The sequence below is a fragment of the Dioscorea cayenensis genome, chromosome 17, assembly GCF_009730915.1.
Source record: "Dioscorea cayenensis subsp. rotundata cultivar TDr96_F1 chromosome 17, TDr96_F1_v2_PseudoChromosome.rev07_lg8_w22 25.fasta, whole genome shotgun sequence".
In the NCBI taxonomy this organism is placed as follows: Eukaryota; Viridiplantae; Streptophyta; class Magnoliopsida; order Dioscoreales; family Dioscoreaceae; genus Dioscorea; species Dioscorea cayenensis.
In genome coordinates, this window is record NC_052487.1 from 7,756,587 (window position 1) to 7,828,675 (window position 72,089).

Genomic DNA, 72,089 nt, shown 5'->3' on the forward strand with positions numbered 1-72,089 from the left:
AAATTAAATCATAAACCTAGCAAGTTCAAAAATAAAGAAGAAAAGAAGTTATACCTTGTGATCAACAATAAGTGGGATCACAACGTCATCTCGTGAGAGGACAGTGAGCGAATCGCCGCAGTTGGCGATGATGATCCGGTCAAGGACAACGATCGCCACAACCGCAGTCGAGTTGGCCATCTGGAAATCAAGGTTGGAAATTGCCTCCTTGTCCACCATGGCGAAGGAGGTCTTGAGAGCCCCAATCTAGTCTCCATCCCAGGCAGCAAATTCGTAACTCCATCTTTGCCATGTCCATGGTACATAGCGTTGAAGTCTGCATCATCCAAGTAATGGGACAAGGCCATCAATGAATTTCCCATTTTGCTTCTTCCAGTGATGCCCAACACCAGGGGCGGAGGGACAGGGGGGGCGGCCGTCCCCCTGTCGCCGGCAGGGTTAGTGGGCCCCGTGGCCGGAGAAGCCCTCCGCCCCCTTCCCCGCTAGGGCCGCCCTCCCTTTCCCGGTGGCCGGCATCCCTCCTCAACTCCTCCTCTAAAGCTCTAACTCTAAGCCTCTAAGTCTCTAACCATGAGACTACCCCCGGACCCCCACCAATATCCGGTCATCCGCCGGGACCAAACCGCCATCCACTTGCAAGCTACAACAGCGCAACAGGAAGCAAGAACGCTGAGCCGCCGGCGCGCCGCTCGCCATGCTTTGGAATTGGGATACAAGCAAGGTCTAATCACATTTAAAATAGCCAATAAATTTTTTGAAACGTGTTACTTTGCAACTGTAAAGTTATGAGATATCCGTTGGCACATTCCATATCACGTGGTGCTACATGCTACTAGTGTTATTAAATATATATATTATTTATATATATATATATATATATATATATATATATATTCAGATATTCAGATTTTGTTAGTGATGTTACAAACTTAGAAAGTGATATTGAGTCTTTCTCAATTCTCATCCAATTTCATCCGTTTTGAAAGAGTTGTAAGACTGGGAACAGAGATTCTGAATTATTCTTTATAAATCAACACTTGCAACTCAAGTTATAATCCCCATCTATTTTCTCTCCAACTCTTTTGATCTCTATGTCCGGCAGGTGAATATTTTTTTTAATCTTCTTATTTGTTTGAATGTTTCTTTATTTTTTTTTTTGTCATTTATGAAATAATTTTTACAAAATTATTTGAAATGTTTATGAACTAAAATCGATTAATATAATATGTGGATTGATAATTTGATATCATATTATTGATTATTAGATTTAGAGATGTATCATGTAAATTGATATCATTAATTTAATTTATAGATTTGAGTGATATTAAAATCAAAATTTGTGATTTACTAATAAATAAAAAAATTTATCTTTAAAAAAATTTTAAATATAAGTTATCACTTTAAAATAAAATTTCATTTCTAAGATCTTAAATTTAAAAAATAATACAAATTAAAATTTTTAGAATTATCAAAATAAATTGAGAAAATTTATTTAAAATATAATCATTAATTTAAATAACATATGTTGTTATATCCACTTCACATAATCATCAAATTCATACAAGCTCATCATAATTCTATTAAATAAGTTTTTTTTTAATTTAAAATATTATTTATATTTATATAACTAGTATGAGTTATAACTAAGATAATAATAAATTGTAATTATGCTCTTATCTTATTTATTGAATTCTAACTTATTGTTTCTCAAAAGATTTAAATTTATACTTTTTATTTTAAATAACAAATTTAAACGTATAACTAAACTTATCATATTTCTTCAAAATAATTTTTTAATTTAAAATACTATTTATAATTATTTAACTATAATTTATAACCATAATGATAAAATGTAATTATTTTTTTTGTCCTTATTGAATTTTAACTATCCCACTCATCATAATTCTATTAAATAAGATTTTTTTAATTTAAAATATTATATACATTTATATAACTAGTATAAGTTATAATGGATAAAAAAAATTATTTTATAATGATATATTGTAATTATGTTTTTATTTTATTTATTGGATTCTAACTTATTGTTCTCCAAATTTAAATTTATACTATAATTTTATTTTAAATATTATGAGTTAAGGTGTAAACCTAGTTAAATATGATTAATAGAAACTATCCAATTTAGTGTTACACATATTTGATTGAACAATTTATGAATTTATGATTTAGTGCAATTCATTTATATATTTAATTTGATCAATTTCATAGATATGGAGAGGTTTTTTAAATCTATACCAAAAAGTATTGAAGCAAGAACGAGTTCAATGTCTGATGCAAGTACTGTTGCACAAAAGAAAAGCCGTGTTGAGTTTGATCCGAGTGATATTATCGCCGACCCAGGGCTTCGAAAACCAATTGAAGAATATGACACAGGAATAAGAGATCAAGTAAGGACAGAGTATTTGTTGATGGGTCCATGTCAACCAGTTGGTCACAATTTTCCTAGAAAACAACAAAGAAAAGATTTTAGAAGCTTTAAAAAAGTGTGGTTTCAGAAATTTGATTGGTTGGAATATAGTGTGGAGAAAGATGCAGCTTATTGTTTCTATTGTTATCTTTTTAAGCAGTCAAGGGGAGATAAACTTGGGATTGATGCCTTCACAAAGACAAGGTTTAGCAATTGGAAGAAGGCCATGGAAGTTTTCACTGAGCATGTTGGTGGAGTTAATAGCAACCACAACAATGCAAGGCGACATTGTGAGGATTTCAAAAATTAGAGGCAAAGCGTGTCGCATATTCTCTTCTCATAGCAGAGAGATGGAGATTGCATATAGAGCTCGTGTCACTGTTGTTTTACGTGTTGTTAGATTTCTTCTGTTGCAAGGTCTTGCTTTTCGTGGGCATGATGAATCTTCTAGTTCCACAAATAGGGGTAACTTTCTAGAGATGCTGAATTAGTATGGGACAGAAGTTGAAAGTGTTGGTCGTGTGATTAATGAAAATGCTCCTGGAAATAATCAAATGACTTCTCCACAAATACCGAAAGAGTTAGTAAGGGCTTGTGCAGAAGAGACCACACGGGCCATTATTGATGAGATTAGAGATAGTCATTTCTCTATACTTCTTGATGAGTCTCGTGACAAATCAATAAAAGAGCAAATGGATGTGATTGTGAGGTTTGTGAACAAGCAAGGCCAAGTAATTGAAAGATTTCTTGCTGTTGAAGATGTTGCCGATACTTCAGCCTCTTCATTAAAGACAGCTTTGGATGGATTGTTTGCCCGTTGTGGTTTATCTATTTCTATATTGAGAGGGCAGGGGTATGATGGAGCCTCTAATATGAAAGGGCAATTTAATGGGTTGAAGACATTAATTTTGAATGAAAATCCATTTGCTTTTTATGTTAATTGCTTTGCCCACCAATTGCAGTTGGTTGTCGTTTCTGGTGCTAAAGGCATTTTGGCTATTAGTGATTTTTTCAACTATGTCACTATGATTGTGAACATTGTGGGGGCTTCTTGCAAAAGGAGAGATGTGTTGCTTCGGAAACACCATGATAAGATTGTGGAGAAATTGGAGAAAGGTGAAATCTTTTCAGGAAGGGGCAAACATCAAGAGACTAATCTTGCAAGACCTGTGATACTCAGTGGGGCTCACATTATACGACTTTAATCCGGCTATTTACTATGTGGGAGTCAGTATTAGAGGTGTTAGAGAATGTGTGTAATGATGGGAATGTTGCAGAACAAAGAGGCATAGCATCAGGTTTGATACAAAGGATGGAGAGTTTTGAATTTATATTTATCTTGCATATGATGATCAAAGTATTGGGATTAACTAATGACTTGTCAAATGCCTTGCAGCAGAAAGATCAAAACATTGTTAATGCAATGGGGTTGATTGTAACTGTGAAAGAACTTATGCAAGACTTGAGAGAAAATGGATGGGGTATATTTTTAGAAGAAGTCAAGAGCTTCTTTGTTGCAATGTCAGTTTCAGTACCGAATATGGAAGATAGTATACCAGTTCGAGGTCGTTCGAGACGTGGAGGGCAATTGGTTACTTATTACCATCATTATCATGCTGAGATCTTTATTGCCGTGATTGATTTACTTACTACTGAGATGAATAACCAATTTAGTGAAACTTCTACAGAGTTATTAAGATGTATTGCTTGTCTTGATCCATGAAACTCTTTTTCCAGATTTTATCATGGTATGCTTGTTCGACTTGCTCAAATTTACTCTGATGATTTCTCCACATCCGATCATCTTATCTTGAAAGAGAAACTTCGCATATATATTCATGATGTGAGAAGAAATTCTAATTTTTCAATTTGTCATGATCTAGCAAGTCTTGCTATGAAAATGGTTCAATTTGATAAACATTTGACTTTTCCATTGGTTTATCGTCTTATCGAATTGGCATTGATCTTACCGGTGGCAACAACAACAGTTGAAAGAGCATTCTCAGCAATGAATATCATCAAAACATATTTACGAAACAAAATAAGCTATGAATGGTTGAACAATATGATGGTTTGCTATATTGAGCGAGAAATGTTTGCTAAAATTGATGAAGACATAATATTGCAATGTTTTCAAAACATGCAAAATCGAAGGATTCAACTCCTTCCTCGCAGCAATTAGTGGTATTTTTGTTTTGTGTTTTAAAATAATTTTCTTAGTGTATTATTTGAATTTTTGATTTATAATTTTTTTTAATTATTTTTTTTAAATTTGCAACTCGCCCCTCCCCCCCTCCCTGTAATTTCTGGCTCCGCCACTGGTTATCGCTATACCAGAGACATCATTGTCTAAATGGATTCCTTTTGTCCTTCCTCCAAAAATGTTTTTCATCAGAAACAACCATTCTTGACTCTTCCTGACCTTAACTTGCCACGAGAACAAGAATCTATATTTGAAAACAATGAAAATTTACCACCTGAACCTGAAGAACCCGCTTTTGCAAACAGTAATGAAAACAAAAGGGTTTATGAAAATAAACCCAAGCCCTACAAGCATCAACAGCCAACCCCTCTAGTAGAACTCTGATGTTGATGATGATGGCCATTCATCTCTCTTCAACTCCGGCAATCTCTATGGGATGGTGTTAAGCCTCACCTGAAAAATTAAAATGAAGAACTCTTTGATGGCTTTGTCTCGTTACTTGTATGATGTGAACTTCTACATTGTATACCATGGACATGGCAGAGATGGAATCGCGAATCTGTGTAAGGAGTGTTGGGTTTTGAACGACACACCATGTAGGGATCTAAAGATACATGTGTATAAGTTGTGTAGACATACACAACTAATATTTATAATTTTGTATATCTTTTCATATTTAATTTTGAATGGTCCCAATTGTGGTGATCTAATTAAAGCTTGGATTGGGATACTAATATCTAAACTAGATGTGTTGATTTACATAATAATAATATGATGTGTAGAATTTGTAACAATTAAAATTCAAAATTAGGAGTTCCTTTAAATTAGGGTTTCCATCTCCCCTCTCTGTGTGTGATCAATTTAAAAAAATAACAAGACCCTCTACATCAATGAATTCAAATGCAGGTATGTTTCTACTATTTTCTTTTGTGCCCAAATAATTTACAATCTAGAAGATCTTGGCTTTTCATAGGGATTATACCAATTAAGAAATCCATCAAGTGGTATCAGAGAGATCTTGCTTTGGAATTATTTGGGTTCTATGTTTGATTAAATATTTTGGATTAAAACTTAACGCTTGAATTGTTTGATTAATATATATGTGTGATATATATATATATATATAATTTGGTTTCACATGATCGAGTTGGTTCTTCTAAGATTAAATTGTTTGGCTAGAATATTGTATACGTAATATGTGTCGGGAATTAATTACTCATCAATTCAGGATCCATATATATAATATTATTTTCAAGGACTGTGTGGAGCTCTTAATTATGAGCGTGTTTGTTTCCGTCTGATCATATTTACCCACTTGAACATGATTACTTCCCTAATTTATATGCCCATGGATTTCGAGAATAGTTGATTGGTATTATGTATATATTATCTACAGTTAAAATTATATATATTAACTGATTTAAGATATTGTTTTTGTGATTAAGATGGATTCTTTTATACATCATGCATGCTCACGGATTTCAATATATGTTTAGATTTATTTTAATTAAGTTAATCTTCATGATTATCAAAAGCAAAGTTCATGAGAATAATTAACAATTTATATTAATTTAAATTTTACTTTGATTTTAAATTAGGATAACATTGGGTTTTTAGTTTAATTGTTGAGGATTTATTTTAGGTTATCATGAATTTATTTTTTAATTTATGAATTAGGTATTATCATTTAATAATATTGTTATCAATAATTTTTGTGTTATCATGGTTGTGGGTGTAATTCATGATTATAAGGTTATGTTTTAATAATAATTAGGAAAATAATAACTTAGAGTTGCTTTTATAAGCTTTATTGACTATTTACAGCAATTGGTAAAAGCAAGATCGTCACCAAAGTGACATCTGTTGTGGCAACCTTTGTTTGAAAATAATCATGGTGTTAGTGCATGCCTATTCTCATGTAGACAACACGTCAGCCCAAAGGAAGACTATTATCTGGCAGAGATTTTTTTGCATATGTGGTAATGGGCTTTTTTATACTTATAAGTTGTATGTTGTGAGTACTTAGTCGGCCCAATGGAAGGCTTTATACTAGATTGGATCTTACTATAAACTTGATTACTACAACAAGCTAATCACTAGTGAATTGAATCTCTGTCCACAGACTAGCTTTGATGTCACTCGATTAACTTAAAGATGGGTCATTGTTATTTGTATGTTTTGATTATTAGATCTCTGGTTAATTAATTGTGAGCTAATTATTAATTATTTCTCTCTGTACAGTTAATATCATGAGTGTTAATAATGTGTTTGCTACACTTAATGGCATTCCCATGCTTAACGACTCAAATTTCAAGATTTGGACAAAAATAAGGCAACACTCATTTTGGGATTTTGGGATGTATATATCTAGACAATGCGTTAAGGAAGCCATGTCTTGCACTTTTGACATATCAAAGATCCATTCATGACAAGACAGTCTTTGAGAGGTAGGAGCGAACAAACCATATAGATCTAAAGATCATAAAGAATACAGTCCAAAAGGCTTCTCTTAACATTACATTTGAGAAAAAGGATAGTAAACAATTAATCGACACCCTGGGATAACGCTTCGTAAGAAGTGATAAGGCACAAACTAGTGCTACCCAAAAGAAACTAGTCTCTCTAAGGTATAAGGGTGACCAAAATATACGAGAGTATGTCTAGATATGTGTCATCTAGCTAGAAAATTGAAGGGTTTAAAAATTGAGCTACCAAAAGATGTTCTAATACATATGGTGTTGATTTCCCTCCATCCTCAATTTAGTCAATTTGAAGTAAATTATAACTATCAAAAGGAAAATGGGACAATAAATGAACTCATCTCACATTTAGCACAAGATGAAGACCGAATGAAATAATGTAAGGTTGAGAGTGCTAATTCGACACCTTCAAGATCTTAGAAAAAGAGAAAAAGTTTAGAGTAGTTCTATGAATATTGAGCTTATAGGGATAAACCCCATAGTTGTAGATCCGTTTACATTAGTGCCTATAGTTTTTTTAATAAGCATGTTGCTTATACGGGCGTCATTTAGTAAAGATGCCTTGATTAATGGGATTTTAAATTTAGTTAGCTTAATACCTATATTAATGTCATGACATTTTTAATAGATTTTATGAAATTTCTACTTTATTCACTATTATACTTTGAACTACGATCTCATAAAGTATTTTAAAGTTGGACCAGTTGAAAATAGGCAAGCGTAGATCACATTGGCTTGTAATTTCAATACTACACATCCACGCTTGATCTATGTTATTAGTTAAGTTGGTATATGTGATCATTGTGGGTTTAGTTGCATTATACTGGCGACAACTACCCATTTTTTCCATGTATAGATGAGGCTAATAGATGAGATTGATTTTCAGTTGTGATTACATTTTGATTGTTGATGGTAATTTATGCACAATTTTTTAATTCAAGAAGGTACATGATTGTATGGTTCAAGTGGGAGATTGTTGGGTTTTGGACCACACAGCATGTACGGATCTAAAGATACATGTATATAAGTTGTGTAGATGTACACGACTAATATTCATAATTGTGTATATCTTATTATATTCAATTTTGAATAATTCCAATTGTGGTGATCTAATTAAAGTTTGGATAGGGTCCTAATTATCTAAACTAGATGCATGGATTTACATAATAATAATATGATGTGTAGAATTCATCGGGGCAAAATCGTCAAGTCTACGATGGGCAAAGTTGTAATTAGCCCCATAAATATTTCTTATAAATAGGGTGTGGTCCCTGACTGAGCACTTAACAATTAAGATTCAGAATTAGGCTTTCCTCTAAATTAGGGTTCCCATCTCCCCTCTCTATGTGTGATCAGTTAGAAGAGCCACAAAACCCTCTGCATCAATCCATTCAAGTGAAGGTATGCTTTCGTTATTTTCTTTTGTTCCCAGATAATTTTCAATCAAGAAGATCCTGGCATTTCATAGGGGTTATTACCATTAAAAAATCCATCAAGTTCCATCAAGAGAGGATGCACGTTATTCTTACTGATTTGGTGACAGCTCCCGCTTGGAATGGAGAATGGATTGGGGCTCTTAAGATCTCCTTCACCATGGTGGACGGGGATGCAGTTTCTAACCTTGATTTACAGATCACTGGCTCTACTGTGATTGTGGCGATCGTTATCCATGACCAGATCATCAATGGCACCTATGGCAATTAGGGCACTGTCCTCTAGCTTGACGATGTTGTTATCCCACTTACTATTGATCACAAATTATAACTTATTTTCTTTTTCTTTTCGAACTTGCCAGGCTTTTGATTTAATTTTCTTTTTGATGATTTCTATTGTTGTTATTATGAGTATATTTCTGCTGATTTGTTCTATTTCATTGCTGACATCGCGCAATCTTCATGATCACTATTGTTGTTGTTTTATTACTACGCCTACTATTGTTTCTACTCTCTAAATTTGATTAGTTGCATGCTTAATTTGGAATTCAAATTGTGTAATGACTAAATTTAATTGTTAGTGATGGTTTAATTCTGAGTAGAAGGATATATTTTTTAAAAAAAGTTAGAACACATTTCTTTAAAATTTCTTGGTGCGGGAAGCTTAAGGCAATGATAGATACTGTGTTGTGCATCTTTATGACAAATGGTTGGGCCAAATGTTTTGTGAATGCAGACTTTTTTTCTTTCTTTCTTGTTGGTTGTTGTATTTGAATTAATATGGGGATTAAGAATTTTAATTGGTCATTGGGTAACGACAAAATTAAAATTTGTATTCTCATTGGTGGTCTTAATTAGATTCATATTTATATGTAGCTTATTGTATTTTAATGAATATACAGGTTGATGTTTTTGTCATTAGGTGAGCATTAACAATAAAATTGAGATTTGTAATCTCATTGGTGGTCTTAGATTCATATTAGTTTGAGATTGAATTTTTTCGTTACAGGTGCTTGTCATGTTAATGAAGTTGCTAGCGACAAAGTTGGAATTCATATCCATGTAGTTCATCTTAGATTAATTTGACACTTAGATTTTTAATCCATCCACTATACATAGAAATATTTTTATAGGAATTTAATATGTGTAAATGCATGTATTGTTTTGTCATCATGGGATGTGTTTCATCTCATTTCAATTTAATTTCTTGTATAGCCTGATAGGCCTAATGAGAAGCTAGAATTGAAGCAGCTGGACTTTGCCAAACTTTCAGTTTAAGCACTAACTATGCCATACTCTAATGAATCAATCAGGTTCAAAAGCATCATGGTGTATATTGAAGTAAATTTTTTGAGTGAGTACCAAACTTTGAAATACTTTCAGTTGAACACTAACTTTCAAATTGTATCGAAATGAGCGCAAAGTTTTAATTTTGTTACTCCGGCAAAGTAATTGGGGGATTCTAGTCACAATCTAATGACTTAAATGCTAGAAATGTGACGTCAAGGCCCAGGGACTCTGTCCGCCACCTTCCACCTCAACGACTTATACAAGTGGCTTTTTTTCTTCCATGTTGCTAGCACATTAGCACCATCTTCTTTCCCTCTTTCTTCCTCCTTTTCTTCACCTCTTCTCCGTCCCTCGAACTCTTCCATTCCCAACCATCAGCTGAGCCATGGTGACAAACCCATCTGCCATGGTCACGCGGCGAGATTCCAAAGTCGACCGACCGGCCGTCCCGACGGCGACGCATACTCCCCCGATCGAACATTGGCTACGATCATCCAAAATCTGTGAAACTTTTGCCCCGAGGGGTTTTTCATGTGATGCCAAACGATGGGGGCGGGGGCACCGGGCGGGAATCCGCTGTCGCCCGGGACGGCTCCCGGGCGGGCGCCGGGCGCGACGTCCCCACGATCGGACGGGCGCGCTCCGTGTCATCTCCCGATCCACTCGTGCGTTTTTGATGAAACTTCACCCCTGGGGGTTTTTTATGATGAGAAATCCATCTTCGATGGTCCTTCGGCGAGATTCCAAGGTCGACCGAAGACCCGTCCCGACAGGGACGCATACTCCCCCGATCGAACGTTGGCTACGATCATCCAAAATCTGTGAAACTCCGCCCGAGTGGTTTTCATGTGATGCCAAACGATGGGGCGCGGGCGCCGGGCCGGGATGCCGCCATCGACCGGACGGCACCGGCGGCGCCGGCGCGACGTCACACGACGGGACGGGCTTGCTACGTGCTATCTCCCGATCCACTCGTGCGTTTTTGGTGAAACTTAACCCCTGGGGTTTTTTATGATGACAAATCCATCTGCGATGGTCCCGTGGCGAGACTTCAAAGTCGACCGACCGCCCGTCCCGACGGAGACGCATACTCCCCCGATCGAACATTTTCTACGCTCATCCAAAATCTGTGAAACTTCGCCCGAGGGGTTTTCATGTGATGCCAAACGATGGGGCGGGGCGCCGGGCCGGGATGCCACCGTCGCCCGGACGGCCCCGGCACGACGTCACAGGACGGGACGAGCGCGCTCCGTGTCATATCCCGATCCACTCATGTGTTTTTGACAAAACTTCACCCCTTGGGGTTTTTTATGATAACAAATCCATCTGCGATGGTCCCGCTGTGAGATTCCAAAGTCGACCGACCGCCCGTCACGACGTCGACGCATACTCCCCCGATCGAACATTAGCTACGCTCATCCAAAATCTGTGAAACTTCGCCCGAGGGGTTTTCATGTGATGCCGAATGATGGGGCGGGGGCGCCGGGCCGGGATGCTGCCGTCGCCCGGACGGACAAGGCGGCGCCGGGCGCGACGTCCCCACGACGGACGGGGCGCGCTCCGTGTCATCTCCCCGATCCACTCGTGCGTTTTTGATGAAACTTCACCCTTGGGGTTTTTTTATGATGACAAATCCATCTCGCGATGGTCCCATCGCGAGATTCCGAGTCAACCGACCGCCTCGTCCCCGACGCCGACGCATACTCCCCCGATCGAACATTTGCTACGATCACCCAAAATCTATGAAACTTCGCCCGAGTGGTTTTCATGTGATGCCAAACGATGGGGCGGCGGCGCCGGGCCGAGATGCCGCCGTCGACCGGACGGCCCCGGCGGCGCCGGCGTGACATCACACGACGGGTCCGACGCGCTACGTGCCATCTCCCGATCCACTCGTGCATTTTTGGTGAAACTTCACCCCTGGGGTTTTTTTATGATGACAAATCCATCTGCTATGGTCCCGCGGCGAGATTCCAAAGTCGACCGACCGCCCATCCCGACGGAGACGCATACTCCCCCGATCGAACATTGGCTACACTCATCCAAAATCTGTGAAACTTCGCCCGAGGGGTTTCATGTGATGCCAAACGATGGGGCGGGGGCGCCGGGCCGGGATGCCGCCGTCGCCCGGACGGCCCCGGCGGCGCCGACGCTACGTCACAAGACTGGACGGGCGCGCTCCGTGTCATCTCCCGATCCACTCGTGCGTTTATGACAAAACTAACATTGCCTTGGGTCATGACTCGATAGACCCACCTACAGCTGATAGGAGTAACACCGGATGAAAGCGGAACAAAATCCCATATATGTATGCGCTAAAGAGCATCAAGTTCCTCTGTCATAGTCTGATGCCATTGGGGATGTTTCACTGCCTAACGATAAGACTGCGGCTCGGAATGTGAGTAAATAATACCAAGAAAGGCCTGAAAATCGAGAGAGAGTAAGTAGAGGAGAGAGAAAAGGTGTACCAAGCAGGAGAATAGTGAGGGTGATCTGGGTAATGACGGGGGACAGTAGGAGCATCTTCAGGAGAGGGTGGTTCAGTGGAGAGAGAAGGTAAATCACCAGATCCATTAATGTACCTAGAGAAAGGGGAAGGAGGAACAGAGGAAATGTCTGTGGAGATGTCGGTAGAATGCATAGAATTTACAGTGGTAGTGGAACTCTGAAGAACTACGGAGGGGAGAGAAGAGGATGCACTAGCGAAAGACTGAAGAAAGGAAAGATTTAGGAAGGATGAAGACAAGTAAGGGATATCTTCAAGAAAAGTGACTTGATGGGAAATACAAAGATGGTGAGAACGAGGATCATAGTAGTGATAGCCCTTGTGTTCAGAGCTATAGCCGAGAAAAATGCACATGACAGAATAGGGAGAGAGTTTTTTCACTCGATGGTGGGCAAAAGAACGAAATAAGTGCAACTGAAATTGTAAAGATGACTATAAGAGGAAGGAAGTGAGCAAAGATGCTCATTAGGTGTGATGCTAGAGAGAGTGGAGGTAGGAGTGCGATTGATAAGATAGATGGATGTAAGAATGGCTTCAGCCTAAAAGGATTGAAAGGATAGAAGAGGACAACAGAAGTGCACGTGCAGTGTTTAGGATATGACGATGTTTGCGCTCAGGGACACCGTTTTGAGTAGGTGTGTAAGGATAGGATTACTGAGGAATAGTGCCATGAGTGGAGAGTAATGTTCGTAAGGATGTAAAGAGATACTCGCTTGCCCTATCAGAGCGAAAGATCTTAATGCATTTGCCAAACTGAGTATATACCATTTGCGCAAATTGAGAGTAAATGGCCAAAACCTTAGATTAGGAATGCATTAAATAAAGCTAAGTATAACTCAAGAAATCATCAATGAAAGATATGTAATAGAAAAAACCACCAAGAGATGAGAGCGGTGAAGGACTCCAAACATCAGAATGAACAAGATCAAAAGTAGATTTAGAAAAAGATTCTCGTACAAAGAAAGGAAAAGCAGTGTGTTTAGCGAGTTGGCAGCCTATATACGGATGTGAAGGAAGGGAAGAAACAAAACCAAGACTACCTAAACTTGTTAAGAGTTTCAGGTGAGAACTAAACGATTGACCGAGGCGATTGTGCCAATGATCAAGAGAACATACAGAAGCGGCAATGTCATAAGATGGAAGAAGCGGGAAAATGAAGTGAGTTTAAGCGATAGAGGCTATGAAGAAGAAAAAAAAGGTAGTCTTGGTTGAGAGCTAAGCTAGGGACAGTACAAGTATCTGCAGACAAGTAGCAATAGAAGTAAAGATGGTCCTACACAGTATAAGTAGAAGAAGAAAAGGTAACTATGAGACCATGATTAGTGAGTTGACTAACAAAAAGAAGGTTGAGAGCTAAGCTAGGGACATGATGGACGTCAGGAATGTCAAATGAAATGGACTGAAGACGACCACACTGCGTGATAGGATGAAGGCTCCCCATCAGCAATGTGAATACTGAAAAATATGTGAGGCATAGTAATAGAGTCTAGGCTAGAAGTATCTACAGTCATATAATGAGTGACACCAGAATCTAAAATCCAGTTGGAGGAAGACATACCAGAGGCATCATATATAGCAGAGGAAACGCTGGAGGGCAGAGCACACTGCATAGCATGAATCTGTTCAGTAAGCTGAGCAACCTGATAAAGAAGATCAGCAGAGGAAGAAGAAGTTGAAGTTAAGACAGAAGCAACATGAGGGGATGAGGCAGGAGATCTAGGCGAAGGAGCGAGACTGTGATGACTGTTGTTGTTGTCATTGCTGAAGCTTAAGACACTAACTCTTCATATAACCAGGATTCTTGCAGTAATGACATATAACAGAAGATCTGGAAGAGGTCGATGAAACAGGAGCTAGTGGCACAGAAAGGCCGGAGGGTACCCGAGAGGAACGTGGAGAGGTCACTGCGAGAACTGTATCGGTGGGGATAAGTCATGGAGATAATGTACTGAGATGAGTTTCTTCAACAATAACACTTCGAAGGACATCATCAAATGATGAAATAGGGCCCCGATTGAGCAGTTGACTGTGAACAACCTCAAAATCAAGATGAAGACGCATTAGGAATTCGAAGGTGCGCTATGTATGGCGAGAATGAGTGCGAGTTTTGCAACATTTGCATGTCAAGCAAGTAGACTCCTCCAAAGAATCAATTTGACGCCACATGGGCCATAGGTCACTGACATACTCTCTAACGGAATGCTCACGTTGCTGAATGTGAGTAAGGTCCTGCAAAATGACATACGGACGAGCAGAGTTAGAATGTTCAAACATGCGACCTAAGTGTTCCCAGATTGCATGAGCACTCGGAAGATGCCCAATTTCCATACGAACAACAATCTCACAGAACTGATAGATAAGGGTCATGGTACGGTGATCAGCAAATGTCCATGATGCATCGGGGGTAGACAGTTGGGGAGAGGTACCGTCGACATAGCTAAGCAGATTCATACTGAGTAAAACAATGCGAACGATAGTAAACCATTCTCTGTAATTAGAACCGTCTAACTTGATATATATCTTTTAGAACTAGGAAATGTGGAGAAGATGATGCCATTTTTTTTTTGGAATAAAGTGAGGGGAAAAACAAATCTTTGGTGTTTTGTTTTTTTAAATTATATATATATATATATATATATAATATAATGATGGTTAGTGTGAAAATGAATAACAAGGATGGGAGACAAATAAGAGGAAAAGACAATATATATATATATATATATATTGGGACTTGAGCCTTGTAATGAAAGGACAGAATGAATGCATTTCATTAGAGCAAAATAACCCATATAAATACAAGAAGGGTGTACACATTAGTATGTATATATGTATAAGTACAATGTACATGTATAGGTATTAGTATTACTCTAACAGTATATATGAAAGTGATGGCTTTAAATTTACCCTTTTACGTGCATTTTTGTTTTGAAAGAAGAGAATGAATGCATTTCATTAGAGTAAAATAACCCATATAAATACAAGAATGGTGTATACATTAGTATGTATATATGTATAAGTACAATGTACATGTATAGGTATTAGTATTAATTACTCTAACAGTATATATGAAAGTGATGGCTTTAGATTTACCCTTTTATATGCATTTTTATTTTAAGATATTCTTACATGCTTCCACATTTTATTTGTTTATTATTTTGATTTCTTTTTTTAGAATTTTGGGGTTTTCAGTTTTTTATTTTTTATCATTATATAAAAGTTAAATACTAATTGGGCCATAGCCATGCTGGGCTGACTCCTTGGGTTTGATAGGCCGTGTTGGCCCGTTTGACACCTGTTGCATATTTGATAATATTTATTGTAAAATAATATTTTACATTTAGTAATAATCAAAAGTTAATACGTTGGGCAGTTCAACTATTGTATCTGTGGAAGGGCATTGTATTTTTTTGGATTTATTATATATATATATATATATATCCTTGTTCATTTCTTCACCCACTATTCCATTCTCTAATGGTTCATGGACTATGATCTATTAATTAAATTTTATAAGATGTGTGAGCTTCCTCAATAGCAAAGTAGTTTTTCCCTTGTGCCTAATTTTCTAAGTTGTGATTTATTATTTTTTTATAGTATTATTAGTTTTACTATAATCTTCTTTTTCTAACTATTCAACTGTAATTTATTTTCTTAAGCTTCATATTATTTTTCTGTTTTTATTTTTCTCCTTTTTTTTTATTTCCAGTGTATTAATGCAGAGTTTTTTTTTTTATAAAATAGACAAATCACTCACTTCAACTATTATAGGAGGTGAGGAAATCTTTGATCTCTCACTTGGAAGAAAGAAGAGTCACATCCAATGCAAAAAAAATTCATGTTATTAAAATACCGTTTATTTTAAAAATACATAAGGATTTTTATAAAATATTCATTTGTGCTTTTGGAAGAAATGCTTTTATTATTATTATCTATTGATCATTAAGTTTTGTGGACCTTTATTTTTATCGTGTGCTAATACAACAGATATCACATTGTATTTTTTTTATTTTTCCATGAGTATTTGTTGATGTAATAGAAAGAAATAAAATTCAAATCTCACTATTAACTGAACTAAAATATTGATGTATATTCTTCTTTTAAATATTAAATAGATTCATATTTGATAAAAAATTAACATTATTTTGTTACTAAATATCATATTATAAAACGTAACAAAGAAGGATGACGAGATGGACGGAAGGTGTTGGAGGAGGGAGAGAGAACGGGGGCGGGGGACTTGGTGGTGTCCCTAGATAACGTGTACCCTTATTTTGTAACATATTATGCATATGGAATAATATTATTGTTATTAATAAATTAAAGATTCAGCTATCATAGAAATGTGGAGCATTGAATTTAATAAATTTATTTTATATATTATTTGGTTTTCTCTCCTTGCCTCCTTTTCTTGTAGCTTTATCACCCAATGGAATTGATTTCTTATTTTAATTTTATATGGTATTAGAGTTAATCAACACATTCTACCTAAACACGTGTTATTCTCATCTTGGTCTATAATTATATTTTTATTATGTAAATAATTTTAATCAAATAGAAAACATAATAATTAAATAATATAATTAATATATTTAGTCATTTAATTACTCTAAATACCAATAACAGTTATTTAAACAGTAATATAAGACAGTAAATTTAAAAATAGAAAAATTTTAAAAAAACATAGAGCCCTTTTCCCTTTAAAACCACTTGTCACTCACCTATTTCATCTAATCCCAATCCAGTGGCTGCAATCCCATCTCTCTTACTATAAAACAGACACAAAATTTGGACCCAATCATTTCACCGGAGGGCTAATTGATTTAAATAATGTTTTTTTAAAATTATTTACCAAAATACGTATTTCCTTAATTATTTACAGAAATATGTATTTTTTATTTTTTAAAATATTTTTTTTAAGTTAAAAGTCCCTTTTTAAAATATTTAAATTTTATTTTTTTTAAAAAAACCACGGCCCCATTGATTTTTTAATATTAAACTTTTGCTTTTTAAAAATTGCGGATCCTGATAGTTTTTTAAATTATAATCAACTGCTAATAATTTAAATAAATAATTTAAATATTTTTTCATAGTAACAAAATATTAAATATTAAAAAAATTTAACATGTAAAAAGTACTCCCACAACTAAATCAAACTTACTTGATATTTTGAATGAACTAAAACAATTACATATGAAAGTTAACTGGTCCACACGGATAAATAAACATACCTGAGTCCATTGATCAAGATTGAGTAATTAGCAATCGTAGTGGAAGCTTGTTCTTTCGTCAAGAGTCCCTGCGGCCCTTGGTCGGTCTTCCTCTCGACTAAGGTTGTCTCCTTCGTTTAGTATGACAAGAATATGAATTTTTCTAGATTTAATGTAAAAAAAATAAAATAACTTTGCAAGAAAATAAAAAAAACTACAATGATAAAAAGTTTAAAGAAGAACTTCTCTCTATATTGATAATTTTTTTCTTACAGAAATGCTTGTGTGTTTTGAAAAAAGAATTTGGAGGGTTTATATAGGCCTCCACCTAATAAATGGATGGTTAAGATTAATTTCATCCAATGGCTCTTAAGAATGGGGTAAGTGCCACATCCCACCAATAATTTATCCCAACAATCTCCAGTAAATAAGTTATAAGAAAAATTAATGAAAATTATAAGGGCTTGAATGTAAAATTCTTTTTTAATTTAAAAAACTATGGGGACCGTAGTTTTTTAACAAATAAAAGTTTAATATTAAAAAACTAATGGAGCCATTGGTTTTTTTAAATTAGTTTTTAAAAAAATAAAAATTTAAATATTAAAAAAAAGTGTGACCTTTAACTTAAAAAAATATTAAAAAATAAAAATAAAAAATATGCATTTCCCTAAATAATTAGGGAAATACGTATTTCACTAAATAATTAAAAAAAACATTATTTTAATCAATTAGCCTCACCGGAGACCTGCACACCACCGAGTTAGTGACGTCATCGTCCGTATGGATACCTCTTCTTCTTCTTCTTCTTCCCCCAAAATCCTTCTCATGATGAAATTCCATCCCAGACCCTCTCTAATTTTGAAACAAACAAAAATCCACAGTCTCAAGATCTTTATTTTCAAAATAGTGAAAACAATGAGGGGGCTTATGAAAATTCTCCAAACCTTGAGCCCGTTTGGTACTTTGCATAAAAACACTTTCCCTCCAAAGTATTTCCTTGCATTCATTTTCCCTGCATTTACTTTCACTGTAAAGTAACAATACGTGTTTGGTATGAACCTTGAAAATTGCAATTGAAATACATTCCTTTGTTTGTTATGAATAATTTTTCCATGTAAAGTTATGTTTATTCTCAATTTTACCCTTCAATGAATATCAATTATTTTAATTTTAACTATGTTTTAATTTTCACATTAATCAATGGTTTATATATAAATAAATTAAGAAAATTGCTTATATACCTGGTAAAAGTAGATATTTAATTCTTGTTTTTCTATTATGAGAAATATGATTACCCGAACTTTATCCAAGAGGCACGCTTCCTATATGAATTTTGGCAATCTTTTTGTGAATAGATCTCACCTAAAGAAAAGGTGTTGTACATGTTTCTTTCAATGAGTTTTCAATAAGAATCCATTATCAATAAAACAATATCAAAGGCAATAAGAAAAGACTCTTAAAAAAATTACAAAAAATTATATGACTTACAGAGATTGGCTTGCGCTACGGTTTTGAAAAGAAAGACGGTGGAGAAGTTCTTCGCTAAAGTTAGGATTTTTAAAAAGAAGACAGGACAAAAGAGAAGAATTTTAATGTTAGAAAAGGGTGAAATTGAAATTTTACATGTCTTCTACTTTCCCACCCATGATATAATCCGTTTCACACCCCCTCCCCTGTGAATCCTTTTCATTGGTTAAAGGGAAAGTAATTACAATTTGACCATTACTTTACATGGTCTTTTTTTCAACCAAACATATGAAAGCTTTTCACAACCTCAACTTTCCAGGGAAAGTTGTTACTTTCCCCCATACCAAACGGCCGACATTGCAGTCACTCAACCACTTTCGCTGAACTCCAGCCTCGATGTTGATGATGACAACTCTTCTCACTCCGACTCCAGCGATCGCTATGGAATGCGGTCGAGCATCGGCAGAAGACTCAAAATGGAAGATGCGATGATGGTTGTTCCTTGTTTCGTTGGTGATGTGGATTTCTACACTATGTTCAATGGGCATGGCGGAGATGGTATGTCTAATCTGTGCAAAGAGGATGCATGTTATTCTTGTTGAGTTGGTGATTTCTTCCGAATGGGATAGAGACTGGACTGGGGCTCTCAAGCCTTGCTTTTCCATTGTGGACCAAGAGGCTATTTTTAATTCGGCTTTGAGGCTTGTTGGTTCGACGATGGTCATGGCGATCGTCGGTGGTCACCAAATCATCATCTCTAACTGTGGCGACTACCGCGCAGTCCTCTCCCGTGATGGTGTCACCATCCCTCTTACTGTTGATCAGAAGGTATAATTTCCATTTCTTCTTTCTATTTCTAACTTGCAAGGATTCTGATTTAGTTTGAGTTTTGATGATCTATGTTGTTGAATTTGATTGATGGTTTAATTCAGAGTTGAAGGTAATGTTTTGAGTAGTTAAAACACATAAACTTCAAAATATGTCAGTGTGGAAAGCTTAAGGCAATGATGAACACCATGTTGTGATGGGCATTGCATGATGGTTGTGCCGAATGTTTTATGAATGCAATTTTTTTTCTTTTTTCTTTTTTGTAAATTATTGTATTTTATGAAGGTTAGCAATTTTATGGTTTGGTAATGACAAATTGAAGTTTGCATTCTCATAGGTAATTTTAAATTTTTATTAGTTGGAGCTTTAATTTTGTCATCATTGATGCTTGTCGTAATATTGCAATTGCTAGTGACAAAATAAATTCACATTCATAATGATTTGTCTTAGAATCATTTGAAGCGTAAATTTGTCGATAGTTGTCATGGTATACCCGCAGATCATAAAGACAATGTGAAATTAGTTTAGAATATCCTGCTTGTTGCTTTTCAAGTGATGATAGTTTATTAGTTTCATGTCAATGGCATCATTTTTAATCCATCAGCTATACATAGAAACAACTTCATTTTGGCATTTGAAATTTAATATGTTCATCTGTATTGTAAAAGGTTTTTTTCATTATGGGAAAAAAAACGAGAAAGAAGTGTTACATCTCATTTCAATTTCAATTTCTTGCACAGCCTAACAGGCCTGATGAGAAGGCTAGAATTGAAACAACTAGAGGTTTGGTTCTCTCTGTATTTAATCCTCGCATGTTAGGAATATTGAACATTTCAAGGTCCATAGGTATGCTTTTCCTTCAAAGTGATTACAAAGTTCCTATCAAGGATGACTTTGATTTTTTTGAGAAATATAAAATTAGTTTTTAACCATGGCTGTCATTGCTATTTAATTTGTTTTTCTCTCATTTCAATGAAGTTTCTCAATTTGGTTATGATGTTTTAGCACTTAAATTTGTTCTTGATCAGTGCATATTTTATTTCCATTCATGCTAATAATTCTTAGAATTAAGTAGGCACTGAAGCATCATGGGCATATTGTTCTAAGGATACTTAGCATATGCACCTAGGGATTGTTGTGCACAAGCTTTTCGATGCTTCAGTTTGATCTTTGTATCTGAAATAATTTGATTGGTTCTACAAGAGATCGCTACCTCAAATGATTTGTGATTTCAGAGCCAGAAATTCGAGTTAGCAACCGAACTAAAGGAGATGAGTTCCTTATCTTAGCTAGTGATGGAATTTGGAACAATGTCAGCAATGATGAAGCATGTGATGATGTAAAGAATTGCTTTACACCTAGATTTTCAAGCTTATCATCTACTGGCTTGTGCTACCGAAGTTGCTAAATTATTGGTTGATCTCGCATACAGTAAGGAGTGTGAAGACAATGTCAGTGTAATAGTTATTAACCTTAGAAATACAGCCTTTGTTGAAAAGCACTAATGCTTTACTAGCTAAGGTAGTAGTTTGTTAAAGACCGTTTAGGTTTATGTTCCCATGGTTTAGGTTCCTAATGCTGAAGTAGTTTAGTCTTTGTTGTATCACTACCGTTTATTTATAAAGTGGTCGCAAACTGAAGTCTATCAATATTTACTTTAGTTTTTCTATTTTTGTTTAGGAAGGTTGTATGTACGCATTTTTGTTTTTGTTTTTTTATTTTTATTTTTTTTGTGAGGAATGCTAAAGTGTTTTCTATTGATCTATATTTTTTAATTCATTTCAGTCCTATGTTGTGATGATGTACATATCTGAAACTTGGACTTGGTATCAAAGCATGATTCTTGTTACTTGTCGCTTAATGACTTAATGGTTGAACACATAACTTGTTAAGTTACCTACCATAAAATCCCAATTGTGTTGAAGGTTACAAACAATTTGTTTACATATTTAATTGAATTTGAACCCATTAATTAAGATAGGATTGTCAACATTGATAACAAGAATATCAAAATAAATTAAATTCTCAATTATATATTAAAAATTAAAAAAAAATGATATCATTGAAACAATAAATATTTAAATATTGCTTTTTCTAAAATATTTTCAATAATTTATGTTATAATTTTTTTAATTCATCCACTAACTTTATTGTAACTTATATAACATCAACTTTTTTTTTTTAAATTTCACTTAATGTATATTTGACCATGCGACCCATGCTTGTTGCTTTTTCCATAGTTATCAGACCCGGCCCGGGCATTGACCCGGTCAAGGCTCTGGGTCACGGGTCAATTGGTTCAACCGTCGGGTCATTTTGGGTTATACTCGGGTTAATAAAAATATTTTAAAATATTATTTTTAAAATTATAAATTAGTTTTTAATTATATAATGATATATCATAATAATATCCATGAATTATTAGTTATCAAATAAATAATTTGATGGAAAAAAATACAAAAACAATTGCTAATCTTTGATTTGGAAGTAGTAGAAAAAGAGGAAAAAGCTCAAACTTCACATAATATCAATACATAACAATACTAATTCACAATAAAAAGTTTAAATTTATCATCAAAGTATCAAACCAAACTCAATCCAATATATAACCAAAAGTTCAAAATTGAAATTACAAATCAAACCGGGTCAATTGGTCTCGACCACGGGTCAACCGGTTCGACCACGGGTCAATCGGTCCGATCACTGGGTCAACCGGGTCTCAACCACCGGGTCAAAGCGGGTCAATCGCGGGTCGAACGGGTTGATTGCATAACCGGGTCTAATTAAAGACCCGGACCGGTTGAAGCACCGGGTCACCGGGTCAACCGGTCCGACCGCCGGGCCGGTCCGGGTTTGATAACTATGGCTTTTTCCTTCAAAACTTTCTTCTCAACGAGAGATGCAACAAATTTTATCATCTAGCACAAGGCCCTGGTCTTTCTTTTAAAAACTCATGCCATAAATCATTTCAATTTCTATCTCACTTGTAAGTGCAACTAAATTTTGCCAAAGTTGCAAATATTAAAAATTGGGTTATTTTTAAGGAACAACAAAGTATATGTTCATGTGGATTAACTTAATTAAATTGTATCTTAGAAGATATTTCATATTCTTGTATTAGTAGCTTGTGGGAGAGGACAACGCAACTTGACTATCATAGTCTAACATCTAGTAATTAATATAGAATTGACAATTATTGAAATAGTTAGGAATTTTTGTTGCGTAAGGTTCAACTGATATTGGCTCCAACTAAGACAAAAAAAATTCAAAAGATAATTTAAGCATTCAAAGTTCCAAATCAAAATAAAAAGGACAAAACTAAGGACAGGATGATGAAAATCAAAAGATAAATGATTTGAAGAAAGGAAACGCTAAGATAAAAAAAATAGAGACTAAGAAGGAAGGAGGTTTGATAACAAAGTGAAGGAAGACTCCTTTGATTGTATAAAGTAAATGAGAACAAGGTAGATTCCTCTATTTATTTTGTGTATTTTTGAGGAAACCTTGTTCAGTTTCCCACTTTCGGTGTTTATTTCGGTGTAAGTGATGCCACTTCTGCAATGACTTTCATAACATGTTCTTTTCAACGAAAGTGAGGAAAGTGTTTACAAATAAAAAAATTACAATAAAATTATAATTAAAAATGATTAAAACTCTATATTTTAGTTTAAATAAAAGTTTATTTGTTTTTTGCATCTTAAATTTTAATTTTTGATGCATACATCTTTTAATTTAATTTCAAACTCTATGTACCAAGATTAAAATAAAAAAAAACCTTGCTAACATTATATACCAAGATTAGAAATTTTTTATATATTTCAAACTCTATGTTTACATCTTAAAAATTCAATACTCCAATCAATAACTTGCTATCATCATAGCCAAGATTAAAATAATAAAGTGGTGGTTCTAAGGAATTTTTTGAGGTAGTCATATATATATATATTATAAACATTAAAAACATATATTTACCTGAATTGCAACTCAAGTCAAAACATAAAATATTATCTCTCAGATATAATAAGAAGAATAAAAATAAAACTAGTGGTTCTAAGGAATTTTTTGAAAATGAATAATAAAAACATAATAATACCACTATTTTACATTGATTGATAAGTAAATACCCTAACAAAATTCAAATGACTTAACTTTATAAAATACCAATCGCTCTGACTTAATAAGAAAGCATCTCTCCTTCCTTTAACCTAAATCCAATGGCTATGATTTAAAGTTCATCATGAAAACACTAATCTCAATAACCAAACAACAACCATTTGTAAGCAAATAAATGATGAACAATAACTAAAATTAATTAAAAAATGGTCAACTTAAAAGGACGTTGAAACCACATACTCATTTTTTTTTTTATCCTGTTAACAATATTATCTCTCTTTGATCATGCATTTCTGATAATTTAGAAAATATCTAGAAATTTTACATAATCAATGTAAAAGCAATAATCAACTAATGTTCCCATATTGTTCTCACACACATCACCATAAAAAGCAAAATCTGAGTTCATGAATGCATGACAAAAAATTCATAGAAAAAAACATTACGCAACTCCAATACATAACGTCAAACATAAAACCCATACAATACTCTTTCAATACATAACAAAATAACAATTGTCTCATTCAAGATAAAACTTCCTTCAACAGAAAAGGTTTGCCATCCACGCCTCCAAAGAACAACCTATGCATTCATGACAAAGACCATAAATAACTCATTAAGTATAAAAATTTTAAAGAAAGTAATTTGTGTAGTATAATTAGAAATGAAAAAAATACCTAGTGTGATGACCTCCTCAAGCGCTAGAGTTTCTCATAGAAGCAATGAAATTATCTAGCCATCTTTTCCGGAGAGATGGCTTCCTCAGGTAGAAGTTTTAGGGCTCTTGTTTGTTGTCAATTAATCTATTAAATACCATTTTCATGTCATCATCACTATAACCCTCCATGTCCCACAACACATCGATGAGTTTTTCTTTCCATGTCCTCTTTCTGCTTCTATCTATTGATGTCACCAACTGACTTATCTTCTCTCCGATGTTTTCTCTTGAAACATTTTCACCATTGGTCCTTGTACACGGGTAGCCTTAGATATAGTCCTACTCGTAGAAGACCTTTGTACTTTATATCTTTGATTTCATGTATCTATAGGTTCACCATCTAATGATGAATTAGGTGGAGGTACACTCTCATCCTCAATTGGCGCACCACCAAATTGGTCGCAGATGGTCCGTGCATAATCACCAGTAGCGTGGTCATCCCCAGCTACCAAATGTAGCTCTTCAAAAAAATGTATAGGCTTGTTTAAATACTCCTTGTCTTTTGATTGTCTCTGTGTAAAATGAAAGATAATGGGGTAAATAATTGTGTTAATAATCATGTCAAACATAATAAATAAATAAAACAAACATACCTCCACATATGTTCGATAGGTCTCATCTTCTAGCACTAACTTCTTTTTCTATGTCATTCCATCCAACCTCACTGAGGTTCATAAGCTTTTTAATGTCTTGATATTTTTGTTTCAAAGTGTGCATGTGATTCTCCACATTATCGGCATCCATGCAAGCAGTAGGGAACCTACTATTCATGACATTCGATGCGTCTACAAATGCCTGACATTTGAAGGATTTGTCAAATTTCTTGCCATGTCTGCAAGTAATGGTATCAAAACATTACCCATTTTTTTTGAAACTTTTGTTTGGTGTTCCTTTCTGCTTTTCACCCTGTGTACCCTCATTATTATTCATCCTACAATAATAATGAATATAGACATTCAACACGTTAATGAGTAAGCAAACACATGTAATGAAATCCATATATAGTAATAATATCAACACATATATACCATCAACTTATAAAATATCCATAAAATAATGAACCCAATGTACATATTATCATAAGTCAATCATCCAAATGTACATTAGCTAACGTAGTCATGCCATATGTCATCCGTAATTTTCTCACGAAGTTATCTCCATCACACTTGTGCATCCCGTCATTCCCCCCTTGTGATAGGTCTTTCATGCGTTTTAACTTCCTCCTCATCGGGACATCCGCTTGTAGTAATATGTCATCAAGGTCTACTTCTTTTATAAAATTGTGCAACACACAACAAGCAAGGACAACATTCACTTGCATTGTAAATGAGTAGAATGACTTTGTGTCTAACATCCTAAACTGATTCTTCAAAATCCCAAATGCTCTCTCTATTCTTGGTCAGAACTGGGAATGATGAAGATTAAATAACTCTTTCACATTTTGCGGTCTATCGTTGCGTGTTCTTTCAGATGATATTTGACTTACTTGTAAGGGCTTATGAATCCATGTGTTGTGTACCCAGCATCAACAAGGTAGTATTTTCCTAATAAAAAATAGACAAAGCTCTGAACAATTTTTTTAAAAGAATTTTATATAATGATGTCAGTAAGTAAATAATTTCGCTATATCATTAAACCTGGGGGAATATGCAAACCATAAGACGGTGGTCTTGATAATGCATCTTTTAGGACGAGGTGGTCATTCGCCGAACCTTCCTAACCGGTGAGAACATATGTAAATATTAAGTCAAAATCACATGCAACAAGCACATTTTGTGTGATGCCCTTTCGTCCTCGAAATTTACCAACTAAATTTGCACTAACCCTTGCATCAGTATGGGTTCCATCAATGAATCCAACGCAATCCTGTAAACTTGCATTTCAATCATATTGTCTTACAACTATTGTATGATAATTTTAGGAAAAAATGAGAATAGGTTTGAAAATGCAATACCTTGAAAAAGGGATAGTAATTTGGGTTGCATTCTATATCTGGATGAATCGATGTGCCTGGTTGTTTAACAAATAAATCTCTAATAGCACAAATGCCTTGTAGCACATCATTAAAATATCGGCTTACTATTGCACTAGATCTAATAAAATCAATATTCATTGACCGATTTTTTGCATGATGACCAACTATGTGGAAAAATAATGCCACTTGTTCCTTTACCGCAATATGGATGGTATCCCTCAAATAACCACATTCTCTTAATAAGGTGCATAGTCTAAAAAAAGTCTCTTTGTTCATGCGTAAGTATTCTACGCAGTTATGAACTCCTCCATCTAATATACGAGTCATGTGTGCACTTCGATGAATATTCCTAATCAATTGAGGCTCAGGAGGTAGTGCCTGTCGTCGTCCCCAGTTAGACATTATGGCCAAGATAATTGTGATAGTTGCAAACACTGGTGCATTGATGAAAATGAGGTCATATAAACTATCATTAGCCATTGATGACCTATGTTTGAGATAAAATCACTTTCAACATATGCAAAAAATAATCATCATAAAAGAAATTGTGAAATATGGTTGTGAAATATTTGATACATTTGTAAATTTTGTTTGCTCTAATAAAATAAATTGTGTTTGTGCTTAGAATGATCATATTAAAATGTTAGATCTAAGAAACATGCTAGAATAGGCATAATATTACTAAGTTAAGATCTAACACAATGCATGTTATTCTTAAGCATTCTGACTTTATCTGACAGTTATCATATACACAGAAAATGAATCAACAGTTTTGAGGAAAATGGACAGATTTGTTGAAGAAGATCATTATCTGCCTTAATGTGTTTTTACGATGCCAATTTCCAATCAAATTGATGTGATCTGAGGAAAATGCAGCATGGTAGAGACTTTGATTAAAATAGTCAGATTTATCTACAATTCAAACTTAATTAGATAGTCTTATATGGAAAGTTTGACCAACCATGTTGGACATTTATTATGCCACTTATATAGGTTGAGATCCAAGAAAATATGAAAACCTAGCCATCACAGACACACTAATCATTTTTTAGGACCTTGATATAAATTATGCAATGTGCATAGTGATCCAAGTATTTGTTGTTTTGTGATAGCCTCTCAAAGCATAAAATAAAGAAAATTAGATGGCACTTAACTTATTCAACATGTACAATGGAAACATTCTAGGAAAAATGCAAAAAAACGTCATATCCAACAATATCGGTAATCATTAACCAAGTAGGAAACCCAAATTATGCTATACTGAAATAATGTTAATCAAATATCACAATCTATATGCTAAATATCATTTCATATTAATTCTCTTGAGCTATAATAGCACCAATTGAGTCCATCCAGTAACAAATTGGCTCATAAACCTTTCTTTAGCCATTCTCTTACAATTGCTAATATGTAGCCAATTGTTTGCTCCTTCAGTAATCAGTAGACAATATACCATACTTGTTGAGTTGTTGGATTAAAAAAACTATAGTTTGAACATCATAGTGAATACCAAACAAAAAGGGCAGGTAGTCTATTGAAATTTGTAAACATGAACTCTAAAAATAAGTTACCATGGCATCTAATATTTACAATGTCTCTCAATTAATAAAAAAAAAGGAGACAATAAACATCCTATAATCCCAACAAATTACATTCCTACCTCATTGATTACACTTTTAATTTTTGCAGTAGTTTTATTCACACTTTCAATAGAATTGACTTAATAACTGCAGACCAAACAACAAATATTATTTTATGAGAGACACCAAGTCCAAAACCTCTGTAAGATTTCAATCAATAAAATCAGCAAAGATAGTTTTACTCAATGAAATCAAAATAAGACTATTCATAAACTGAGCAGATTGTACATAAAAAAATTACAAAATTCTTGAAATTTGATAATGAAATCCAAGGATGGATTATAGTTGGGAGAATATCACCAAATAAAAAGACAACAAAAGGAAGGAAAAAAAATATCAAAAAAAAAATTTAGGGCTTCCAGAAACTCTTGAGATCCCAAAAGATCTTCCTCAGGCCAAGTAGTTATAGATCTGAAATATCCTATTATCTAAATTAATCAATTTAATTAAAATCCAAAGAATAAAGACATTGGCAACACTATTCAACCCAAGCCAGTTGAACATATATAAACAATTTGAATAAGTTTGAAAGCCAACCATACATGGGAAACTATTTTCCTGGTTCAATCTTAAGGCTATAAGGAACGTTAAAAAAAAATGAGAAGGTAAGGAACACCAACTATACCTGCAAGTGGGTTTTAACTTGGCACATAGTTATTCCCTCTACACCCATTAAAATCAAAATGCTTTTATATAGGTCTTTGAAGAAGAAGAAGAAGAAGAAGAAGAAGAAGAAGAAGAAGAAGAAGAAGAAGAAGAAGAGACTTGCAGAAGAGAAGGAGATGACCTTGATAATGATGCGCTTGACGTCTTTGAGAAAGGCTCTTGTTGGATTTGAAATTTCTATATCGAACTCATAGGAGAGATAAATTACCAACAAGTGCCTTTCTCAAAGTTGTCACCAGCGATTGGAAAAAAAGAAGGGATCGAGCGCTATCGGACGGGGAGGCTTTCCATGCAGTCGAGCATTGCTGGTGGAGAGAGAAGGGGAGAGTGCTGAATCGGGGAGAGAGAGGGTGGGGAGACTCTATTTCCAAGAGTTCATAAGGGTGGCGGAAGTGGGAGAAACTCAGGTTTTTATATGGGCCTCACTTAAGCCACTTCAGCCACAAAACCACTGAAGTGGGTCTAGTATAAATTTGACTTCATTGGGAAGTGGGGGAAGTGGGACTTCCCCCTCTTCATGATAAAAGAACATCAGAAGTGGGGCGAAGTCAACTCACTTCCCCTCACTTCAGCCCAAATGAACACACCCTAAGATGAAGGCATAAGTTGATTGTTCTCTTTAATTAAAGGAGCGTTATTATTGTCTTTTGAAACTCACAGAAGTTGATGAAGACATCTTTTGATGCCTATAATTAATTGTGAGGTTGAAGAATTAGCTAATTGTTAATTCTCTTCAAATGAGTCTCACTATTGCCTATTGACAGACACATGGGTTGGTGAAGAGATCTTTTGAAGCTACAGAAGTACACTTACGGGAATTGTGATAAACCATACCTAAGTTATATATGGTGATCAAGTTGCCTATTTAAGGAAATATTGTGTTCCTTAGTTCAAACAATACAATGCCTTAAAGAATCCAAATTAACTCCTAGCTCATTTTGTAATAGCATGTGGAGACAAACAACAATTTATCTCTTTTGTTACACAAGTTCACCTCTAGTTTTGTTGAAGTAGTATTTGAATGGTGCGCTAATTTTGTAATTTGAATCCATCTAGACTTGGTGTTGAATAAAAAAGCTTTCAGTGTATTGATAAGATTACTATAACATATCTAGCTAATATAAGGCAAAATCAAGATGAGAAAGTTATTGACTATGAGATAAGGTGGTGTAACTTGAGAATTAATTGTAAGTAGCCAGTTGTTCAAGTGCAAGTTATGAGATTATTATTGGGGAATATAGATAATTAGATGGCGTCATTCCTCAACTCATGAGACAATTACATTCTAAGAAGTTGGAAAGGGCCAGTCCACAGGTTAGCCCATCACTTGAAAATGATATTCATATCCAATCCAATGTTTGTTTGGGTCAGATTTGGACTGGCCAGTCAAACATTGACTTTGGATCTAGTTTAAATTGAGCTTGGGTCATGCTTGGGCCAGTCCTGGGAGTCTGACATCTTTATAGATGATAGAGTATTTGTTTGTAATGTTAAGTCACAACTTTTTGAATTTTATGAGAGCTATTGCTCTCATTATGGGCATATAGTTCCACAAGTTACAACTAAGGCACTAGGACAGCCTAGCAATAACAAGGGAGAATCATTTTGGCAAAGTCAACCAAATAAGAAGCCTAGGGTTTTGCATTACTCATAGGTCGACCTGTACTTAAACACTACCTTTCGATTCTCTGAAGACATGAATGTAGATATGACCTTCAACATTCTTCAATGGTGGCAAGGCAATGAAAATCCATATCCTATTATTTCATTAATTGTAAATAATATTTTTGCATACCCTATTTCTACAGTAGTGTACGAGCAGACTTTCAGTGCAAGTGGAAACATTATGGTATATCAGTCTTTTTCTTGTGTGTTAACTCAAAACTTAGTCGAGCTTTCCTTCTATTTGCCATAGCAGGGTTTTGTTTGGTCAGGGAGTTCATGACTATAAAATAGTCTTTGTATTCGGGTTCCGGCACATCCTATACCATCTCCGACCTTAAATCCTTTTGTTGGGATAAAATTCGCACAGCCTGTGCGAAACAACACAGCCTATGTGGAATAGCACAACTTGCACGGGTGTTAGCCTTTAATTGTTGGTTGAGCAAAGATCCGCACAACCTATTAGGGGTGAGCAAAACCGGATTGGGTACCCATTTTTCAGATCAGTAAAAAGTCGACCCATATCCGACCCGGTTTAAATCAGGTACCGAGAATCGGGGAGAATCGGGCACCCGGTTTAAAACAGATCGGATATCCGGATCCGAATTTATATTTTATCTACTCTATAGATTTGCTTTTTTATAACAACATTACATAAAAAACAAATATGAAAGACTTATAATTTATAAAGAGCATTAAACTCTTATATTATTCTCTACACAACAAAAGTCATAATAAAAATAATAAAAAGTTTTATCAATCTTAGTCATTAAAAAAAAAAAATCTTTGGAAGCATCAAGTGTCTCATCAATAATGATCATAGGTTGCTAGAGAGAGAAGGGATTTGGATGGCGACCAGAGAGAAGAGGCAAGATGATGGCCGTTGGGAACTAGGAGGTAGGAATTTGGGATTTTCTTCTTTTTACTTTTAATCTATGTAGAATTTAAATTTATTAATATATATATATATATATATAACTATATAAGTATATAACTCTTTAAGTTATTAGAATAGGGATTTGGACTTTTTTTACTTTTAGCCCTTGTAAAATTTAAATTTATTAATACACACACACACACACACACACACACACACACACACACACACACACACATATATATATATATAACTCTTAAAGGGTTTATATGCGAGGGATTTTGATTTTTTTTTTTTTTCTTTTTTACTTTTTAGACCATATAAAATTGAAAATTATCATGTATTTATATATATAAAACTAAAAATTAAAAACCGGATCGGATTCGATTACCCGATTTTTAATTTTTCTGACCCGGTTTTCATCTAAAAAATTCGGATCGGGTATCAGACCCTTTTTTTCAGATCTGGTATCCAAAAAATTCGGGTGAAAAATTTGGATACCAAATCAGATCATCGGATCCGGATTTTTTTTTTTTCTCACCCCTACAACCTGTGCGGATGGCTAGGGGTGTAAATCAGTCAAGCTGCTCGTGAGCTACTCGAGATCGGCTTAGTCCGTGCTCAAATTCAATTTGAATTTTTACAAGCCGAGCCGAGCCTAGCTCGAGCTACTCGTTTAATTTGACAAGCCAAGCTCAAGACTAAAAATACTCAGCTCATGAGTTTCTCGAGCCTAAACGAGCTTCTATATATAAATTATTAAAAAATTAGTTATATTTAAATTACAAAAATACCTAAGTATATAAGCCACCCAATTCTAATTTCTAACCCCAAATCAACCCTAATTGAAGTTCTTCCCAGTGCCTGATCTCAGATCTGTTGGCGCTCATGCTTATCACCCATTCCTTCTAGGCTTAGCCCGTAGACTCACCTCCAGGTCTATGCAACAAAGAGAGAGACCACGATCATCATTACTCTTTCAAGGTCGTTGAGATCATTCCTCCACCTTGCTCCCTTGGCATTTGATGCTTCCCCACTATATGTGTTTCTCTTCTTTCAAAGCTACTAGCTTGATTTTGATACTTTGAAAAGTTCCTAATGTTTTCATTTATTGGTTTTTTCATCTTCAAATTCAAATTGTTTGTGTATCTGATATCATTGGGAGATTAGGATTGGATTGTGAACAAGTGTGGGTGGATTGAAGGTGAAATTTGGGCCATATAGAGAAAATATGAGTTTTCTTTTTCTTCGGCCCCTTGGTTTCTTTTAGCATATTTTATTTGGTAATTAGATGAACAAAATCAAGTTTAGATAAGTAAACAGGAAGGATGTGTTGATGGTGCTTTGAAAATTTGAATTTTTTTCTTATATGTATAATTTCTCTGTTTTTGGCACTATTCAAGGAAACTAAATTTTGAGTAAGAAGCCATGAAAACAAGGAAAGAATTTCTTGCTTCCCTAGCATGCTTAAGAAGCTTTGCAATTTTAGTTCAGCAAGAAAAAATCAAACTTTTCTTAATGCTTTTGTTTATGGAAACTATAACTATGAACTCATTCTTGGCTTTATTATGCTTGATTAACATATTGAACATCTGTAGGGAAACTTGATACAATGAATGGCATGACAAATATGTAAGCTCATTAATTTTATCACAAATAAATAATAAGTTGTCTGTAGTAATGCTTTTGAGAATCCATAGAATATACAATTAGCTTAAATTATTGTAATATTTTTATCACATTTATTTTTTAAAACTGAGCATTTTGATTTCAGCAACAATCTCAATGATAAACTCTTGTCATCCTGTGTCTTTTGAAGTATTATCAAACATTTGTTGTTTTATTAGTGTTATAGGATGCATTTTTAATTGCCTTTTTCACTACCGAATTCTAATTCTTATTTTATGGTTTTGTCTCTTGCTATCAAATTATTGAAGCAGTCATACTCTTGTCTTCAGTATTAATTAAATTAAATATTTCTTTTTCTATTGCTATGCTATTAAATCAAACATACACAGAGACATACATGTTTCCTTGCATCTGGTGGCAAATTAATCAAATATTGTTGTTTCTATGCTATTGCTTATAACTTCTGATACACAAACCTTTTATTTCAGCTGGCATTTGGTGAGGTTTTTTGGTATGATCAACCATATTGCCTTAAAATTGTTAAGATCTGAGAGGTCATTTCAAGCTCTGGAAGGTGAATTTCTCTAGCTTTTGTTATCAACATACATATTGATATAATAAATTTCTCTGTTAGAAAGCAAGTTATTTTTTTGTTTGAAATGTAGTTTCTTATTATTGACATCATCTTTGTTTATTCTTTGTAATAACCTAATTTTGTTACTTTTTTATGTAGATTTCATCTTGTCAAAATAATTCATTGAATAGTCCACCATTACAAGATGAATGGTCTCCAAATGCTACCACCAATACCAACATAAATACAATAATGACAACAACAACAACAAATACAAGAGAAGAGGAGACATTTGAAAAGAGAAAAGGCAAAAGAAATCATCTGTTTGGGCTGAATTTGTGGAAGTTATATTTCCGAACAGAGATAAGAAAAGACAGTGTGTTCATTGCAAGACTACGCTCTCTATACTTGCAAGTTGTGCCACAACCCACTTTGGTAGACATGTGAAGACATGTTTGTTGAGAAAATCTATTTTAAGTCAACAAAAAAAAATATTTGTTTTGAACAAAAAGAAAAGGAATGTGGTGGCATAGAAACAACACTGGCATTTATGGCTAGCAAATTGGACATAGGAAAGATGAGAGAGGCAATTGTATATTGGATTCTAATACATGAACATCTATTTTTTCATTGTAGAGGATAAAGGTTTTAACATGATATGGGGGATGCTCAATGGGAAAAAGATGTCTCGGGTCACGAGTGAAGAATTGTATGAATGTGTATGAGAATGAAAAGAAGAGGTTGTTTGCATTGTTGAAGAATGTCAACAAAATTAGTTTGACAACCGATATGTGGATGTCATCACCTCAAAAGATGGAGTACATGGTTGTGACGGGACATTTTGTTGATGTTGATTGGAAACTACAGAAGTGTGTTCTAATTTTGTGCATCTTCCTCCGCCTCTTTGTGGTATTGACATTGCCGATGCTATTTATAAATGTTGCAAAGAATGGAGAATTGAAGGTAAGGTGTTCACAATCTTTGTTGCTAATGCTTTAAAGAATGATGTTGCTATTAGAAATTTGAAAGACATTTTTGCAAGACATAAGAAGTTGCTTTGTGGTGGAAGAATGTTTCATGTTCGATGCACAACTCACATTTTGAACATAATGGTTCAATTTGGTCTTTTAGAGATTAAAAGCGTAATTAAGAATATCCGCGATAGTGTGCTTCATATTAAGTAATATGAAAGGAGACTATGTTTTCTAATATAGTGCAACAGTTGCAATTGCTTTATAGAAAGTTGGTGCTTGATTGCAAGACAAGGTGGAATTCAACTTATGATATGCTATCAGTTGCATTGCAATTCAAAGATGTCAAGATACAAAGATTGTGATGTCACCTATGATTGTTTTCCAAGCAATGAAGAATGGGAGAAGACAGAAAACGTTTATGAAATTCTTGAAGTGTTCAATTCCACCACCAGCATTATTTTTGGAAGTGAGTATCCTACCTTAGACTTGTTTTTAAATGAAGTTTTCCATGTGAAAGTAATATTAGATAGAAAATATCAAGAAAATAGAGGTGGAGATAGCTTCATTTTTGACATAGTTACAAACATGAAAATCATATTTGACAAGTATTGGGGTGAATGCAATTTGTTGATGGAAATTGTTGCTATTTGGATCCTAGGTGCAAAATGAGAGCTATTGAGTTTTCATTTACTAGAATGTACCCTTTTGTGGAAGCACAAACTCATATTCTTGATGTGAAAACTTATTTGTAAGAGATTTACATTGAATATCTTGTTCAATATCAGTCCATTGGTTATGAGAATAGTGCTAAAACCACATTAATTGTTTGCACAAGTAGTAATAGTAGTGCAAGTGGACAAAGTTCTTCTTAGGGATGATCTCAATTTAAAGCATTTGTGAAGACAGTTGAAACTATTACTCCACAAAAATCTGATTTGGAAATTTATCTTGAAGAAGGGTGCTATATTTGTGATGAAGATTCTGGCAAGTTTGACACCTTGGAACGGTGGATGGCAAATACCTTGAAGTATCGTGTTTTGTCTAAGATGGATAGAGATATTCTTGATATACCTATAATCATTATAGCTTCTGAATGCATTTTTAGTGTCGGTCGTGAGTTATTGATTCATATCGTGCTTACTGTTTGTTGATACTATGTAAGGTTTAATTTGTGGATGTGATTGGTTGTGTTGCCTTCATTGTGTGAAGAAAAAGAGTAAGGTATGTTTATAAAGTGTTTTATTTTTTACTTGATTTATTATATATATATATATATATAATAACTAACAAAAATCAAGTTTCTTTTAATAATGTTTACTTTCTTATTGTAGAAATAGAAGAAAGCAGTAGAAGTCACTCTTGCTATCAAGTGTTGACCTTTGATTAAACCTTGATCTTTGATAAAAATGCCTTGGAGTGGTGGAACTTATCTTGATCATTTAAATATTTGTTTATGAAACTTTGTTGTTGTATTTCAATTATGATAAAACCTATCTTTTGTCACACCGACCCCTTTTACCGAGGTAAATATGTCACCCATTAGTTAAAAATCCATTTTAACTAGAAAACTGACACATCTAAAAAGTCAAATCAGACTTACAGAAGACGATTGTCAACCTTACACCAGCTACAGGTTCAAATACATTAATACAAGACACATAATTACTCCACAACATGCAAGTACAACCGCTACAAAATTACGACACCCGCAGAAGAAAAAAAAGGGACCAACTGCAACCCTGAACTCAGCCTTAACTGGCTTTATACTCTCACAAGCAATCTAGTTGGGTCCTGCTCCAGCAATTGCAACATATTTCAGTTGGCCGATAGTGGCTCAATAATTTCAAATAATTAAATATAGCATATATAAACTGTATTAAGATCAATTTCTCAAATAATTTCCCACTATTCCAAATACCATAATTTCGACAAAATACAACTTTTAAGAGCTTTTAAAACATAAATTCAGCATAAATCATCATCAAATCAATTTTCCCAGAAAATAAAAAATTTTGTGATAAACTGTCCTCCTAAGAGCGATAGCTGGGCTTCGCCCACTAATAACAATCCAAAATAACAGGTAAACTAAAATCCACCATCAAATCATTGACCTAAAAACACTCCCCGACTTAGCTGTCATCACGACTAGGTTGAGAGCCGTCAAGGTCTTCATAACCTTGACGTTGGCCATTGAGTCCCCGTGAAGTGATCCCGGGTTTCTCACATCAAAGACCCCCCTATCAATGGTTCCGCGCACCTCTTGACCAGGGTAAACTCAAGGTTAACCACGCCGCCTCCCATCAGGCCAGACCTTGGAACCCCACACTGCAGTGTCGAACTAAAGTCCGCAGTCACCATCAAAATCCAATGCAACAATGGAATTCTTTCTAATTTCCAACTCGAGGAAATCATCACACGCATGTCCAAATCCAGGACACCATTCTTATACTAGGAATGCAAACCAAATCCACAAGCATTGAAAGTAAAACATTTTAATATGCCCACATGATTTCACAAATCATTTCAAAGTCAAGGTACACATAACCATAAAAATCAATACCTGAAAATAAACATAAACATATATTTTCCACTGTTGAAACAACGTATAATTATACAAAGCCAGATATAACAATACGATTATCATGACACAACAGCGGCAAATAAATATAAATATCCTTTAACATTATACATAATTAACCATAATAAAATGAAATAATTAAATAATTATTTCCAAAATACTAGTTGTTTAACAATTATTTCAAAATAGTAACAATTAACCAATTACCAAAAATAATAGCCGCTACCAACTCACCTGGTCTCTCTTGGATTTCCAGCTAGACATGGAATTCCCTCCCAAGCTTGAACAACATCTAATAGAATGGCATAAAATAAATAAATACGACAAACTAAGGACATAACTGAACCCAAAAGAAAATGTAAGAAACAAGTAACCAACTCTCTAATTGGGCCCGCTCACTCCAATCGGTTCAAACCCGACTTTGCATAATCAAACTAATCTCCAATTGCACTTAAACCAAACTTAATTTGGGCTAAACCATCCTGAACCAACCTCAATTTCACTAAATCAAGTTCAATTGTTATACAAAATCTCTTAAACCAGCTTGGTTCAACTAAACCCAATTCTCCTCGAATTGGTTGACCACAAAGTCATTAGCTCAAAATCCAAACCAAGCCCAAATCAACCTTAACCAACTTAACCTAGCCAAAACAGTTCAAGTCCAACCACAACTTATCTTGATTTGATCAAATTTAGACCAAATCAATTCAATTGAACCCAATCACATTAACTCTCATCCAAACCCAACTCTCATCCAATAAAATGAACTTGACTAATTCAAATCAAGCCCACTTCATTTGATTTGATCAAGTCCAACTCAGCCAAATCAATTAAACTCAACCAACTCACTCCCACTTTATTTGATCCAACCAAACATCTCATCTCAATTAGGTTAAACTCAACCAACTCTATTTCAACCATCATCATCATTACCATCTTAATCATCATCATCTACTTAATTGATCAAAACAAACCCTTAATCCCGGTTGTTACAGTAATGCTACAATAAACCCAAAAATTCATCCTCCATTCCAAGCAAAATCCCACTCAAATACAATGGTTTTTTTCCAAACAAAATCATCTCAAAAAACCACTTCATCCTCTCCATCAACACCTCTTCAAATCTCATCTTTCATTTTCATCAAACCAAACACACATACAAATAAATACACATACATACACACACATACATACAAGTATATGAATACATAAACCACCAAAATTCTTACCAAAGAAAGCTTCATCCCATCCTCCCGCATCAAGCTTCTTCTCTTCCTAAATCTCCAAATTTCTTTTTTTTTTTTCTTATCTTCTCTCTTTCTTTTTTTCACTGGTTAGAAGCCCAAAGATGAAGAAGAAATCTTATCCAAAACCTTCCTATCTCTTAACTTAAATTTCTGATGAAATTCACTATTGGTCCCTGAAAAATAAATTTCATTACAAAATGGTTCCCTGAAAAGTCTCCAATGGTCCCTGAATCATGATATAATATTTCCAAAAGGCCCCTGCGAACTTACCTTTCAATCCTTGGTTTCGAAATATACTTCAGATCACATTCTTTTTATTACTTGTGAACCCAAAATTACTATAAATTTCCACACTTAGGTCCTTGAAGCTTTCCACTTGGGGTTTCTCAACAAAATTCCTCTGCAGAAAAATCTTACTACAACTGTGATAATACCCTGAATATAATTTCTTACAGGTATCCAAAGGTTCAAGATATTACATCTTTTCTTTGATTCAGATTGTTTAATTATGGATATGTTATTTGTGTTATTTGAATTTTGAGCTTGGAATTTTATTATGAATATAATGAAGATGTGTTGAATTTGGAGTTTTATTATGAATTATATTATATTTATTTACATTTTTTTTAAAATGATAGGTTAATCAACCTTAAATGGCCTCGAGCTTCTCGAGTTTAGTTCAGGTATAACAAATTTTGAGCTTGGTGAGCCGAGCTCAAGCTACTCGAGTTTTTCAGTGAACCGTGCTTGAGCATAAAAAACATGGCTCAAGCCGAGTTCGAGCCTAGTGAAACTTAGCTCATTTACACCCCTATGGTTGGCACAGCCTGAGCCATTCCCAGTCGCAAGCCTTGTTCTTCAATACTGAGCTCCGCACAGCCTGTGAGAAATGGCACAGCATGTGAGAAGCTTTCCTGTACTATTTCTTCCTTCTTGTTATAAGGGCATTCTTGTCAATTTTTACTTATAAACCCTTCATCCTTCTTCTTCCTTGTTTTCCTTCTCTTCTCCTTACCTTCTTCTTCCATTGAATGAGAGACCTTCACATGGATCCTCCATCCATCTTCATCTTTGGGAGAAACTCCGTTAGTGCTCTCTCCTTCTTCTTGTGGCTTGGCGAGGTAAGGTCATCTTCCTTCCCTTGTTTTACTTCCAATTCTTCATCCTTAAAGGAATGAGACTAGGGTTGTGATTAATGAGCTTGAGAACCTTGATTTGATTCTCTATCCTTGTTTGTGAGAGAGAGTAGGATCATAGATCCAAGCTAGATCATTTCCTATCTTCTACTTATATTTTCATTTCCTTGAATCCTAGATCTAGGGTTTATACTTATTGAAATTAGTGAGATTTGTGGTTATCATTCTTGTTTGTGGATGATAAGAGCTTAAGTGGAGAGTATGTATTCCATTTCCTTCAAAATTTGTTGAATCCATGAACCTTCATTGTGCTTGAGTTCGGGGATACCGCAACAATACTGTATCTCCAATGAACCTTGCTCCTTTCTTGTATTTCCTTGGTTGGGAAGGAAGCATATCTCCATAGAAATGCTCTACAAATCCTTAAACTCAAGTTTGAGCCAACCCTAGACCTATTATAAGGTTGCATGGCATATAGGTTTAGGATTTCTTTGTGCATCACTTTGTTATTCTTTTGTTATTTGCTCATTCTCTCTTGTTGTTTGGATCTTGTTGTGTGAGTAGTGTTTTGGTTAGGTGGTGAAAGTGCGACTCGAGGCAAGAAGCCGGCGGAGCAGTAGAACCTTTGAGGAAATCCAATCTTCTAAATTTGCTAGTGGGTTTTGTGATTCCATGATTCTATTAGAACATTACTTAAAAATCTTCATTTTCTTTATTTGAGAGTTTTCCATGGTTTTATCACAATGAATCAATGCTTTGATCGGTTTGGAAATGAATTTCTATATTATTGAGTTATATATGAAACTCTTGATGTTTCGATGAATGTGTTTATGATTATAATGGCATTTTAGAGTTAAAATGATTTATGAGCACTTGTTTATCTAAACATGCTTATAGCATGGATATTTATGGAAATGGATTTCATTCCCTGTGTTTAAATGTTGTCCTGGATAACCCTATGATGAGATATACATGTTTTGAATTGAGTTGTATAGTTATGTTAATAAATCGATATATGGTTTTGAATTGTGAAGTTAATGAGGAGGGATAATGGGTTTAATTGATGCATATTTTCGGGTAGTCCTTATGAGGTTGAGGTTAAAATATTACTTGGTAATATGTGTGGACTAAGGACGATTTAATTACTCTAGCATTGTAACATTTCTAAAGTTTTTGAGGTATGATATTGTGAACAAAGTATATGGAGTTTGAATGCAGTTTGATTCTATAAATATATCTAAAGGGTGTATTTTAATGACTATAATTATTGTTGAATTGAAATTCATAATTTTGATGTGCCTATTTTAATACAATGGAAATTCTTCAGAAGAATAATGATGGATACCTTGTGTTATATGTGTTGAGTGTTGGAATGAATTTGGATTGTTAAATTGAAGATTATTGTGATTTCTCTAGAATGGTTTGGCATAATGCTCCTAAGAGGAGGGAGTCAACTTTTGAGAGCTCTTGTAATGAATTTATTATTAGTTAGGTTAATGTTGGTGTTTAGGAGCACTGACACTTTGTTGACGAATTTAGATTTGGTTTAATGTAGGAAAATGTCTGAACAGTGATAGGTTGTGTAAATGACTACTTGATGATGTGCAAGCCTTATAGGCATATCAAAATCCCAAATGCAATAGTTGGTCAATGTCCTGACACACAAAGGCACATGTGATGGAAGAATTATATTTTCATGTTCAATGTGGTTTTGGTATATGTAAATTTGATTATTTGACAATTATTTATTCATGGGTGAATTGAATTTGTATTTTAGCAATTAAGTTTGATAATTAATTGTACATTATGGATGGTCCTTGATGAATTTCTCTTTAAGTTGTGAGAGGATGTGGAAGCAAGGTCATGATATGTGCGATGCATTCCAAAAGTATACTGAGTATTCTCTTTCAATACTATTCGTATTTACTTGGGAAAAATGGTCATAATACCCCTTTGCTTGTATGACCATGTTTTTGGTAATTTGAATATGATTTTACTTATACTCGTGGAATTGAATGATTTGTCGAATACAACTGATTTTGCAAAACATAATTAATGTGGGGCATTGAACCATGGATTTTATTAATTAGACTTTTAAAATGTGAAAAACTTAATTTAAAGTATTCTTGCAATAACTATGTATATATATATATATATGATGTGGTTTCGATGATAATGACGATCTAGGGCCTTAGCCCTAGCGCATTCGTACTTTTGACATTTTTTTAATATGGAAATGATTGCTACGTTGTTGATTTATATGTGAAATTCTAAACATTGAAATGAAAATGCTTATAGCTATGTTAGTATATCGGGTTTGAAATGAATTATGAGACTCTATGTATATATTACACTTTTGGCATTGGTTTATATAGAAATGATGTTCATTATTGGTATGTGAATATTTGTCCTTAACAAGGACCCTGTGAATATTATTGAGGCACCAACGGGATGGTTTGGATGATGACATCCTGCTGCAGTAGGCAATCTTCATAGCCAGCCTATTAAGGTGGTGTGGAAGACCGGCTGATTTATTGGTCCAGATTCAGGTGTAAGTGCAAAGCTTTCACTAAATATTCATCGAAAAGCAGGAGTCACCACACCGTGGACCAATGGGTCAACATCAAGGGCATGAGGACCTTAACGGCTCTAAACTTAGCCACGGCCATGGCTAGAGTTTAGAGAGTTTTTGAGACCATTGATTAACTGATTGAGATGTAAATCTAGTATTCAAAAAAATATTATTGTTATCTTGGGTTGTGATGAGGGGGTCGAAGCCCAGATGTCACTTTTAAGAGCTCAGTCTCTCACAAAATTTTATTACTTGGAAAATTGATTTGATGAAGAGTTGAGACGAGTTTTATGTTTTAATGCTTTAGATGTGATCTCTTGTTTCAATCTTGAAAGAAAGGGATTTAGTGGCGATTTCATATTGAAATGTTTTAAAACTCATATTATGCTCAAGTATGTTTTTTCGATGTAGAACTTTTATATGAACCAAAAGCAAACTTTTCTTATGCCAAACTATGTTTCTTACACATATGTATATGGATATATATATATATATATATATATATATATATATATATATATTGTTATATACATGTTGAATTATTTCAAGCTATATGTATTATTGCAAACGTTTGGTTATTGGCAATGCTCCAATTTGGTTTTTATATACTTTTAAAATTATGCTATCCCATTCAATGAGTGACTTTAGTTACTCACCCTCTCCCTCCCCTCCAGGCTCTAGTTTCTAGTGTCTTTGCGACGAGGCGGAGTGTTGGGCAAACTCTTGCTTGTCTTTCTTCAGTTTTAATCCTGTGTGTGTTTATTGTTGGTCATGAACTCATTGTATTAGGATTATGGACCCACTAGTGTGTTTTTTTCCCTATGTGTAGTAATTCTAAGGCTTGTATGTTGCCTGCCTTTATTGAAAACTTTGTTGTATTTATGTCCAGCATGTTTCTTTGAACTCTACTATCAGGCTATGATGATGTTTTCTCCTCTGTGCTATCTTTGTGTTCTTTGTGTTCTTTGTATTATTTTTTTTACCTTTTTCCCAAACTTGTAAATTTAATCCAGTATTGTTGTATCACAGGTTTTTGTTAGCCTTGTGGCTGCTCGAGAGTTAAGTAGCGGGGGTGTCCTTCCTCTGGTTGTCACGGCGGTTGTTATGCGCAGGTCCTGCGGGACGTAGTGTAACAAACATGTTGGACATGACATGTTCTCAATTGTTTGCGCTAAACATTGAAATTTAAATTTGCACAGATGATTAGAAGCGTGCACAAATTCGACAACAAGATGCAAAGATGGGAAGTCCAGATTCAAGTGACTTCTTTTTCACCCATAACATGATAAGCATAACAACGTCCCCAACACCAAGCAAAAGGTTGAATCTAACACCGATGAATAGGTTATTGGGTGATAACTTCGGTCTAAAATAAGAGAACTATGTTAATTTTAGTTTCCTCTTACAATCAAAAGGATATGTATGCAGCTTAATTGGATTAATCAACAAATAAAATGAAGCCACGACATTATAGCTTTTATTTTAATATTATTGTTACTATATTATATGTATATTATTTTATTTTATTTTATTTTATTCATGGAAGTACACTTATTAAAAAAATATAAAATAAAAAAATAGTTGAGCTACTATGGTTGTGTACAGCACATTAGATGAAAATATAAATATATAAAAAATAATATTATTTTCTTAATATATATAATTACATCTCATTTTTCATATCTAAGAAACAGAAACAAAGTCCAAGAAGCAATCGAATCATGCAAGTTTTTTTTCCTTCTTTCTTTTGCCATCCGGCCTCTCTCTCTACTTTTTTTTAATAAATATTTAAATGTATCTCTTTTTGAAAGAGAGTGAGACTTCTTTTCACTTATCTCTCTCATGCTCTTTTATTTAGTTTATATGCTTGTGAGACATATTTTGGGCATAGGTTTATTTCTTCATTTCTTATTTTGCTTTCTCTAAGTGTGTGGTGTCTTAATAAGAGCATGGGTGAGATTAGCAAGAAGGACATGAAGATACAGGAGCTAAAGCTCACGAAGCCTTTTTTTTTTTTTTTCTTTTTCTTTTTAAACGATAATAAACTTTGAAGTGAAGCTCTTCCACTACGAGAAAGTTGGTCTATGGAGACTAAATTTAGCGGCAAATTTATAAATTTGTCGCTATGAATTTTTATAACGGCTTATTATTTATATTAGTTGTTAGAGATGTATTTTTAGCAGCAAATTTTTATATGAGCTACTATAAGCACAAGTTAATTTTTTTTTAAACAATAGTTTTTATAGCGGCAAATTCATGTATTAGCAGCTACATATATTAAATTTAAAAAATTATATTTAAGGGTTGAAATGATCTTCACTATTTTTATCATTTATTTAAATAAAAATTATAAATAGAAAAAACTTAGTATTCTGAATTTTATGGATAATTTTTTATTTCAACTATCTTTGAAAAAATTTTAAATTTTTATTTATTTATTTTGAATTATCCCGAATTTTATGTATAATTTTTTATTTCAAAATTTTTGTAATATAATTAAAAAAATCATTAAATATGTTTATTTTATTTTATTTATTCATAAAAATGTGTCATTACAAACAAACAATTTTTTTATTATGTGAATTATTTAAAAAAAAAAAGGGTGATCAAGGAAATGAGTGTGTCCTTGATAATCGGTGATACAAAGCCAATTAAAATTAGCAAGATGCTGGGCTATAATTAATTAAGTTATTAATTTCATTAAAATAATAAATAATAATAACTCAATAAAAATCAAGACTTTTCCTTGTGGAAACAGTGAGTTACATCACATGAAAGAAGTGATTCCATAAAAAAAAAATTAAGCAAATGGACTATTTTGTTAAAAGAAATCCATGGTTCTATTCATGTAGATATCAATTCAATTTAAAAAATTAAAATAAAAAAATTGAACTAATTAGCTTTAATACCAAAGCCATAGTAAAATAAAATGAGACAACGGACTTAAAAAGACTATAAAAATTGTAAAAATTAAAAAAATAAACTAAAAAATGAAAAATTCCTTGGAACGAGGGTTTAAAAGGTAATATCACCCCTTTCAAAATATATATTATTATATATTATTATAAAGACATCACAAAACAATGGCAAAGAGCAACCGAGCACCGATTTCCCTTCACTTCCACAGTGGCCAAAGAGCAACCGAGCACCACTTTCCCGTCACTTCCCCATCGTCAACACCGCCATGGCAGCGCCTCCGCCGAGCTCTTCCTCCATCTTTGCTCCCCTTCAACTCTACAATAGAGTCATCTTCACCATGGATCCCCACTCCCGTGTCTTCCGAAACGGCACCATCGTCGTCTCCGGTGATCGCATCCATGACATCAGTCACTCCAATGACATCCTTCGTGACTTCTACCATCTTGTCAATGGATCCATTGGCCTTAGTGGCCGTATCCTCCTCCCAGGTCCTTCACTTTACCCCCCTCTCCCCTTCAATCTCATCTGAATTTTGTTTGCTGATCGATTAGGTGGGTTTAGGGTTTGTTGATTGCATTTGGGATGTTTGAGCTGTTCAGCCTTGATTTAATTTTGAAATTTAGTATTTCAACCCTTATGAATTCTCAAATTATCCTGAATTTTACATAATTTTTAAATTTGACAAATAAGTTGTTCAGAATTATGCTAAACCATCCAGTTGGTGTTATGTATGCATTGAATAAAAATTTTCTATGATGATTATACAAACGCATGGGCAGAAAATTTATAAAGTTATCAAATCTTTCCAACCTAGATGAGTTACCAAAACCTTGAAATATAGCATGTCAAATAGGTAGAACCATGAAGTCTGAACAGACACATGTATAAGAGTGAATGTTGAAGGTGTTTGTTGTGTGGAGAGATTGTTTGGAGCTTGGAGTGGAGCGTGACAGTTTGGTGGCTCAAAGCATTCCTTGTTGATGTCATTGTTGCATTTGGAGGCTGAGATTAAAGAAGATAGTAAGCTGCCTGTCACTGTGCGGCGCTCTAGTGCTTCACGGTTGGACATCTACTCGTGCCACTTACATGGGTTCTCGACCACCACGCCTCGGCCGTCCAACCTCACCAATGCCGAAATCTATTTGCTTCAATCCTCGTGTAATCTGACACCGTGTGACTCTAGTTTCAACCACACCGATTTCTACTCCATGGTCAGCCAGAGCTCTAACTTTGGTGCCACCGACATGTACGGCATCGTTGCTGCCTCCCGTGGACCTACCACATCAAAATCTTCCAACTAGGAAGATGACACTCAGCAACAACAACATCATTCAAGTAAGACTAGATTTCATTACCGGGCGCCGAACCCATCTAATTTCTCTACTAGTGGTGGCGCCCCCGCGCTGAAGAATGCAAATGTTGCTGCTAAGAAAGCTGTAAATGGAAAATCTCATTTGCTTAAGCCTGATGATGGAGGTAACAAAGATCTTTATATATTGCCTTTATCTCTATCCAATTGTTGTTGATATGGAACCATCATAATAGGACATGGGTCACTAACCTATCTTGTAATTCAATGAAACACTTTGATGTGACACGCAATTTAAATAAGTTTGGGTTTTGGCAATAGCATGTACTACATGCCACCGTTGAATATTAGACATTTAATAGTGTATTGGTATCCACCTTTACATTAGAAATTGTTGTTGAAGAAGCTCTATGTACATTAGGATCTTATAATGTGTAAACAACATAGAGTTATTTGTAAATTTCTGTTTGAATAGATAATATTGGTTAATTTTGTTTTCTTTCTAGATACTTTGGCATGGTCATGAGAAGATAATGGCATATGCTCTCTCCCCTGAGGAATGGGACAAAAGAGCCGGAATTAAAATTGTTGATGGAATGTGAAACTAATGGAAATACGAATGCAAAATTTTCTCAATAAGCTTTTTTGCCAGGTCATAAGCAGAAACTAATGTGCAATTGTTTTCGGTGTAGATGTGTTTCAAGATGTACAGTTTGAATGATTGTAATTTCTGTACCTAAACTTGTATGAGTAACATTACCTTGGTTCAATTATCTTGCAGGTTGATTGAAACATATCATGATGTGTGCTAGTTGGTAAGCATTCCAATTTCCAAGAACCATGCAGGTCTTTTAAAGTTTAAATGATCTTCCTGCAACAACACCTTATGCAGGTAGTTATCCCTGAACTTGGACTCCCAGCAGCATTTAATTTAGATTCAGTTTGAACTTTGTTTGTGTTAAAGAGTAGACTACAGTGTGGTCCATCTGTTTTTTGTCTACATTTGTTTGTAAATTACTGTTATGGGTTACATGCTAGGATGAATAGTTTTGCACACTCAAGTTCATTTTTCATGTCTTTCCTACAAAGTGAAGTAGTTCTTAATCCTTTTATTGCAGTTCGTAAATGAAAGTGTTGAAGAAACTGCATTTAGGTCAAAATGATAAGTTCCAAATGAATTAATTCTGTGTATGCTCCTATAAACATTGCAGCTACATTGGATTCTGTTGGTAAATGAAAAAAAAAAAAATTTGGGTTTGCACTTGTGCTACTTCAAATGCTAAAATAAGATTCTTTTGCTTGTTATTAGTTATGTAACGGAGTTAAAATACATTTCTTATAGTCATTTCATCAATGTGTTAAAGCCCAAATATTATGTGAACATTTTATTTACATTTTCACTATCATAACATGAAAACTTGTTGGTCTATTTATAAATTACATTAGTGCACAGCACCATGATTTATGGTTCCTTCTGTATATTCCAAACTGTGTGGAAAATTTTCACTAGCAAAACTAAGGACTAGCTAGGCTTTACATTCTATGGTTAATCAAACCTTGCACAACCACCAATCCCTTGATAAGGGATTGGTTTATGTTTGGCTCTACCTTAAGAGTTAATACATCGTCATCTAATATAACTCCACTGCTTGTTTGCTTCCTATTCACCTGAAAAGTTGGGGGAAAAAGATTTAGTTAAGGACATTTGAATTTGCTTAGCACTGAAAATGCTTATTTTATATAAGAAAAACTAACCTCTGCTACTATATTGCTTGCAAGGTCTATCATCTTGTATGATGATTTTTCGGGCAATTCAACCACCTTATATTATATGATATGGCCATTGTCATGCCATACTTCACAATATGATTCTTCGCCTTTTAGAAATCTTTTCTTGATCCTAAAACATGGCTTCATCTCTTCATTTGAGCCATTACATTTATATCCTTCCCACCTTCCAAACACTCTAAGATTCTGCAGAATTGATTCAACAGGAGAATGGAGTTTAGTATTGAGACTTGTTTTGCCTTGATAAAGAAATTATCTTACCTTTCTGAGCAGCTTTAGCAGTACTCGGCCGCTTTGATCCATGACGTAGACTTCACATCTACACTTGGAATCATAGTTGTCGACACAATAAACCAAGTTTTCCATGGAGTCATATATTGTGCAGCCATTTTCATTCAAAATTAGGGACTTCATCCATATAGTATACAGTTCTTTCATTGAATTTTTATGGTTAGAAGAAGAGGAAGAAGGATATATCTTTGCCATGTGATGTGCCAAAGAATGAATTGCTCCTATCTTCAATCATTTTGTATGGTATTTATGTGCACTCTGGTTGGCTTTTAAGATCTTGTTTTCATTGGTTAATATTTCCATCAAAGCAAGTTATATGGTAGATAAATATCCTTAGACACGTTTTAGGCATGCAAATGAATTTAATAGAATCCAAGTTTATCCAACTTCTATGTTCTTCAAACTTCATGTGTTCATGGATTTATGTTGACATTTGGTTGATTTTTATATTTGTGGTCAAATCTTATTCATTAAACCTTTCCATGTTGATATCTTTATGCTTGAAAGCTGCAATACATCCCCACAAACACTAAATATCCAAACTTTGCTTAGATCACTAATTGCTCTTTGTGCAATTTTGTTATACTTTGAAAAGAGAACATGATTTAGACTGGTTAAGTATTATTTAAAGGAGTTCTGCTTCCTATTGGTTGTTTATATTGTTCTTTAAAACATTGAAGTTGTAAGCAATTCTGGATTCTTGCTATTTGTTTCAAGTTGCATCAATGGATTCTTTATCTAGTATTTGAAAATCTTACCAGCCTGGTTTGATGGTTAGTAACTTTCATTAGCATGTGAAATAAATGATCAGTAATGCATTAATTAGATAATGATGCTAACAATTTATTCTTGATAGGAAATGAAATCTTTGTAGACAATAATCATTCATCTTGTTTATTTTCTTACAAATTTCAGAATCTAGATTGATGCTAGGGCTACAAAAATTTTCTTCAGAGAAATCAAAGGCTTTATGTAGCAACATACCACTGAATTAATTTTTCAGCTGAGCTTATGTGTAACTCAAAAAAATATTATATATTTATAGGACACAATTTAACCTCTAAATGAACCTTTTTAAGTGTTGGCTAAATGTTGTTAGATTAAAATTCTGAAAATAAATTGGCTCTGTTGAATTTTCAACTAATTCAAGTATTTGCTTGAGTTTTTAGAATTAAATTAGCCAACCTTGGATCGGCCTTAGAAGTTTCTTAGAGGAGCACGGTGTGCAAGATTTCAGCTTCGAGAACGGTCGTCTGTGGGGATGGTGATACCACGCTAAGCTCAATGCTAATTCCTCTGATGTTTGAGGATAAGAGGATGGGTATTAAGTTCAATTAGTTTTTCAGCATTTCAATTTAGTTATTGGTCATCCGTTTTGTGTAATTTCTGGCAGGTGAAGCTACAGGCAAAGGCTTTTACGTTTATGATGATAATAAGGAAGATAATCCCAATCACAAAATGCAGAATTACACTGAAAAATCAAGGAACATTTCTGCCACTCAACTGGATCCTGAGGTATTTTTCTAACAGTAAAATACAGTCATTCTGATAACAAATAGTATTTAATACAAATATACTTTCTGATTGAAAATTGCAGATAATGAATTTATCTAAGAAAGAAAGAAATAGTCGAGACCCTTAATCATTGGTTTCACATCCCTCTACATTGGATGGAGTCTTGATGATATATATATATATATAATTCAATCTAAATTTCTTCTATTCTAGTTGTTTGGATGTTTGATTTTTTAATTTTTCTATATAGGTTTTGTTTGGATATCATCATAAATAAAAGGATTGATTGATGATTGTGAACATTTTGAGACCTTTCCACCTGGACATCTCTATTCGAGCAAAGTAGGTGGATTTAAGATATGGTACAACCATTCATTGTACTCGGAGTCAATTTCTTATGCTCTTTATGATCTGCAGCTAATGAGAAAGGCTTTTGAGGATGTAAGCTACAAAGATTACTGAAGCACTTAAAACTTTGGAAGAACTGAGAATTTGAGTTCATAGTTGAACTTTATTATATTCTTGATTTTGTTTAGGTTGTGATTAAGAGGCTCATGAGTTAACGTTTCATTTGTAGTTTTATTGTCTGGTGGTTTTGATTCATCCTTAGTCGCTCATGTGTGTAAAAAGTTTTTTATGCTTTTTTTTAGTTTTTCATTTTTGTAACTTTTAATGTGAGAGATTAATAAATTATTAATATTGTTTTTGATGTTGTCTCATATATATGTTTATATATTTGTTTGTTAATATTAGAAATAATATTTGATAGCTATTAAGGCATCTACGATGGATTTAATATTTTGGGTAAGCTATATGGGTTATAGCGGCAGATTTTTTCACCACTATAGGTCTAAACATTATAGAACTTATAGCGGTAGATTTTTCCACCGCTATAGATCTAAACATTATAGTACTTATAGTGGCAGAAATATTTTGCCGTTATAAGATTTATAGCAGCAAAATTTTCCGTCACTATAGATCATTATACATTTATAATACTAATAGATGGGATAGCGGCAAAAGTGTACATTTGTTGTAATAAACATATAGCGACCAAGGTTTTAGTGGCTAATTGGCTATTTGCCGCTATAAGAATATTGAAGATAAAATGGGACCTATAGCGGCTAAAAAATATGCCGCTATAGGTCCTCTTTCTTGTAGTGTTCTTTTATGTTGATTTTCTCTCTAGTGACCATCCTTCTCTTTTTCTTTATTTTCAGTTATTTTTTAATAATTTTCATGGATTTGTGAGGTATATTTTGAAGATTGCTTAGTTTGTTCTTTTTCTATTTTGCTTTCTCTAAGTGATAAGCATGAGTGAAATTAGCAAGAAGGAGATGAAAATACACAAATAAAGCTTACAAAGGTTTTTTTTAGAAAATAAAAAATAAAATAAAATAAATCTCGAAGTGAAGCTCTTCATCAATGGTTCTTTTGTTGATTTTCTCTAGTGTTCATCTCTCTCTTTTTCTTTATTTTTAATTATTTTATTTGTTTAATGATTTTTATGGATTTTTAAAACTTTCTACTAATTTTTTTTGGTTAATGTTATAATTTTATAAGTGTAAATCCAGAAGCCTAAGGCTTTGAGTTAATTTTTTCAGTGTTTTTTGAGGATTTAAACATTTTTCTCTTAATTTTTTAAGTTTTTAATTAGATTTTTATATTTATCTATTATTATTTATTAAAAATTACATGGTATAATTTAAAAAAATAAAAAATAATAAAAATTTCCTATAATGTAAACTATTGGTATATTTTTTTTCTATGAAGATTTTTTCAATAGCTATAATTGATTTTGAAAAGTCATTTGACATCATTTTCGTTTTTTTATTTTTGTTTCGTTTTTGTTTTGTTGTCAATTTTTTAAAAACAAAAATATGTTTAGATACACTAACTATTGTATATTTTAAAAAGTTGAAAATAAAACAAGTTTGATTAGCAAAAAATTGTAATTATCCTTTTTATTACTTTTTTTAATTCATTTTCTTATATTTTTTTATAATTTTTTCATATTAGTTTACTTGATTGTATTATTAAATATATTCAGATTTGACACATTCGATGGAGAAGAGGCTTAAGATGTTATTTATTTATTTTTTTATTTTTTTAATTAATTTATTTATTTATTTTTTAAATTAAGTAAAAAGTAAATAACTCAAACAATATATTTATAAATATCTAGGTAGTCAAAACCGGGTTGGACCGGCCGGTCCAACCCGGTTGAACCGGACCCGGGCACTAGGCCGGTTTGGTTCAATACATAAAACCGGATTAATAAAAAACCGGCCTTGAACCGAATGAACCGGCAGGTTCATCCGGTTCAACAATCAATTATCAAAAACCCTAATATCTATTATCAAGTCAAAGCAAAAGAATGAATCCTCGTTTCTTTTCCAATCTCCACCCTTGCGGCGGTGACACAAAACATATCTCATGAGTCTGGATCTCTCTTCCATCAAGCATCGGCACCGATAGTCAAGAAACACGAATTCGATCTCCACAACAAAGTATCATTAGGCTGGCTTCTAGCACTCGGCGAGAGCCTCGACATTGCTCGAGTCCCTGGCATTGGTCTTGTCTACACCGATCTTGTCTTCACCGATCTCATCTCCACAACACGAGTTTCGGTTTGCTGTGGAAAATGAGCTTGTACGAGATGAGCTTGAAGAGTTGAACGTGGCGTGTGAGTCAAGGACAGCGTTTATATTGGGTCACTTGCATGTGCGTGCAAAGCCAGAGTCATTAGTGATGAAGAAATTGGTGATAGATGTTGGGTATAATTTTTTGAAGAGGAATTGTGAAGGGGTTGATGTGGTGTTGCAAGTGCCGCCGGCTTCCTTATTGGAGACTTGGAGGGGATGGTATATATTTTGTGATCATAATAACGTTTAGATGTGATTTGATGTTATGTATGCATGTATGAATACGTGTATGATAGGTTATTTATTTGTTTTAAAAATTAATATAGGTTGTGTATTTCATTTTAAAATTAATATAATAATTAATATACTTTATTTTATATTTTTATTTATTAAATCCGGTTCGACCAGGTTCGACCGCGGTTGGACCTCTTGACCCTTGAACCTTGGCCTTCTCAGTTTAAAAGGTCCGGTCCTGTTCTGACTACCTAGATAAATATATAAACCAATTTATAAAAAAGCAACATGTCAAATAATAAATTTTTATAAATATTTTTTAAAAATATTATTATTTTAGACTATTGATATTAATTTATTAAAAAATATTTTTTAAAAAATATAAATAGAAAATATGAATTGGCAATAATGGATTATCCAATGCAAAACAAATATATGCAATGAAATGGTTTTCATTACTAATATCATATTAAATGTAAATAATAACTTAAATTTAATATAAATATTTTTTAAATTATTTAATAAAAAATTAAAAATTGTTTTTCAAGACACTCCAATACAATTATTTTATAGGGCGTTTGGTTGGATGTAATTCTAAATGGAGTGGATTTCTAGTTGCAATGTAATTAGAAATATTTGGTTTTTAAAATACAGTGCAGTCAAATCTTGTGTTTGGTTGGATGTAACTGAAATTACTGTATCATAAAATTTTATGTTTGTTTGAAAGGATTTGTAAATCTGTAATTGAAAAATGCATGTGTATATGTGTGTATATATGCATATATACATATATGTATATGAATATATATATATATATATATATATGTTTATATGTGTATATATGCATATATGTATATGAGTATATATATATATATCTGTATAAGTATATGTATGTGTATATATATGTATATACATATATGTATATACGTATATAAGTATATATATGTATGTATGTATAAACATATACATATATACATATATGTATGTGCATATATACATATACATATATGGGTATATATATATATATATATGTATGTATGTATGTATGTGAATGTGTATATATATGTATATGAATATATATATGTATATATATGTATAAGTATATATATACATATATGTATATAAGTATGTATATGTATATGTGTAAAAATACATGTATATGTTTATATAAATGTATATGTATGTGTATGTGTATGTGTATGTGTATGTGTATCTATGCATGTATGTATGTATATACATTGGTTTTCAACTCCTGGGATTTGGTTTTACGCCCAATTTGGGCGTAAAACCAAGGTTTAATTATCGTACAGGTCCCTGTATTTGTGTACTTTCTACCCTTTTAATCCTTATAATATTTTTAAGTACAATTAAGTCCTCATATTTAATCTAGTTGGGTCATTCTAGTCTACGGCGTAAATATCCCAGTGTTCTACCAAAAAATATTGCAAGAACTTAATTATACTAAAAAATATTGCCGTGGACTAGAACGACCCAACTCGACCAAATTTGGGGACTTAATTGTATCTAAAAATATTGCAAGGACTAAAAGGGTAGAAAAGTACAAAATTACAGGGACTTGTATGACAATTACACCTAAAACCAAATACACTAAAAAAAGCTATTGTAATGTAATCCCAATTATATCAGAGTTTGCAAATATACTCAAACAAACAATAAATTTCATAAAGTAAAATATTTGGTTTTACACGTAAAACCAAATACACCCAAACAAACACACCCTTAATAATATGTATTGATATAGATATGGAGATTATACAATTAATTTAATAATGTGTATATATATACATATATAACTTAAATGTAATAAAAAAAAAATGTAATTTTGTTCTGTGAAACATCTGTGAGCAAATTATCCTTCTACTTTAATGATATATAAATATATATAATATATAATATATGGAGAGTTATATACATTTATGTAGTATATATATTTACTTTCTAATTTCAATTTTTTGTTTAAATGGGCTTCATTATGAGAGAACATTATCTTGGCAAAGTTTGTCCCCTAACGTAATGTTTTTTTGACAGAAGCGAACATATGAATGGAGTTCATTCCCTTTCAAATAGCTTGCCCACCATTCATTAGAATACTTTATGAAATTTTTTATTAAATTTATAAAACACATAACTAGCAAACTAGACAAACCATTTTTCCTTTCATGTATAAACACACATACATCACAGGAGAATGAATTTCCCTTTTTAATTAACTAATTTTTATAATTAATAACTCATTTATAATTTTTATCAATTATTAAATTCCCTTAAATCTTATAAAAATTTGATTTTACTAATAAACATTTTATTTCATGTAGGTTTTATTACAAATCCTTCTCAGAAACTTAAAAAAATAAATAAACACCATAATTCAAGCAACACATCTAAACACTACCAAGCAAACATGATAACACAAACTCTTCATTTGATTAAAAAGTGGAAGAAGACAAAGCTTACAACAAATGCAAGTTTTAAAGCAAAACAAACTCATTTAAAGAGATGGAATTGAGGACCACTTCACAAGCCTCTCAACCAAAACTCTTCTTTCTCAATCTCACTCAAATAGTTCTATAATGGATACCTCTAATGAAGGCAGTGGAGAAAGAGGATGAGCACTTTCATTTATGTCTCTTCACTCCTTTCTCCACAAATCCTCTACAATTCTTATTAACATACATATAAATATATAAAAGCTAAACACTCCTAAAACTAACACAAGATGAGGTAAAGGGAGACTTGACTGTAAAAAGAAGCCTCCTCTAGCATAGCTGTATTTGCTGCACAACCATAAGCACTGCAACCACAAAAACACAAACCAAATTCTTTCTGTTTTATCCTTGTTGTCTTTTTCGGAGAGTTTGGAGGTGATTTTCTTCACACTAGTGTGTATTCTGAAACCCAAATGTCGGCTGGAGAGGCTGAGTGAATGTAAACGAACTCAAAGCTCTTTCCGGCAGGCAAGGAGCTGAGCCAGGTTGGGACTGAGTAGCCATTGCCAGCCTTGCTCAGCCCCCAGATTGGACCGTATAGTTTTGAAATGGATATATTGATGTTCTTTGCTGTCTTTGCTGATTTGTTTGTCACAATTGTCGAATAGCGGTAGTATGTCTTACCCTTGGCATTCCAAGATGTTGTTGCCGTTTGTACAATGGTGAATGGTGATGATGCTTTGGTAACTGAATCACAAAGAAAGCTTATTAAAAATTAGTCTTTCATACCTTATACACACCAAGCACAAGCCGAGCAATACATTACCTGGAGCAGGAGATGGCATAGGCTTAGGCTGAGGCTGTGGCAAAGAAATTGGCTTTTCCTTTTTAGCCGGGACATTTGGAGCAGGAACAACAACTGAAGCAAAAAAAAATATTCATAATTCTTGATCAATTTGATATAATATCCATGTGAGTTGATAACTTGATGTCAATAAGGCTGAATGGCTTACCAGGAAGAAGCTGATTGAAGCCACCATTGCCACCATTGAGACGAGCCAAGACCCCAAGAAGAGGAGCATTGTTATAGGTTGCAGGCTCAGTCTGCTCGTAGTTGTCCCTCTCATCGGCGAAGTTGTCATAGGCATCAGGTCCTCCAACAATAGCACCATCTAGGAGGTTAGGATCACTGGCCTTTCGGCTGTACCAAGTTTGGTACCCTCCCCTGCAGCTCACAAATGAGGGATTGACCTTGATGGACACAATTGATGAGGCACGATGATGAACTTGTTGTGGGTATGTGCTACCATAACCCACCATGTAGCTCGTTGCTCTCGGATTGTCCCCAAGTATGTAATCTACCTGAGAAACATAATGGCAATTAGAAACAAGAACATTAGGCACATTATAACCATGTCACATAGGTTAAGAATATTGTAAACAGAAGGAATATATATATGTATATATATATACCTGAGACTTGGCGAAAGATAGAAGTTCAGAAGGTGTGGCAGTTCCAGAAGGGCATTGCACATTCTTTCCGGAAGAAGCAAGGTAGTCTGAGTACACAGTCAATAGGAACGATGCGCCTGTTACAAACTGAAGGTTGTTCCACCTCTGCCGGAAAAGCAACCCTCCGGGTGTTCTCTGAACATTGCGGGTGCCCTTTCCTAAGCATGAGCACATAAAGTAGTCGGCCTTTTGCTGGTACCTCTCCAAGACTGATGAGTGATGACCAGCCTTTCCTTGAAGAAGGAACTGTCCATGTATAACAGTCAATAATCAATGGCAAATAGATGGAGGGCACTAAAGAAGATGCCTAAAATGACTGAAGTCATTGCATGGCCATACAAGGAGAATTACTTATCATCGATACCTTGGAAGCAAGGACCTGAACACCAGCATATTTAACATCCCAACCAAACTCAGTCATGCCCCAACCAGTTCCACCAAGTGCATCACCATTGTTGCTGAGGTAATCTAGGTAGTAATTGTCATTGGTAGCTTGATACAGCCACGCAGCAGCCCAGAGCAACTCATCCTAAACACCATGGCAATGCATTATGATTAATCAACATTGTCTACCAGTTAATGTAATGAGGCATAAGATGAGAACTCACAGCATATCCACTGATAGATTGGTAGTATTTCTGAGCCACTCTAATACTGCTGTCATACTTTCCCTTGTACTTATCCGCAAACTCAAAGAGCTGCAAATTTCAACAATAGTAACAATGGGATCATTAGTTAGTGGTATGATTAATTATAATTGTTTGCACAAATGATCTCAAAAGAATCAGTAAAGCCTCTTTCACCACCAAACCAAAGCTATGAACAAAATAGTACTGAAATTTTGTATGCTTTCAGTATAAATCTGGTTAGCATTATCTACACAAACAGCCCATTGGCAGTGAACCACTTAAGCAACCAGTGGAAGCTATATAAATAACAAATATACGAGTAAGAGTGACGCAAGCACTACAACTCCTTATCTTTCTAGACTCACGCCCACTCCCCACTCTCTACATGACTGTTCACTGATTCTATGCAAGTAGAAGTAAAATGCCTGCACTCACAAAAAGAAAGGAGGCAACCTATCAACTGCTGGACTAAAAATATGAGTCACAAGAAACTAGGCAACAAAATCCTGCAACTCTTTAGACCATTGCACCCTGGTTCAGATAATCAGACAGGGAAGGATAACAGCAGAAACACAAGGGTAAATCTGTCTTTTCACAAGTGCAGGAACAAATGTGGGGTCCACAGAGAAGAGTGTATGTCCTCACCGACACAAGCAGACCATGTGACACTTAAACCAAAAGAACACAAAGCATAAATAGCTGAACGTGCACTTGGGTCCCAACTATGCTCAAGTGGACCACAATGAAGATTTAGAGTAACAGTTGCAGCAATGATAAAGTTTCAGTAGAATGTTGTTATACCTGCTTGGCATGGTTGATCAATTGGTTGGAATAGGCCGGGTTGGATCGCCGGAAAACAATGGAAGCTGATGCCATTGCTGCAGCAGTCTCACCGGCAAGGTCTGAGCCGGGGTTGCTTGCATCGATCCGGTATGCTTGTCGATTTGTTGTCATGTCCTCCGGCCTCTGCCAGCAATAATGATCGGTGTTCCCATCGCCCACCTGCACCATTAGAAATGATATTAAAAATCTTGATTGATAGTTTCTGTATCATTGAAAATTGGAAACCATGGTTTTGCAGCTAATAAATTTTATTGTTCATCTTTTTGATAAATTTTGAGAAATATAGCAACATGCAAACTTGTTTCAATTGGAGGAGCAAGGCAAAGGTAAGTTGTCATTGTCTGTGTGGCCAAGAACTCCACAAGCTGCTGATGTTGTTTCCATGCACTTTGGAAAGGTTAGCATCATTGGGTTCATATCATGGAGTTGTTAAACCATCAATTGGTGCCCAGATTAAGCAATTAGAGATCAAATATTGTTGGAAAATGCGGAACCAGCTCAAAATCAAACCAATTAAAGTTTTCTAGTAAGATAAGAAAAGAATTTGAGCAAATATATTTGTTCAAGTTTGACTTATGTCTGTCTACCAACCACAATGAAAAATCATGTTTGAAAAGAATGGAACAGGCCCCTATTTTTTATACAAACAGCCAAAACAATCACAAACTATTTCTAAATAACATTAAAAGGACATAAACAAAGGACTTAACATCATCTTTTGCCACATAACATCATCAAACTGTTTGAAGACTAAAATCTACAGAATGAATACTATAATATTTTTTTAACTGAATAAATAATAGCAAAAGAAAAGTAACAGAGAACTAAGAAATGCATAAAACACAAAGAAGCTTCATTTTCCAAAGAAAATGCAGTCAAACAGAAGGTAAAAAAAGCCCTAACATGTTAAACAGGAAAAAAATATCTTTAGAATCAAACTCAGAGAAGGAATTTACCTCTCCATAGAGAACATCAGGTTCAGGATGAGCCTTAATAAGGTAATCAGTGCCCCACTTCACAGCCTCAATGGCATGCCCTAGCTCTCCACTTCCACCCATTTGCTTACCATATTCCAAAATGCTCCAAGACATCATGGTAATGGTGAAGGCCATTGGGAGCCCAAATTTCACATTATCCCCTGCATCATAATATCCTCCAACCAGATCCACCTGCTCACATAAACACCAAACAAAAACCACTAAAAATCACAACTTTAGAGTAAAAAACATACACAAATGAAATCTCTTCACCAAAAATTAAACTAATAAAAAAAAACAGGAAATGAAAATGAACTCATTTTTATAAGATTAGAGAGGATTAGAAGTCATACCCCACTGGCCTTTCCATCCAAGAGTCCAGAGTTGCCTCTCCAGCCAACTCTCTGATCCTTGGGAAGGTACCCAGACCTCTGAGCCTCAAAGAAGAGAATGCTCTTACTCAGAGCCTTCCCATAATCATGCCCAGCATCAACAACAACAAATGCCACCAAAACAAGCAACAAATGAAGCAAAACCACACCTTTACCACAACCCATCCTCAAATCACCACAAACAACACCCAAGATAGCAATGTAGTTGGGATTTATCAGCTAAAACTCCTGATAAACCCTCAACAATGGCTGAGAATTTTGGGTTGAGCTCTGTGAAGAGCAGCAGCAGGGGGTGCTGCTATATATGCAATAAAAGCCTGCAACTTTATTCAGTAAACCCCCTCAAACTCTTAAAATTTCGATTTAGATCCTTTGTCAGTCATTGAGAAAAAAAAACATATCATGTGTGGGCACTTCACAATTGTGCTTTTCCCTCTCTAAAAACAGTCGGTGGCTTATTTTTTTAATTTTTTAATTTTTTTTCTTTTTTATTGCAAATTATTATTATTTTTATTTTTATTTTTTAATGATTTATGGCAGTTTTCATTGATTTGAAGAGATTACAACTGAAAGCATTGATGGATGGGAGTTATTGCAAGCAGGTTAGGCAGTTGCAAGATGGGGGCCCACTAGATACTAAATGATCTGGACCGTTGATTGTTTTTGTAGAGGCTCATCCAATGGTTGGTTATTATATTAAGAGAAAAATTAAAAAAATTTATTTTAAGTAAAGGCATGGGACTCTTTATTCTTGTCCTCTGTTTTTATTCAAGTTTGTGAATTCTTGGAACTCAAAAAGCTTTTTTTGGTGATAAGATTTGAACTTTGTTTTGTGTTTGGTGGTGATTGATTAGAGCAATTTAGGTATCTAGCAAAGTTTTTGTCAAATTATTTATTATTTTTTTTACTTGTTTATTGATAGAATTTAATTTTTAATTTTATATTTATAATTGGCATATTTCATTTAATTAAAAAAAAAATCATGTTGAGGAAAAGTAGAATATTATTACACAAATGGAAAATAGTTGTTTAATTTGAAAATTAGAATTTTATAAGCATAAATAAACTACATGAATTAATAAATAATTTATATTTTTTTATTTTAAAATTTATTAAAACTAATAATATAATATATATATATATATATATATAAAAAAGTTAAAGTTTTGAAGACAAAATAAATGATTCGGAGCATCCATCTACCCATGTGGTTGAGCCCATCAACACTTCATCATCTCTTGACCGTTTCAGACCATTTCAGACCAACATACAAAATACTTTTGTTCTTATTGCTTTCTTTATTATTCATTTATTTAATTTTGTTATGTTATAATAATTTTTTTTTCTTTCATCATGATCATAATCATGATATTGCTTATTTATTTTTTTCATGATGATCTTTTAAAAAAATAATAATTTTTTTTAATAAGTCACATACTCTAAACTACACTAATTCTTGTAAATGATCGAATTTTTTTACAAATATATTTTTATAAATGAGTATTTGAATTCAAAACTATTTTTTATGATTTTTATCCTATTAATTTTTTTTATATATAAATAAATTATAAGCACCTCTTATTTTAAGAAAATACTTGCACAAATATGAAACAAGTTCAATAAACACATGTACTAAATATGAGTTTGATTCATGAAATGGGAATAGAAGGGAAATGGGAAAAGTAATGGTAATGATATGTAGAAATAAAAATGAGAATGAAAATTGTGTTTGATTGGAGGAATATTTTCATCATGAATGGAAAAAATTTAATACTATTCATTCTTCTCTAAATAGTTCCATAGAGTTTCATTCCTCTCAATTTTGAGAGTAATTCATATGCCTTTCCAGTACCACTATTTATTATCTACACGTTTTATTTTCCATTCTAATAATTGTGCATCCAAATATAGGTATAAATTATTACTGACAATAATTCTCAATCTAACAATATCAGTGTTTATTACTTTCTATCCAAAACACACCCTTAAATTTAATTTTGAATTATTTTCAAATTAATTTTATATAAGAGACCCAAAACTAATAAATCAAAACATCATTAATAAGTTTACCATTTAAATCAATCATCCTAGTTATATATTTATTTTAAGTGGTCATATTAATGCGCAATATATTTAAAATAAGATAAATTAAATTTATCATGTTTATTATTAATTAAATATATTTTTAGTACTAAAGAAAGATAAGGATGAAGAGACCAAATCCCAAATTTTCAAAGACAATATCTTGACTTACTTTCAAATCCAACACAAGTATTTTGCCAGATAATTATTCTAGGTTAAGTATTAAAAAACTTCTACATCTTAAACAATAGTACTATAAATATATACATAATTAATTATTTAATTATTTATTTATTTATTTTAAAAAAAAATAGACCAAAGAAACTAGTTCCGGTGGACATGGTAGCAGAGAATCCTCCGCTAACTCCGGCATTACCGCCGTTGAATAAACGTTTCTCTTATTTCAAAGATGCCACGTATGCAAAAAGTAAGTTTTTAAATTGCGCCGCGGTCCACCAGAACCCCATCGGTTTTCACGCCATTGATTTGTTTGGTTTCCGGGATTGACCCTGCTCGCACGTGCTCATTTCGAGGCAGCGTGCGAGAGGTATTGCCACGCCGCTAAAGGATCACCGGATCCTGTGTGGAGTCCCGAACAGCATTGAGATCATGAAATTTGACACGTGTCATAACGAGGTTTATTACTTTGTAGCCAAATCAAAGTGGGACTCTTGCTGAAAAGGACAATTTTTTATTTTTATTTTTTATTTTTTATTTATTTACGTGGGTTTTCATATGGCAAGAAATCTTTATTTATTTTTTATTTTTTTAAAATTTAGTTTTTATATTTATTGATGATAATAAATACCATATATGTTAAAATAACAATAATTTCTACACAGAGACATGATATGGAAAGTGTGCAATGAATGAAAAAACAAAGTCTCATGTGAGCATTTAATTTAATTTATTTTATTTTTAACTCGTTTTTCAGAAGAAATTCAAGTACTAGTACTAATAATAACAGTAATATATTAATGATACCCTTCATTGTTAAGCATTTATTAATACAAGGACCACCTATATCTATCTGATGTTCAAACACTAGATACCATTGAATAAATCCATAAGTTATGCACATATATATATATATATATATATATATATATATATATATATATATATGCTAAACATCATATGCGGACGTTCGTAGAACGTCCGCAGACGTATGCAGAATTTTGGGTAAGATTAGACGATCGCGATCGATTCGATTCATCGTCCTAAGATTGATTGGATGGTTCAGATTAAAACACTGTGCATCCCATTTTTTTGTGCGTTTATGAATAGTGCACAGTGTTATTGTTCATAGAATGGTGTGCACCCGTTATCAACGTTCACAGATTATGAATCTGGGTAAGTTTTCTAATATTATTGAAAAACGAAGAGTTCAACTCATTTCCAATGTATGATTAGGCTATAATAATAAAATATATGTTTGAGATCTCTAAAATAATATTATAATTAAATAAATAAATTTGTATTCTGAGAAATGTTACGGTTTTAAGCTAAACCTCCACCTGAAGAGCTCCAACTCCATCACTATTTTAATAACAAATATAAATAAAATTTTGTAATTTATTAAAATGTAGAGAAAATAAAAATAGGGTGAAATGAGCAAATTTAATCAGTTTAAATAAATGTAAACATTTTTTAAAACTTAAAAAAACTCAAATTTTAGACTTTATTAATGATGGCTATAAAAAAATTATTAAGAAAGAATTACAAAGTGATGGTCATGGAAGGATTGCTCTCCTTCCATGACCATCACTTTATATTGCCATTTTTGAAGAAATTTTTGAAAATAATTAGCTAAAAAAAGTTTTTTGGAAAATATTACATCAAATTTTAAAAAATTGCCAAACAGTTACTTTCATGTTGCCTTTTATATTGCCAATAGCTATACTCACTACTTCTCTAGAATAATGTACAAAATGCTCATCCTATATTTGAATAAACAATTTAATCATCCCAAACTCTTTATCATTTATTTAAAAAAAAAAATAATTTACTTGAAAAAAAATATTAAAATAAATTTATGAAACTTTCAGGATAATGCCAAATTAGATCTTGTATTTGCTTTCTTAATTTGGGTGAGAAAACGAATGAATATCATTTGCATGGCCTTTTTTTGACTTTGGTTGGAGGGAACATTATATTGGAGCCATTTATTTATTTAGGTTTGAATGCATCTTTAGATCATTTGCTTGCACTTTTTTCTTTGGCTTTTACTTTTAAAATTTTATTTGGAATTCTTTCCTTTTTCTCCATTTGACTAAAGTGTGCCCTTCTTCACATCTATGCAAAATTGCAAATGTTCATCTTTATTTCATACCTACTTCTTTGGTTTTATTATGAAATTAAGGAATTTGGGTAAAAAGGTACTTTATATTTATTTGAAAGATTATTTTTAGATTTCTTGAGATATAGAGACAAGCTTTCTTTATTTTCCACTTTTGCTTTGAATATATATATATATAGTTTTTTTTTTTTGAATAAATATATATATATATATAGTTGTAGCTAATGATTTTTGAAACTTTTGTATTAAAGTGTGAAGAGGAAGAGGGGAAATAGTAATCAATAAAGATGTGAAAATCATGTTCAAAGTTTTCATGGTTATTTAACCTTTTAGGTTGGTTCCAGCTAACAACCAATTAGAGCACTAGTTAACTTCATCATTCTATTTCTCCGCTCTCTTAATTTATAAATAGTAACTTTAATCCTTGCTTCTAGATTGATGTAATATAGTTCATTATAGCATTCAAGTTCATCTCTAATATATGTATTAGCTTGCAAAACCCATAATTGAAGATGATAGTTGTTAATTATGCCAAATTAAGTATACCTTTCTTTCGTTATCATGTTTATTTTTCAAACCTTAATAGTAATGATGCAATGTGTAAATATATGAAAATAAAGGAACAAAAGAAATTACAATAAGATATATATATATAATCAATTAGTTGGAAATCTCAATTTCCACTATTAATTAATTAAGTCTCGAGTTCCTTGGTACTCATTTCAACAACCTTTAGGATACAACAACTAATACATGATATGGTTAATGTCTCCAACTATAATTCATGATAGTCACATCCTCCTATCTTTGATGGATATACGATCCTCTCATAATTATTTATAGAGGTACCAATACCAACTACGCTCTCTTATCTTGATAGTCATTATTCACCATTACTAGTGAATTTTGTAATCACTTTTTATTTTTTTTTATTTAACCGTGTTCTCTTTCTAATAAAGCCATGATTTACAACAACAATAACAATAATATATAGAAAAGTAACAATGTCTCTTAACCACAAGATTTATGTACTTGAATTTGACAATAAAGAGTACAAAGGCATTGATTTAAAACACCAACATAAAAAGGGCTACTCAAATGTAGGTGGAAGGTAGTTGAATATAATCAATAGTTCTTGTGAAATGAGACACTCTCGCTGTGTCCACACCTTGCATGCAATCAAAGTACGTCCTCCTCATTCTAGATAATAAGTATTATGGCCACCTTTTCTCTTTCATGCATGCATGCATGCATGCGGCCAACTCTAATCCACGTGTACACAATAATGTTTTACTCCTTGTTAAATAGGCTCAATATATCCAATCTAATCTCTAACAAAAAGTCTATGTCTATATATGTATATAATATATGCATACATAAAGACTGACATTTATTTACATAAATGATATGTGCTACGTGTATCTCTATAGTTTCCTTTTTTGATGGTTTACATGATAGTAAATGGACTTTCATATTGAGTAATATTCATTATTTTAATATGTATTATTTTTTTTAAATAATTATTTTCATTAACTATGATGTACCAACTTGGATGCCGCATTGAACAGATTTAGTTTAATCAAAAAGTCATATTTATTGCATTGAGTTCATTTATTAACCATATTGCAAGCTCATATGGGCCTTTTTTTCTCTAATTAGTTACTCTATTAAGCAAATAAACTAATTTTTAAAATTTTCAAATAATGTATAACCTTGATATCATGTCAAATAGTCTCTAATATAAAATAATTTTCATTAATTACATCAAGTATAAAATAATTATTTTCAACATCGATTTTCAATTAGAGGTTGAGGATTCCATCCATGTCTAACCAAAATAATTGGTATTTCTAATCACAATTTACTAGCTTTAATATATGTTTGCTGACATTAATATTCTACCCTTATTTTTAACTAGTCACGTAACATTTAAACTAATCATTTTCACTAATCACAATCTATTAACTTTAACAACATGCTAAAAAGCATAGATTTTTAATCTTTGAAAAAAAAAACTATTAGATTAAATCAAGTCCATACAATAAGAAACAAACAACCTCCTACTCATATGGTCCTATTTTAACCAATTGCATATCTCAAAAAGTAATTATTCTCTCTAATCATAATTTTTTAACTTTATCAACGTGTCAAACGAGTTCAAACTTTAAAATTAAGTCAAGTCCAAACAATAATAAACAAACAAACTTACATATATATCATCTTTTTAATCAGTCAGATATACATCAACTAACCATTTTCACTGATCATAATTAATTTACAAACTTTTTACAGCATGCATCAACCTACCTTTAAGAAAATTAAACTTATATATATGCATGCATACATATATATATATATATATATATATGATATGACAATAAACAAACAAAATATATTTATATGGTCCCTCAAGAAAGATCTATATGTTTCCCATCTTAATGAACTAAGGGACCCAAACATCTTCATGAACTCTTAAAAGACTTTGAGTTGGTCCTCAACCACCTTTTTTTGTTCCATATATATATCACCGACAACATCACTGTGTTTTTTTTTTAAAGGTTCATTTTCATAACTTTGTTTTGACTGCACAGTTTAATGTTTCAAAGGTTTAATTAATATGTTTTGATTGTGAGATTGGAGACAAACTCTCTGATCTTACTGAGGACTTACTTTTCATGTCTTTGTTTTAGTTTACTTGATTCATTTAACAATTAACTTGGCTTTTTATTTAGTACTCTCTTGTTATCATTTTGGTGTTTATACCTTTTCATATATATTTTGATTATATATCAAAATGTTGATATCTAGGATTGTTTTAGCACAAGTTAATGATAAAATTAATTCTAGAAAAGAACAATTAACTATTAATCTTGGTTTATTAATTGATGATAATCAACATTAGTGAAATTTATATATATATGTGATTATCCATCCTTACTTTCAAAAGATTATACAATACCGTTGTTAATGAACTAAATAAAATTTATTATATTTAGTATTATCTAAAGCTATTAATTTGGTCTTTTTAAATGAATTTTAGCATCATAATTATCAATGTGATCGTGATGTGTAACAAATATTAATAAATTTATATAAATAAGTAATTATCCAATTCAATTTACAATATCTAACAACTTGTTTATGATGAAAGGAAATTTATTTGTGAATAAGATAACAAATATCTAAAAATGATATATCTGGTGATGTGTAACAAATATTGATTTATTTGATTTATGGCAATTCACTTAAACTCAAATAAATCAATAGACCTGTACAATATATAATTTTTTTCTCATACTATTTGTTAAATCACAATTAAAAGTCTATCTGATATATAAAAATACAAAGTACATCATCGTACAAATTTTTTTAACTTATTTTGCAAATAGATTAAAATTACAATTTAAAAAAACAATTGAGTACACCATAATTTTATAAAATTTTTTTCAAATTCTAAAAATGATATAAAAATTTTACTAAATTAAGACACAACTAAACATTAAAATTATTTTTTATTAAAATAAAAATGGCCAAATAACCCACATTATTTCTAATCTCACTAAAATATAACAAAAATTTTATATTATCCATCAAACAATGTTACAACTCAATTATTTATTTTGTGTTATAATTTTTTTTTTCAATATTGTGCTGTATTATTTGTGTTTCTCATTTGCATCTACAAATCAAGCGGACCACGAGAAAAAACAAAAAAACAAAAAAATTATTTGAAAAAAAATGTATATATATAAATACAGAAAAATAACAGAAAATTTTTAAATATATATAAAAAAAGAAAAAATATATTAATAAATGACAACGCTATGTGCGGCGCTGAAAGACGAAGGAGCTAAGAAACGGAACCAATTGGAGCATGTGAGGTGGGACCCACGCGTGGAACACGTGTGAGGCCTTGAAGGAGAGAGGGCGCACGTGCCAAGGCGTCTTCTAGTGTACGAGCGGACATACACATGGGTGGTCCCCACGTGCCCGTTCGCACGTGCCATCACATGACTAGCATTCATATCTCATCGTTCCCGTGCCACGCACGTGTCTTCCTGGTTGTTTCGTTTCTTTATCATGGGCTTTATAACGCCGGTGATCACGGGCCACATTTATTCATCTTTTTTTTTAATATATATATATATATAATTTTTTTATTCCATTATTTAATTATTATTGTTAATAAAAAAAAATAAGAATGGGAGCCAATTATGGAGTAATTTTGGAGTTATTTTAATTATTTAGTGGAATAAATATGATCCACTGAATATTGCTTTAAAATTTTTTTTAATATATTGGAAACATTATTAGTTATTTAATTATTTATTTTTGCATGTGAAAACATTGCTATATTTTAGTGGCTGTGAGGGCTTCCCCTCCCAATTTTAATTTTAGTTGTGTGGCTGTAAAATTTATAATATTTTATAAAAGTATCTAATATATATTTTTTGAGCATATTATATGAAAAGAAAAAGAAATACAATGTAGAGATTTATGCAAAAAATAGTTTGTGAAAAATGTACTTTGAAGTTAAATTCTTTAGATTTATTTAAATAATTTTGTTTTAATTTTTTTATCCAAAGGATTGGTAATCCTTGATGAATATTTTTTTTTCATTTTTTAAATGCATTTTGTTGGAGGAAAAATCCCATTTTAACTTGATTAATACTGATTTGTATTCAATATATATATAAATGAACATAATTTATGAAATAAGTACTTTTTTTCAAAACAAAAGTATGACAAAAAGAGAAAAATAATATTGTTTTGCTGTTTTTTCACAAAAGCAAAATAGAGTGGCCTTTATATATATATATAATTTTTGTGACCAAAATGCCTTTAGAGAAAAATATTTTTCTCGTCTCTATGTAAAATTAGTGTTTTCTAACACATCATTCATTTTCTTCTTAGAAGTCGCCTCCTCAAACTTAGCCGAACTTTGAGATCTCTTCTTTGGATATGTAACTAAAGTCTCAACAAATGCACTATAATTTTTTGAAATTTTAATGTTAAAATATTTTTTTAATTGTGTTGAAGATTTTGATTAAAGAAGTTATAATTCAATAGTTTTCAAGTTTTTGTTAGTTAATAAGATTTGTAATTGCATACTTATTAATTATATTTGTTTTATTTACCTGCATGTTTGGTTGGATGGTTTTTGAAACTATGTCGTCATATCATTTATTATTTGTGTTTCAAATTTATCTTTTGTTTTAATATTGAAAAGTTAGAGTTTTTTTTAACAAAAAAAAGTTATCAATTGTTTTTTTTTTTCCTCAATTCTGAATAAATAAAATAAAATAACAAACAAAAAATTAAAATCAAAATTAAAATTTTTTATTTTGAATATGTCTAAATAAGTTATTCGAACTCAAAGTGTACTTCTCTAGGTTGAGTTTCAATAGGGTTTAATTGTTCAGGTACTTATAAGAAAAGTACATTTTAAAAAAAATTAATAAACATTAAGAAAATAAGAGAATCCAAAGGAACACTAGTACTAATTAAAATAATTAATTAATTTTTAATCAAAATTAATTTGGTTTTATAATTGATAATTGATGTTGATTAATATTTCATGTTTACTTAATTAAATTATATTCAGTTAATTAAATAAATTTATAAAGTCTTATTCTTATTCCAAATCACACTTGAATGGAGGGTTGAAATAAACCTAAATTAATTCCTCAAACAAGGTAGTTGTTAGTTTGAGCTAGTTTCAATTTGAAGTCACACTAGAATTATGCTTGGGCTTTTTATTTTGGATTGATTACTTTTGTTTCATAAGGGTTTGTGAAATATGTTTAGGGGTGGTAAAATGAGTAATAACACGATTACAAGACACAACATGACAATGTTTAAATCGTGTGTTTAGTATAAATGGGTTTATATTATAACCGGACAGACACAAATAAGACACGCTTAAATTAAATAGTTTTTTTGTTGTAATAATGTCAATCTGTATAAGACACGATTAACACGAAAGTAAAGATAAAAAAGTAATTATAACTAACATATATATTCAATTTTGAATATTTAAGTATTTATATATATTGGACATAAGTATTTAAATATTAATATATATTTGTTAGATTTTAAATTAATATATTTTAGATTTTATTAAAGCTTATTGTCATTATTGATTCATGGATTTTGTATAAAAGTCAAGTTGAATGGGTTGTGTCATGTTACACGGCCCAATTATTAGAATGTTAAGTGAGTCATGTCATGTTACATGACTCGATTACAGATTAAACAGGTTAAGTGGGACATATCATGTTACACACTTGCCTACAGGAGCTAACTTCATCATCCACAAAAATTCATAGCCTCATTATAATTTTTAAATCCAGTGATCTAATGGTTTACAAGTATATGAATTTTGTAATGACTATTTTTGAATGAAAAAAAAATATCAGAGCTTTATTATTATTATTTTTTTTGTAATTATTTGATTCTTGATTTGAAGATTAGAAAAAAGAAGAAGAGATTGAAGAGTTTAAAGTAAACAACCATAACCATTGTCAATTTATGTAATTTCTCATGAAAAGTATTTTGAGAAAAAAAAAGAAGAAAACTTAAACAAATTTTCAACAAAAAAAACACTTTTCAAGCAACAAATCCCAATATAATAAGCTTAACTTGTAAAAAAAAAAAAATCTAATTATTAAACTTAAGGAATATTTTTTTTATGCCAAGCGAAAGAGACTAATCATCTTCAAATTTACATGAGGTTGCAAAAGTAAATAAAGGAACTTTAGAAATCAATTTATATAATTTGTATATTATACTTATTATATTACAAATATGGTTGATTTCAATTATTATTATTTTTTTCTAACGTGTTAACATGCCTAAGAAATCATTTTGTGCCTTAGAAAAGGTTGATTGGTTGAGCTACCATATGATATGAGTTCTTTGTATGAATAAACAAATAAATAAATTTTAAATATATTAGTTAATATTAATAAATATCCACAATAGCTTCAAATATATATATATATATATATATATAAAACTTAATTTTAAAAATCTTTTTTATTAGTATTAATAGGGGAAAAAGAACATAATCAAAACATAATATTGGAGTCCCATATTACTGATTATAAAAACCTTAAATGATAAAAAAAAACTCATTATTAATTTGTGGTACATGTACTCAAGTTCAAGGTTTTAATTAATAAATAAATTCATCATACTTAAGAATAGCAAAGGACCTACAAAGAATTTTTCAGAAATGTTAAATAAAATTTGAAAGTTTTCAGGGACTTATTCCTACTTTCCTATTTTAATATAATATTGGTTTTCAAAGGGTTATATATATATATATATATATAAATCCATGCGAGAATGAGCTCCTTGTTCACGTTGAAAGTTCCAACAAAGAGCGAAACCCTAGCACGAGGATTCCCAGAAACCATCGTCCTGTGCACTCTTCTTGCAAATCATTGGCTGTTTCTCCTTTCGATCGGGTTTCCCATGGATTTACCTTGCTGATTCCTTGACAATGCCTTGTTTTCTTGTCAGGCATGGCGCCAAGAGATGCAGGAAGGAAGGCCATGGGTGTCCGTGTTATCGCTTTGGATTCTCGCGTTTTTGTTGTGTTTTTGTTTTCTAGGGTTGGGAGGAAACCTGGATTTTGATTTTTGTGCACGTGTCTGGAGAAATTTCGCTATGAATTTCATTCTGGGTGCTATATTTTGTGGCATTAATGCTGGTTGTGATTGGTGTTCTTTGTGGTCGGGAAGAGCTTTTTCTGAGTGGAACTCAAGCCTCTGTTGTGAAGGTGTGAGTTTTCATTGATTTCTCTTTTGGATTATGTTTGGATTGTCGAAAGTTTGTGTCTTGTTATCCTTTTCTGTTAATTTATTGATTGATTGACATATTTGTGAGATATTTTGCCTCTGGTTTAGGCAAATCTGAAGCAATTTTTTGTAGGAAGACGAGATTATTTGGTGGTGATAAGTTTGATTTGGATAAGGTGGGGATTTGGAAAGGAATGCATTT

At 32.9% G+C, this 72,089-nt stretch overlaps 5 protein-coding genes across 6 annotated transcripts in view; 3 read left to right on the forward strand and 2 right to left on the reverse strand.

The window, feature by feature from the left end:
• Positions 1–3,117: 3,117 nt before the first annotated feature.
• Positions 3,118–4,148, forward strand: LOC120281089 (zinc finger MYM-type protein 1-like). Its single transcript, XM_039288018.1, has 2 exons — positions 3,118–3,541; positions 3,658–4,148. The coding sequence occupies exons 1-2, from the start codon at positions 3,118–3,120 to the stop codon at positions 4,146–4,148; spliced, it is 915 nt and encodes a 304-aa protein (XP_039143952.1).
• A 15,409-nt stretch (positions 4,149–19,557) lies between these two features.
• LOC120281090 (protein phosphatase 2C 51-like) lies at positions 19,558–21,431 on the forward strand. The gene is made up of 4 exons (XM_039288019.1): positions 19,558–19,839; positions 20,580–20,685; positions 21,075–21,178; positions 21,408–21,431. Exons 1-4 carry the CDS (start codon positions 19,558–19,560, stop codon positions 21,429–21,431), a joined length of 516 nt encoding a protein of 171 aa, XP_039143953.1.
• A 26,497-nt stretch (positions 21,432–47,928) lies between these two features.
• On the reverse strand, positions 47,929–48,702 carry LOC120281091 (protein LURP-one-related 11-like). Its single transcript, XM_039288020.1, has 3 exons — positions 48,478–48,702; positions 48,184–48,249; positions 47,929–48,096 (listed from the first exon to the last, which is right to left on the reverse strand). The coding sequence occupies exons 1-3, from the start codon at positions 48,700–48,702 to the stop codon at positions 47,962–47,964; spliced, it is 426 nt and encodes a 141-aa protein (XP_039143954.1). The 3' UTR covers positions 47,929–47,961.
• Positions 48,703–55,324: 6,622 nt separating this feature from the next.
• LOC120280508 (endoglucanase 6-like) lies at positions 55,325–59,994 on the reverse strand. The gene is made up of 9 exons (XM_039287366.1): positions 59,663–59,994; positions 59,289–59,501; positions 58,291–58,491; positions 57,469–57,558; positions 57,225–57,389; positions 56,822–57,106; positions 56,362–56,710; positions 56,175–56,267; positions 55,325–56,095 (listed from the first exon to the last, which is right to left on the reverse strand). The coding sequence occupies exons 1-9, from the start codon at positions 59,864–59,866 to the stop codon at positions 55,794–55,796; spliced, it is 1,902 nt and encodes a 633-aa protein (XP_039143300.1). The 5' UTR covers positions 59,867–59,994; the 3' UTR covers positions 55,325–55,793.
• Positions 59,995–71,442: 11,448 nt separating this feature from the next.
• The window catches only part of LOC120280058 (plastidial pyruvate kinase 4, chloroplastic-like), a 4,525-nt gene continuing 3,878 nt past the window's right edge, over positions 71,443–72,089 (forward strand). Inside the window, exons 1-2 of one of the 2 annotated variants that reach the window (XM_039286765.1) lie at positions 71,483–71,504; positions 71,610–71,868. The gene's annotated coding sequence lies outside the window, so the exon portion shown is untranslated. Of the gene's footprint in view, positions 71,869–72,089 lie in introns of both variants that reach the window. The other variant, XM_039286764.1, reaches the window with a different exon arrangement.

What these genes read in the sequence shown, in the direction of transcription:
- LOC120281089 (XM_039288018.1), top strand. Translation starts at nt 3,118, where the DNA reads ATGGATGTGATTGTGAGGTTTGTGAACAAGCAAGGCCAAGTAATTGAA. An exon ending in TGTGGAGAAATTGGAGAAAG is followed by an intron (nt 3,542 to 3,657) that starts GTGAAATCTTTT and finishes TGTGGGAGTCAG; the next exon opens with TATTAGAGGTGTTAGAGAAT.
- LOC120281090 (XM_039288019.1), top strand. Translation starts at nt 19,558, where the DNA reads ATGGCGGAGATGGTATGTCTAATCTGTGCAAAGAGGATGCATGTTATT. An exon ending in CTCTTACTGTTGATCAGAAG is followed by an intron (nt 19,840 to 20,579) that starts GTATAATTTCCA and finishes TTTCTTGCACAG; the next exon opens with CCTAACAGGCCTGATGAGAA. An exon ending in ATGATGAAGCATGTGATGAT is followed by an intron (nt 21,179 to 21,407) that starts GTAAAGAATTGC and finishes CCCATGGTTTAG; the next exon opens with GTTCCTAATGCTGAAGTAGT.
- LOC120281091 (XM_039288020.1), bottom strand. Translation starts at nt 48,702, where the DNA reads ATGGCAAAGATATATCCTTCTTCCTCTTCTTCTAACCATAAAAATTCA. An exon ending in TGCTAAAGCTGCTCAGAAAG is followed by an intron (nt 48,250 to 48,477) that starts GTAAGATAATTT and finishes ATATAATATAAG; the next exon opens with GTGGTTGAATTGCCCGAAAA. An exon ending in CAAGCAATATAGTAGCAGAG is followed by an intron (nt 48,097 to 48,183) that starts GTTAGTTTTTCT and finishes CCAACTTTTCAG; the next exon opens with GTGAATAGGAAGCAAACAAG.
- LOC120280508 (XM_039287366.1), bottom strand. Translation starts at nt 59,866, where the DNA reads ATGGGTTGTGGTAAAGGTGTGGTTTTGCTTCATTTGTTGCTTGTTTTG. An exon ending in TGGATGGAAAGGCCAGTGGG is followed by an intron (nt 59,502 to 59,662) that starts GTATGACTTCTA and finishes TTATGTGAGCAG; the next exon opens with GTGGATCTGGTTGGAGGATA. An exon ending in TTCAGGTCCTTGCTTCCAAG is followed by an intron (nt 57,107 to 57,224) that starts GTATCGATGATA and finishes ATACATGGACAG; the next exon opens with TTCCTTCTTCAAGGAAAGGC.